Source organism: Ambystoma mexicanum, chromosome 10 (genome assembly GCF_040938575.1).
Source record: "Ambystoma mexicanum isolate Mex_15411 chromosome 10, UKY_AmexF1_1, whole genome shotgun sequence".
Classification (NCBI taxonomy): Eukaryota; Metazoa; Chordata; class Amphibia; order Caudata; family Ambystomatidae; genus Ambystoma; species Ambystoma mexicanum.
Window position 1 is genome coordinate 303,927,296 of NC_090932.1, and position 72,089 is coordinate 303,999,384.

A 72,089-nucleotide genomic window follows, 5' to 3' on the forward strand; every position below is an offset into this window, starting at 1 on the left:
ATACATAAACAATACGAACAACAATGAATACAGATACAATTAAGAATATAATTAGCAGTTGCTACAGTACAATAAAATGTTCAGGATCAGATACAATTTAGATACAAAAGACTGATAAAAGATATGCTGAAAGATATAATTTTTATGTAAGACAATCAAGTAAATTCATAAGATGCTAAAAATACTAAAAAAGGTAAGGATACTAAAAGCTGAGAGCAGATATCTTTTCGTACCAAGAGGTAACTCCTTAATAGAACGTTTAGATAAATCAATGTTTCATATCATGATGTCAGCTGAGGTCTGGATTAACAGTCTTATAAAACCTAGACTCACTTTTCACTGGTGCTAGTGTAGCTTAAATCAATTAGGCTAGTTTACTGATTACCTTAATAGCCTTTTGAGTTAGAAATGACCTTCCAAATATTATAAACTGCAATGTGCATTGACTTATGACCAGAGTTAATACAATAGCACCAGAAAGATTCAGTATGTATGGTATTACAATCATGGACAAAAGGCCCCAGCCACTTGGCATATAGGTCGCCATATACTTTGCACTCTTTCAGGACGTGTTGGGAAGTCTCCAGTTTGGACCCTACACCACAACAGACTGGTAGTTTGTTTATTCTTAGCCAAAGCAAGAATCTGCACAATTTGGGGGAGGCACAGAGTAATAAATAGCCTTGTGGGGATTTATATTTATGGACGATTAAGTCCACAATGTTCCGGTAGCTGGAACATTTTGCAAGATGTTCATAGTTCTCACCCCAATCCCAGTGTTTAAGATTTCTTACTAATTGCTTGGATAACCTGTGTAGGCTGTCCTTCCAATCTGGATTCCAGGACATATTTTCAAAACCAACACCAATAAGGGAGGGCAGAGTGGTAAGTTCAGTTGTCGAAGACTGTTGGCCCAGTAACTTTAATATGGGGCAAACTGGAGCCATACGAGCCGTTAGAAAGAGGAGGCTTCTCCCTTTAATTACCTGAGCTGACAGAGAGGTGAGCCCCGACTCGAGTCAGAGGATTTCCATGGGGATACTGAGGCCCAACACCAATATTCTCTGCCAAAATTTGCCTTCCAAGATGTCCAGCCATGAAAGGTCCTTCATACCAATGGTCTCTAAAACAAACAATAAGGAGGGGCAAAAACATTGCCTATATGTCTATGTCTATGTCTATGTGTTTATAATGCGCCGACAGCCCGCGGGCATATATAGTCAATATCCCATCAAGAGAAAACCCAGAGGTAGATCTAACACATCGGTATAGCATGTTAATTTTCGAGGTCGCCTCGCGTTTCCTCTCTTCTTTTAGGACAGCATAGTCGGCCTTGGAAGTAAATTCGACCTCCAGATATTTATACCTCTGCACTCTCTCAATGGCGTTCCCGTCAATTGTGATTGTTGGGATCGCCACTCTTTTATGCGAAAAGTGCAACAGCTTGGTATTTTCTAGATTTAGGATCAGGTCATGTCCAAAGTGTACTTTAGCAGGACTTCCATCGATCTTTTTAGCCCTGCAGAAGTGTGATAAAAAATAATGAGATCATCTGCATATGAGACACAGGAAACGTTGGTCCCCATTAGTTTGGGTGGGCAGGTTTGGGCCACTTCCAAAGCTTTGGGAAGTTCAGATATGTAGAAGTAAAATAAAAGGGGGGCAAGTGAGCACCCCTGTTTTACTCCCTGATCGGTGGGTATGGGTGATGAGATCAGGCAGTTGTTATCGACTTTAACTTGTATTCAGGTGTTATTATGTAGCCCCATAATTGGCAATAACAGATCACATGGGCATCCTACGCGGGACATCTTGCCCCACAGGGTATTCCTATTGACAGTTTCGAAGGCAGCCTTTAAATTAATCAACACTACATAGAGGCCTGGTTGTCCTTTAAACTTGGCCACATTGACCAGGGAATCAAACAGCCACAGGCTATGTGTACTTTCTGTGTACTATGTATGTACTTTCTCATTGGTTGTTCACTGTCTGTATCGTGGGTGGCTGCCAATAGAATGTCAAGTACCTCAGATGCTGTTGAATTGTTTAACCTATCAAAGAATGTATTTTTTTGAGTGATGTTTATATATGCCAAAAAAAAAAATGCAGATTATATTGTATTATTGTATTGAGTTTTTCTACACAGTACATTTGTATTGCTTGAGAGTGAGGTGTAGGAGATTGTGGTATTTTTGGGGTATATTTGTTGTTTGATTGGATATTTGAAACATGCAGTCAATTTTAGAAGCAGAGGATTTTCATTGTTCAGAAGATTGGAGAGTTTGACATTCTTTAGAATGGGGTTCATAGTGAAGTTGAGGGCATAGGTGATGTGTTCTCAAAACATTGGTTTACAAAGTTTGTTTGGTTCTATAATATTATTTTAGATAGAGTGTTTGAAATGAGAGGTATATGCTGCAATTGTGGAGAAATATTTTTGACAGGGAGTACAGGTTTTTTTCCATTCGGGAAAAGAAAATTAATTAATCATTAAGAATTTAGCGCAACAAAACCCCTGAAATTCAGCTAAAGTGACCTTAACTTCATGCCCCTGTTGCGCCGCCTATGACCACAATGATAACATCACAGATCACATCACTGATGATATCACAAATTACCTTACAACAGTAATTGACATTAAGCATGACCTTCAGCCATGGTCAGTGTGCATGGCCAAATATATTTTAACTCATGAATGGGTACTAGTCATGGCCTTCAGTTATGGACAGTGGTCACAACCTTCACCCATGTGCAGTGAATATCTTAGAACACTGACAGGCTAAAAACCATAGATTTTGCACTTTAGAAGTGGATAGAGATTTAAACTGTGTCCGCTGTATATTATATACACTGGTCAGGCACTAGCAATGGATCATTGTGGTCATAGGCTGTGCAACAGGGACGCAACTAAAGTTTTTTCCTTGAATTTAGAGATAAATAGAAAGATAGAGTATATATACAGATATATAGATAGATGAATAGACAGAGAGATAGATGGATACATAGATAGATAGATAGATAGATAGATAGATAGATAGATAGATAGATAGATAGATAGATATATCTACATAGATAGATAAACATTTAGATATATATAGATAGGTAGACAGATATATGATAGATAGATAGTTAGATACAGAGGTAATCTTTATATATTCAGCTTGTGTGCTATTTGGTATATATATATATATATATATATATATATATATATATATATATATATATATATATATATATATATATATATATATATATATGTATACAGAGGCGTTGCCAGGGGGGCTGAGGGGGCTATAGCGCCAGGTCTTTTGGTTGGAGCCCCGGATTGAACCTCAGGGGTTACAACCAAAAAGGCTAGCTTGCCCCGAGTCCTGACAGTCCCAAAATTAGCGTAGCCCCGGATCCTTTCCAGACCTAGCAACACCTCTGTACATATATATATATATATATTAGTATATTAGTTAATGATCGGTTAAGGTAAAAAACGTATTGCAACAAAACCCTGGAAATTCAGCTAAAGCCACCTTAACTTCATGCCCCCTGTTGCGCAGCCTATGACCATAATGACAACATCACTGGTGACATCCGTTCTCCACTCCAGGGTTTTGTTGCGATACATTTTTTACCTTAATTGATCATTAACTAAAGTTTTGTTCTGTGAATTTCAAGGGATTTGTTATTCCATAGATTTTTTCTGCACCACTGGTCACGGCTTTCGGCCGTGGCCACTGTCCATTTTAGAACACTACCAGAGTACTAGCCATGGCATGTGGCCACAGCCTCTGGCTGTGCCCACTGTATTTTTTAAATCACTACCTGGCCACTAGCCATGGCCTTTGGCCGTAGCCACTGTCCATTTTGGAACACTAAAAGCCCACTTACTTGCCCTCTTATCATTTCCCCTCCTCAACCCAATGTATGGCTTTCAACAATACTCTCCTTCATAAAGATAACTTGAAAAGTACACATACAATTGTGTCACTCAAATATATAAATCCTTATAGAACTATGTTTGGCAAAAAGTGTACAATTGTGTCATTATTCCTCCCCCCTCCCAATTCTTGACTGGCAGACTACAAATACCAGAATGGAATTCAGCAAAAGGCCAAAAAATTGTCTCTATCTCTCATGACTGGCAACAAGAATAACATAGGCTCATGTTTGAGAGGTTAACCTCGAAATCCACCCTAGTACAACCATCGCTCAAAGATGTTCATCAATCACAGACTGATTTTGACCTGTTTTGACAGTGGTATTGTTAGGTATAAAAGATGGCAGGCTTTGAGAACTCCTCATTTTTTTAGGCAATGGGTAGTGAGATTACATTATTTGCCAAGGATCACACACTTTGGTTAAGCAGTGTTCTACAAGTCCCTTGTTTTATGGCTGGTCTCTTGTTGACTGTTGTAATACATCCCACAACCCGAACTAACTGTATTTAAGCAGCACGGAAAAGGGAAAAAAATGACCGACTGCAAGAATAACATATGCTCAGGTACTTTTTCCCCCATAGCAGAAATCTAAAGCTGGCACCTGTTGCGTAGTGAATCAGCACCCATGAATATACGCACAGTAAGTGAACATATATCTTAAAGTGAAATATACGAATGTAGTTCAATTAACATTCCCCATAAAAGAAAGTGCGAAAGACAAAATAGCATTGGACTTTTATAAAAAAGTAATGAACAACATAACAAATAACCTAAATCCTTATAGAACTATGTTAGGCAATAAGCGTACAATGGTGGTATTATTCCACCCATTTTGACTGGGAGACTACCAATACCAGAATGCAATTCAGCAAAATGCAACAAAATAGTCCCTATCTCTCATGACTGACTCCAAGAATAACATAGGCCCAGGTTTGAGAGATTAACCTTGAAATCCACCCTAATGCAACCATTGTTCAAAGATGTTCCTCAATCACAAACTGATTTTGACCTGTTTTGACAGTGGTATTGTTTTGTATAAAAGATTTGGTATCTGCGGATGCCTCTGGGACAATCAGAGATCCGTGTAACATTTGCGGGCATCGTAGGTGCCTGCTTATTGGTCAATTAAAAACATGAGGTGCGTCAAAACATTTGAAACGGTCGGCATGTTGGATTTGCGAACTGCACCCGTAGTCCACGAACATTGCGGTTAAAATATATTGAAAACACAACATTACACTTGTTAAACTAATGAAACAATCTCTGGGGAGGTGGGGGTGATGAGTAATAGGATGGGTTATGGCCATAAAACCCGAAATCTGGTATTTTTTTCTTCTCCGAAGTCTGCAAACATCTCAGATATTCAGGGACATTGCTGGGATGTTCGTGAACATGACAAAATTTTGAGGACACCCATGCATATTTCTGTATTATAGGGTCGGTAAAAAGCAGTTTTTGGAAGGCTTAGAACTTATTCGCCATTCAGTGAAACTGCCTGAACTTTTCCAATATCATTTTAGATCCAACTTCAAATGCTTTTTCAAAGTGTGGTGCTGTTTCGCCAAGAGTGGGCAAAATTAGAGGGGGGTCCCAAAATGTTTGAATGGTTTATAAATTTGGTGCCGTTTGACGAATGTGCGTACAAGTTTGTAAAAAGATTTTAGACCCAACTTTGAATGTTTTTGCACAGTCTGGTGGGATTTTATCAAGAGGGGGCAAAATTAGAGGGTGGGGGGTCTTAACATTTGTAGATGGCTTATAACTGTGGTGCCGTTTGACGAACCTGCAGAAAAGTTTGCCAAAAGATTATAGACCCAAAGTTTGAATGGATTTTGTCAAGTGGGGGCTAAGTTAAATGACAATATTTTGTACGTACATTTTGACACTTTTCAAAAAATAAAACATGGATGGATTTGCAGCAAACTTGTGCGAGGAGCATTGGCAAGTACGCAAAAGCATGGCTTTGCAAATGTGTCAGTATTTTATTTTTTGAAAAAAGTGTCATAATGTAGGTACAAAAATAGAGCCGGACAATCTGGTCACTGGCCATGGCGATGTTGGGATCGGCAATAGGGTTCAAGTGGGCATGGCCACCAGGGACTAAGTGGTAAAGGTTTTTGAAATCAGGATAGGTTTCAATGGGGAAAAATATTCTGCTCGTGGTTACAGCCCAAAGTGCTGGACGAAATTGCAGAAAACGTGCGTGAGGATCATCAGCAAGGACCTGAAAGCATGGTTTTGAAAATCTGTCCCGTGTTTTATTTTTTCCAAAGCCTCAAAATGCAAGTAAAAAATAGTGATATCATTTTGGTGCCTGGGCAGTGGACCTGGCCCTAAGCAAGGACAAATGTGTACTCTGATTTGCTTATTGGGGCATGCAGCATGGCCGAAGCCCTAGGTTTGAATGGGAAAAATAATTCTGCTTGCGGTTGCAGCCCGAAGTGCTGGACTGGATTTGCTGGAATGCAGCAAACTTGTGCGAGGAGCATCAGCTGGGACCCAAAAGTATGCTTTTGCAAATATGCCCTGTGTTTTACTTTTTCGAAAGTGTGAAAATGCAAGTTCACCAATAGTAATATAACTTTGGTGCCTGAGCAGTGGGCCTGGCCCTCGGCAAGGACAAACATCCATTCTGTTGCCTATTGGGAAATGCAGCATGGTGACTGGCTATGGCTGCAAGCCTTGAGCACTGGTCATTGGTCACATAATGAGTGCATAGTGGACACTGAACTAGGATGCAGGGTAGGTGCAGTGGCTAACAGGGGTGGTTTGGTGGGGCTGGGGTCATGGTTGAGCCTCATGCCCTAGGAAATTCAACCATGACTTGCATCCCCAGCATGCCTTGCTGGTAATGACACACATCAGTATGCAAATCAGTATGCTTTGCAAAACATGTTTGTTAAAGGAGGTTTATAGTTCTTTCATATATGTTAAAAGAGGAATTATTAATAACATATACAGTGATGTAATATCATGAAACATTTTCACTGATAAAAACCTATGAAATTCACTGAAAAATCTTAGTTCAAGGGACATTATGGTTAAGTTGCACTAATAAAAACCTATGAAATTCAGTGAAAAATCTAAATCTTTGTTAAAGGGACATTATTGTTAAGTTGCAGTAACAAAAACCTATCAAATTCAGTGAAAAAACGTTGTCATTGGTACGTTATTGGTACATGTAAAATCGAAAAACCCAAGAAATGTGCCAGTTATGGTAAGCTATTGTTGGGAAGGGGACACCACCTTCCCACTCCCCCAAGCGCTTCAGAATAAGGCAAAGACTCTGAAAAGTAATATCAGATATCAGAGGCCAGCTGGCTGGGGGGTGCCCTTAAAGCAGTGGTCTTCAAACTTTTTTGGCCTGGGGCCCCCCTGAGCAAAGTTTGGGCAGACCGGGCCCCCCAAAGGTACCAGATGGACAGTATGTAGAAATTGCTATGAACTTTTGCGTGTCGTCACCGCACCCTACTCCCAGTACAGACCCTGGCCTCTCCCCACCCTACTCCCTACACCCTACTCACTATCCCAGTGCTGCCGCCCATCCTGCTCCCACCAGTCCCATAACACAAGCATACAGACATGCATACACATTTAAATAAAAAATAAATTGCCATAAACGTACCTTCTGCATGGGCGTGCGCGTGGTTGCTAAAATGCCCCGCTCCAGGTTGCTCTGCCCATATGTGCGAGGAGGCGCAGGAGCACCTCCTCGCACATACATACATGCAGTGCCCCAGCCAGCATTTCCAATGAGCTATGCAAGGCTGGCGAAGCAAAACACCCACAGCGTTGCATGGCTCAGTGATCATGTGCGGCTGGGGAAATGAACTGTCAAAGGCAAACAGTGTTTCCCATTGACAGTTCAGCCAGCCCAGGAGCACTCCCTCAGCTGGAAAAAGCAGCTGAGGGAGTGCTCAGTGTTTCACTGGGCTGGCTCCTTGGCTCCTCCAAAATGGGTTTGGTGGCCAGTGGATGGACGCCGCCTCACCCTTTCTGGATGAGCCGGCAGGCTTGGACTGGCCTATAGGGCAATAGGGCGATGACCGTACCAAAAATGCAAAATGCTAGTGTAGGCCAGTCAAAATGGGCCACTTTTTTGGCCAATGTGGGCCAGTTTGAGGAGGTACTTCACTATGCAGCTAGTAGTTTTGACCATTGTTCCTGAATAAATATTCTTTAAATATCACTATTTGTTTACATTTGAACAAAAAACAACCCCTTGGGTACTATTCCAACAGTCTGTGACTAAAGGACTGAATATCCATTTGCAACTGCTGGCCATTTTTTCATTGGTGTCTAAGACCGTTTTATGGTCCAGTCTGACCATGTGAGCTGCCCCTTCCCATTTCCTCCAATCTAAAAAAACATTATTATTATTCTTTTTTTTTACATTTCATGCGGGGCTCTGGCGCCCCCCCTGGGATGTGGCTGCGGCCCCCTGTGGGGGCGCGCCCCACAGTTTGAAGACCTCTGCCTTAAAGGCTTCTACACAGTTACATTATTGAATGCTTCGTAGATGTAGTGCCCATGCAGGGATAGCAGCCATTTTTCGTATTAGCAGCCATATTGGAACACAAACCCTAAACGCTGTGCAGTAGTCAGCACTCCAGGCCTAGGCTGCGAACATGAGCAAAGGAATAGGTCGTATCCCAGGCACTGCCGGGCATTGATGAGAAAGGCTAGAGCTACAGAGATTCATAAACCCTTCATTGTCTAAAAGGTTGCCAGCCTTCACGCCCTGCCACGAATTTGCCCTGCAAGGCCATGGGAGGAGGGCTTGAGTATCTTTGTATGATATGATCCCACGAGAAGGAGAGCACGGGTCTCCGACCCCCACCAGTCCCAATCCTAATATATAGCACCCAAATGCCCTAGCTTTAGGACCTCTGAATTCCAAGGCACCAGCCAGCCCGAGACTACTGCGAGGTGCAGGGAGGGATGAATTATAGCCCAGAACAAGTGTGGAAGATCTTGGAGAGGTGCCGGGCTGCCTGGGAGCGAGTGACGTGTGTGAATTAGTGTGACCTTGGCTTTCCCCTGCCAGCCCCTGTCTGCTCCTACCAGGTGCACTGCTACATAGAGATTTGTTGTTTTGTTTGCAAATAATTGGGAATTACCCGGCTTGGGACCGATTACGAATGAAGCATCACCCACGTGGAAGAAAATGGACAGACAGGGCTGGATCAATGGCCTGGCATCCCCTATGGAGCTGGCAACTATAGGGTCTCACCAACCAGTCGCGCGGGTTTCCACTGTCTGTAATGATGTTGCTGATGATGCTGTGTACCTTTTTTGTGTGCTGCTCATGCAGATTTTGCCAGAATGATCCGCGGCAGCAGAGTTCTTTGTTGGTGCTTTCCATTTTTGTGTGGAAATAAATATTGTTATCCTTGCAAGAGGTGTATTGGGCCTTTTTTCCCTATTGAGTTGTATTTTTTTTCTGGTGTGAAGGTTCAGGGGCTTTTTTTAAACTATGTAACCATAACTCGTGCCACCGACATGCACTGCTAACACTAACACTGAGGGCATCAAAGATGACATCACAAATGAGTTAATCAATGACATTACTGATGACATCACATATGATATGGGTACGGCTGTGTCTTTTTACAACATATCAAAGGTGATGAGTATCCTTGTAATAAACTACTCCATGTCACATAAAAGGTGCTTATTGAATAAGAAACTTTGTACTGAAGTTTTTTTCAATACAGCAATCAAATAATACATAAAGAGAAACAATGAATGCAGTGCAATGATCATGGAACTAAAGCGTTCCTAAGGTGGTATGTTTAGGAAGTACAATGATAAGTCCAAGCATATCACATTCTTGGGAAATGTATTATCTGCGTGGCTCCTGCTTCTGGTTCTATGTATGTGCATTATGACCTCAGGGTAAACCCTAGGGAAAAGAACTTCAGAATACAGCACAAGGTGAAGCTCTGCATGCACAGTACCTTTATAGTATGTGCAACATGACAGCCAAATCCGTGGCACAAGTCAAAAGTGATTAGCAATTCATTTTTTTATTTATTTACGATGTAACTCCGTTTATAGTATATACTATTATATTGCACATTCTAATGAAGCCGAGACGTGGTTGAAACGCGTTAGTGTGATTTTAATGCTTTTCATTTGTCCTTAAAGCCAAAATAAATATTTCCAATTAAGGAGGACTGGAAGTTTTGGTCAAATTGAGGGGTGCCGCCAACTTCTGTGAGTAGGGGCAGCCCTACTTTGTTGTTCGAAATATATATATAGTTCTATGTCTCTTGGCTCTATAACTGTGGCACTTTCATGTGTGCCCCTGGGGAACTCTGTTCTGGGAAATCTGTCTAAAGGTGGGGGTGCAGCCTTTCTGGGGGTGCCTTTGATCTGTGTGCGAATTTTCACTACACAAAGGGAAGCCAGGCCTGCCAGATCCCAGCAGTGAGATATGATGAAACGCACCATCACACTCAATGCCTCTACTGGGGGTTGGGCGTGGACGAGAAGCCGGAGAGCCTTTATGAGCGGAATGGGGTCACCCTGAAAAGGCACTGGGTGGTGTGACGCATTCACTTGGGGAGCATATAAGACAAGCCACGGCAGACCCGAAGCAAAGCGTCCCGCGCCTTCTCACAGGGAAAACAAGGTAAGGACGTCCCTTCCCCTTCTTCATAGGGTGTGCACTGGATGAGGCATGGCGAGCCTGCACGGGGTGGCAGGTGTGGAGCAGACACTGCACGTGCATACAGAATTTGCAGGGAAGGAGGCGAGCCTGTACAGGGATGTGTGCAAGGCTGGAGGAGACCCTAGAGGCGACTGGGCGAGTACTTATTCAGTGATGTGTACAGGGGGGTTGCACTGGCACGTCTGTGGGGGTCTTGGAGAGCCCGTGCAGGCTCGTGCACGAGACAGCGATTTAGGAAAATAAGTGTTTGAGGTGGGATGCATAGAATGACCTTCCTCACAGCCATGCGCATGTGTGGTAAAGTTGGTCAGGCATGTGTGTGAATTGGGGTAGGTTCAAGGGAGACTGCATAAACGTGCATGTGTGCGGTGGGGACCTCTGCATGTGGATGTATGTGTGTGAGGTGAGGGTTGCAGAGCCATACCTGTAAGCGCTTGTGTTAGGTACAGAGGATTTCCGGCCTGGCACACGGACAGTGGCTCATGCACAGACAGATGTGTGTGTGAGATGGAGGCTGGACCAAAATATGTGTGTGAAGGTTGAGAGACAGCCCACGCATGCGTGTCAAGTGGGGGGATGGGGGGGGGGAAGCCTGCATGGGCATCTGTGAGGAGAGCCCAACAGGAATATGTACGGGTAGGATTGAGAGCCTGAATAAAGATGTGTGAATTGGGGGAGCTGGCAAATGTATGTGTGCGGTGGGGCGTGGAGAGCCTGTTGCACTGGCATGAATTGGCTGCCACATTTTGTTGCTGTGGCCGTTATGTACACGGAGGAGTTTGGTGAGCTGCATAAGCATATAGCGAGAGGGGATTGCGCAGGTACGGATGAGAAGTGGTTGGGGTAGCCTGCATAGGGTTGTGTGTGGGGGTGTGCACGTGTAAGGAGAATGGACGAGAGAAGCAGCAAACGTGCGTATGTCATTGGCGTGTGTGTGCCAGGGGTTACCATAAACAATTGCTGGCAGGCTGCGTGACAGAGGTGGGTAGATGGCAAGCCGCCTGCCAATGAACAAATCTGGCACAGCTTTGGGCCGTCTCCAACGTGTGCTACCTTAGCCTTTATGTCACCATGTACCCCGGTGATACTGCAACCCACCAAGATGGCGGCCCTTTTTGCATTATGGGGCTTCTCTAATCTTTATGAGGTCACAGTAGGAGATAGGACCTGTTTTACAAGCCATTTTGGAACATGTGTATGTGTTTCTGGGTGTGACAGATTTGGCGAGGTATGACTAGGCCATAGTAGACATCCTCTGGTCTGGAAGTTTCTTTCGCAGCACCTCTGTGGTTTGCTCTGTGGTTATTAGGTCAGAGTCAGGGCACCTCATTGGCTTGCAGTGTTGGAAGATGGTGAGCGTGCAGATATTCACAGCCATGATTCCAATATGAGTTGGGAGTGACGGGGCACCTGGAGTCTGCACAGGCCCCGGGTAAGCAACCTGGCTTCTGCACTCTCGAAATATTGGTTCAGCCAGGGCCTCGATTGGCTCCTAGATGGTCCAGCCAAACCAAAGTAGTACAACTTGCTCCCCTGCCATCAGCCTCTGTGTGAAGAGGGGTATTTTGAAGACCACTCTTTATTCGGCAGGTTGCCAGAGGAGTGTTTTAAGCACTGGTTTAGCATGATTGCCTGAGGTTCACATCTGTCCTCATATCATATTGGGTGTGTCTTTTGGTGGGATTGGAAGTTGCTTTAAAGTCTTTTGTTGGTCCTTCAGTGTATGTAACACTGTGATGTGGAATTGGACATTGCCTAGAACAAGCTCACTTTTTTATGAATGTGACTGAAGCATGGCCTACCACTCCTAAGCCACGTCTAGTAGAACCCCCTTGATCTTGTGCATTTGTTCAGGGAAAAGAGGGGAGGGTTGACTCCAAGAGTAGTGTGGAATGAGGTTCAAGATTGGCTCTGTATACTAGTTGAAGGCCCACTTGATGGTTGGGTGGTCTACATGTGGTATATCTGTTTTGCCTCATTGAAGACGTGGACTACTATATGATTTTGGATCTGGGAGATGTTTCCAGTTCTGTTATGGGGGTCTACCTGCTCTTACCGTGCTTATGAACATGCGTGTGCTATCTGCCTACACGTGGAACCTTGGGTCCTGGCTGATCTTAATATTGTTCCATGGTCTGGTATATGTTTTAGATTGCAAGTGGTTAGGGCAGATAACTGGGACAATCTACATGGGAACAGTGTGTTGGCAATGAGAAATATCTTGCATTCAGCACATTGTTGGTGCCTAAGCGTTCTAGCTTCACCGTTTGGTTTAGTAAATCGAAGGTCGCAGAACGTATAATGAGGATTAGGGCAATACAACCAAGGCTGTGTCAATCCAAGACTTTTTATAGTTCCACTCTTACAAAACATTGTGCCTCTTTCCTGCTACTTTTGCTCAGCATGCAGAAGGTTGTTCATTCAGCAGTAGAATATCTTCAAGGTGGGTGTGGAATTTGTGTTTTGTGCATTACTTCTGCAGTCTTCGTTGCAGGGGTGTTGCTAGGTCTGTAAACGATCTGGGGCTACGCTAATGTTGGTACTGCCAGGACTCGGGGCTAGCTAGCCTTCTTGGTTGTAGCCCCTGATCTTCTGTCCGGGGCTACGATCAAAAGACCCGTGGCTATAGCGCCCGCAGCCCCGCCCTAGCAACGCCTCTGCTTTGTCCTAAATGGCGGTTGGATGTGGGCACGTAGTTTGTTGGAACAGTAGAACCGGACCACGTTTTTTTGTGGATGGGATTGATGCTTGTTAAGTGTGGTGAGACCTACCATCAACTGAATGATGCTTTTTGCTGTTGTCTGTAATGGCTGGGCCTAGGGTCTAGAATCAGTCCAAGACCCATAATACAAGGGTCTGATGGTGAAGTTTAGGCTGTGAGTTGCCTGGCTACTTTTTGGAGCTCATCTCTGCTGACTCTGAGTGTCCTGCAGTGGGTGAGCATGTTGCTTGGACTACCACCGTGGTTTCAGCTAAGCCGCTGCCAGGGTTCCTATTAGAGCGGTATTTTTAATGCTTTGTTTAATTTTCCGGGTTGAGCCACAAAAGAACAAAGACTGTTTATTTTAGGATATTTGTGTGAGCTAGGAGGCAATCTGAAGTATTCTGGAAAGTTCTTATTCAGAGAATACTCAGATGTCTCCAGAGGAGGGTTGGACTGGCCTATAGGGAACTCTGGAGATTTCCCAGTAGGCCTCTGCAACCTGGGCCTCTTTTGTGTGGTAACTTATTTTATTTCCACATTTTCCCATAGGTAAAGGTTTGGACTTGCTGATAATGTGTAATATGGGGTGCCATTTAACATTATTTCCAGGGCCTCTTTTTTTCCCAGTCCCCTCCTGCTCCAGAGTGGTCTCGATCTGTGCTGATTCTTTCTGGTTTTGCACTATTTTAGCCCTGGCCGTGGGGGTGTTGGTATCCTCTGCTTTTATATTGAGCAAGGAAATGTATCTATTGAGTTTTGTAACAGAAGCCTGTTTCTCTCCAACGCCCTAGGTTCTTGGTTTATTTTGAATAGTTCAGGAGTCTTCAATTTACATTGCAGTTTGGCTTTAGATTTTGTTTTGTTGCTAGTCAGAAAGAATCCTAGAAATCCCTACATTGGCTTCTTGTCATCTTACTTAGTTGCTTCAAGGCCTTTTGTCTCAACCACAAATCGATCCATGCGACCGCATAGGCGGTGGGGTAAAACAGTGGCAGTCATTCTGTTCCTGACACTTTTTTGGTCTTAGTGGAATGTTTACCTCAGAGCCGAAGTACGAGTTTGGGGGTTAAGTGGAGAATTCGCATTCCAGAAAAAAGCTGGAGGCAAACCCTTCACTTCACCTCAAAACATCGGTGGAATTATCATGGCAGAATTACTATGAGTCCTGTGGTCTCCAAAAATGGGGATTTTCTTTGCCGTGCCACCTCTCGTAATCCTGTGGTAAGACCATGGGGCAGCGTGGCGGTAACAGTAAATAATTTTGGCAGTAATTCTGTGGATTGACTGCTGAATTACCACCAAAGTCATAATAAAACCATTATGTGGGCCTGATCACGATTGGGCGGTAGCCCTTAAATGCAGCAGTAATGGTGTTACCGCCACATTTAACACTCCGTCCAATCTCGAGTCTAGTGTGTTTACCCCCAGCTCAGAGCTGTGGGTAATCACGACAGAAAAACACCCATTTGTGGCGCAATTACCGCTGGCAGTATTACCGTATGGTAATTGTGCCAAAAATTCCCCCAATGGGGAATGGGGAGTAACGGTTATTGCCCAACCCGTGATCCAGCGGTAATACTGCCGGACAGGTGGGCGCTAACGCAAATAAAGTTGGGCAGTATCCCAGTCCGGATACCACCCAACTGGTGATGAGGCCTTGTGTCTTTTAACTCGCTGCACTTATCTTATAAATGCCTGCTGCACATCCCACTAACAGGCAGGCAGACGTTTCACAGTTCCAATTACACAGCTATGCACTGTGCTCCCTGACACCAGCACAACGCAGACAAAAGAAAACCAAAGATATTCGTAATCTTTTGTGAACCCACTCCTCACCAGGGATGATTCTGTTTGCAGAGCCGTTCCATTGGTGCTACATTCATGAATGCGTTCATTCATTGCTCTTCTTAAATGTAAGCATCTCTCTACTATACCATTAAAAAAAAACACAATCCCATTGGCTTCTTAAGAAAGTACAAGTGTTTCAGAAAGGAAGTTTATGTTGCAATATAATGTTGGTGTATGACTTGGTTAGGATGTTGTTAGCAGCATTTATCTTTCTGGAAGCTGTATCCTCTTACTGTGACATCCTGACAGATGATTATAGAATTCACTATCAACTGCTGGGTCATCGCAGCAGGGTGATACCATATTTTTTCTGGGCAGGTTATTTCTGTCTCAATTTTGAGTTCATGTGGGGTGAGGGGGGGGCAGAACCTGGTATTATTTTAATGTTTTGTATGGGCAGCTTATGCCTCTCCTCTACAACACTTGCAATGCTGTTCCAGGGGGACAACAAAGGATCTTGAAAAAGATGCTGGTTGGGACATAAACCACATGCAATTCTAGATTTCAGCATCAGGATGCATTCCATCTCTGCTTCCGATGGAGCATCGTAGACAACTTGAACTTTGCTCTCCTTACCTATCTCAGAGCCCCTCCGTGGTATGTAGTCCTGTGGTTTATAGCTACCCATGTATGATTCTTTATGTGGCATGCCAGTTAAATCAAAGCAGCTGTTGGATCCAATCCACACTTGCATATTCATCCTCTGTTTAGTCTAATGCATGTGGGCTGGAAGGCAGAGCCTGCACAGCACTGTGTGGTGTGAACACAAAGCCCTCAACCATGTGTATCCCCAACCATGTGTATCCCCAAGGTGGGTGGAAACAGCGGATTTAGGTTTTGGTTGGTGAGAGCCGATTGAAGAGCATGGGCGTGTAAGGGGCTTGGCTGGTAAGTGAACTGATTACATGGCATGTGACACCCGCCCAAAGCCTCTGAGTTGTGAGGTATGGCAAGCAGAGTAAGACCACCAGTTGCTGGCTGTTCTTGCTTTTAGCCAAGGAGGGATTGGATCATTCCGCTAGAGTCAGTCAGAACCTGCGTAACTCAACCACCTGTAAATAATATATCCATTGTGGCATGGCCCTCTAACATTGTAACTATAAATGCCTTATTAACTGTACTGTATTATATAATGTAATCTACTGTAACCTGTAACTGTATATATGTGTATTGATTGTATGCTACCAGGTAACCACTGTGTAATGAAGTACTAGCACCCAGTTACCTTTGGGTTAGGAGCGCTATATAAGTAATAAACTAAACTAAACTAAGCTTATGGGGCGTCTCAATCTCCTTAATTAGTCCATCCGCACTTGCTGTAGTCTTTATGCCTCATCTCCTTCTCTTCCACAGACCGATTGCAGGATGCGTAGCAGGATGCTTGGCGGTGTTGCGCTTGTCCTGGCCCTTTGTGTTGCTGCAGGAAATGCTGCGTCAGGTGTAACAGCTGCGTTGCCTGTTGCTGCGGGGAACCAAGCGGCCGTGTGCCAGGAATTAATAAATACGAATCCAAATCCGGCGTCGGTGCCATGGGATTGCCTGTGCTACTCTTGCAAGGGAACAAAGGGCAGCGCAGGAGCCAAAGGAGACGAAGGACTGCAAGGTAAGAGACACAACAAGATGGCGGCCTAGCACCACCAAAGCACATTTGTCAAACCACATCTCGACAGGGATCTCCAAACGCAACAACCTTGGAATTGACCAGGCTCACCTTCTCAACCTTTTCCTGATGTCCAAGCTAAAAATCTTTGATCATGTTCAACACTCATGCTGTATAAGACCCGCTTCCGATGTTTTGAATCAGCCTGTAGAAGCTGGTCAGGGCGATATTCAGAATGATACGGGTCTGCTGGCTATTTTAGGGTTCCTCATAGATAGGGTGCCGTTAGAACAGAGAGTTTCATTAACATAATCAAATTAGAATTAGAGCAGAATTTTAATAGACCTTTTTAAATGAGTACAACTTGGGGTAAGTGTGATACAGATAGATACACACACGCACACACAAACACACGAACATGATTCATAATCTCTCTCTCTCTCACGCACAAGATTTTTTGAGGATGCTGAAAATCACAAAGAGTTTGCTGGAGTGATACACTTGGCAGATGCTATTCTGGGGTCAGGGAGTAGAACACTATAATGACTGGCTGGAGTGTGATTTGATATGCATTACTATTTTGGGGGTGAGAGGCAGTCATTAATAGAAACAGGCTTGAATGTGATGCACGTTGTACATGCGATTATTGTGTAGACAATGCACCAGAAAATCATAGTGACTGGTTTGAGTGTGATACCCATGTGATGTTACTGAGGTGAGTTTTCAGAAACTCTTTATGAGTGACCTGAGTGTGATACACAGTACGCACATAATTTTGGGCCAGGGGAACTGACATTGAAACTGATTGATGTGTGACTGATACTGATAAACCGTAGAAAGATCTTTTTCGATTCAGGGCGCAGAAAGTCACAGTGATTGGCATGAGTGTGATATGATAAGTAGGTACATGATTTCTTTGCAGTGTGGGAACAGATAACCACACGAGGAAGTGTGGAAGTGCCACGGGCTTGTTTTTAAGGTGTTTGGCCATGACTAAGCCTGTGTTCAGTAGGTTTTTTCCAGGAATCTCAAGAGGAAAGGCATCTGTGGTACTTACCTTGCCAGCCCCACTGCAGGTGTACCCAGAGGGAAAACACTACAGTCCCACTTTACCCAGTGGCAAAATAGAACTGGGGGTCAAACACCAGCTAAACACTGCAACTCCTTCTTGACACTCCCATTCCCTCCACAGGGTAGGCCTAATACCCCTGGTGGTCAACCACCAGCGAAACACTGCACCCCCCCACATCCCTCTTCTCCCCCTCCATCACCATTGAAGAGTGAATACACTCCTTCAGAGTTAGCTGTTCGGCTCCAAACAGAAGTGATAGCTAGAGGGAATAGGATAGGCCTATTCTCACCAGCCCAACTGGAAGCATTGCCATAAGAACAGCACACTAGAACTCACAAACAACCCCAAATCCAGGCAACTCAGGAGAAACAAAAACACTGGACCGCATCTCCCTGAAAAACACACGCTTATCAGCCCCCTTGCATGCATCAGCAGAAGATAGACCCGTAAACGTAAGTCACTATCCGCACAGCAAACATCATTTAGAGAAAACAACCATCCGTGGACACAACTCACCAGTCCAGTGACGGCATCCACATAAGAAAACACTTTTATGATCACTGCAACGCACCCACCTCTGTGATCCACAGAAAGAAAACACCCCGAAGCTCACTTCCCTAGCCCCACTGAAATCACCCCTAAAACACTCTGGGCCTCACTGAATGTACCAGCCCTACTGCAAGCATGAGTGATAGTAAGCACACCTGGAACTCACCTCATCCCCCCTGGCAGGATTCGACAGCAAGCAACTGCCATGAAACACACCTGCTTTTGCTTCTGGGAATCGCTGCCTGCAGCGATTCCCAGAAGCAAAAGGCCTGTGTCACCAGCTCCAATGCAGGAATTCCCAAAAGAAGATCACTTCAGCACGCCTCAGTCCACACCAACCTCTGCACACCACCTACCTACACGCGGGTGGTGTCCCCAGCCCAATGCAGGAATTCCCAAAACAAAATCACTTCAGCACGCCTCAGTCCACACCAACCTCTGCACACCACCTACCTACACGCGGGGTGGCTGTCAGTGCGCAATTGCTGGCTCTTCAAATTCCCGCTCCACATCTATCCATTGATGCCCCCCCCACATAGCTAGCTCCAACTCTTGTCACTCCCACCAGCTCACTCTAAGCTCTCAACCCTCCCCCACATCCCCGCTCCACATCCTCCCGATACTGCCTTTCATTTCACACCACCACGCTGCACACTCCCCTCCACTGGAACTCCCTATGCCCTGGCATCAAACCCACCTCCACTGCACCAGGCTGCAAGGCCTCTCTGAAGGGCCAGCTTGTTTCTCTGGAAGCAGCACCTGATCTGTCTGATTCTATCACCCTCTGACTCCACGATCTCCCATCCTCCCACATTACGGGTACGCAGATGTAAATACGGCAAAAGGATCACCTTGGCGCATTTGCAAGGACTCAACATTTTAATGGTGTCACATTTTCATTTGTAATGAATGTATGTCCGTGCCATCCCCTCTAGCTGTCCCAAAGATTCGCTACTATATCTGCTTAATGTTTCTGACCTAGCATCTCATTTACTAATTTGCCCATTGCCTGATCAGCCATTAATGTATATGCCATGTATTTATTTATTTATTTATTTATTTATTTATTTATTTATTTATGTGTGTGTGTTTTAGTTCAAAATAACTTCACATAGTATAAAAATACATAAAACCAAAATTCCTCCATACCTTGATGTTTACATCTCGTTGTATGTACTTAAATTAATACATAGGCCAATTAAGTTGACCATTACAATATTACATTAATTACACTGTCAATTAAATGTAAATACAAATAGAAGCATAGAATTTGAAAGGCGACAGAATAAACAGACCCACCTAGTTTGTCATTTCCCTGCATGACCAGATGGGTTGTGGTTTCCATGTTTACACTTGCTTACTCATACATCTCTGGAAATCACTTTGCAACCCCTATTCCTTATGGCAAATAAAATGGCAGGACTAATCAGGCTGTGGTTGTTCCACAACTCTCCTGAAGGAATGCATTTATGAGCTTCATCTTGCTAGCCATACCACTCCAACTATCCCAAATGCACCCCTGGATCTCACCTTGCTTATCTCTACCACTTGTTTGATTATTTTATAATCCCTTCACTCTCCTCTATTGTTCTTCATAACACCACTCTTATCTGGCCACTACTCTCCGATACTCACTCTCCTTTATTTTCACTTGTAGGAACTCCTGGAAGCCCTGGACTGAGAGGTGCCAAGGGAAGTCCAGGAGCAACTGGGTTGCAAGGACAGCAAGGGCCAAGAGGTAAGAACAGAGCCAACTTAAGTTCTACCCATAATCTCCTCCCGAGACAAGGCTTCATAGAACATGTCTGTACTCCTGGAGCTAACATGATGTCAGTCCAGGGTTATACTAATGAAGAATGCGGTTTTAAGATCAGGGTTACACTAATGAAAAATATTGTTTTAATATCAGAGGGTTAGTGAATACAGTGGTGGTGAAGTAATTACTAGTGAAGAATGCTGTTTTAAGATCAGAGGGCTAGTGAATGCAGTGGAGTGAAGAGTGAAGTAATGTCAGTCCAGGGTTACACTAGTGAAGAATGCTATTTTATGATCAGGGGCTAGTGAATGCAGTGGAGTGAAGAGTGAAGTAATGTCAGTCCAGGGTTACACTAGTGAAGAATGCTATTTTATGATCAGGGGATAGTGAATACAGTGGGATGAGTTAATGTCAGTCCATGGTTATGCTAATGAAGAGTACTTTTTTAAGACCAGAGGGCTAGTGAATACAGTGGGGTGAAGTAATGTCAGTCCAGGGTTACACTAATGAAGAATGCTGTTCTAAGATCAGAGGGCTAGTGAATACTGTGGGGTGAAGTGTCAGTACAGGGTTACACCAGTGAAGAATACTGTTTTAAGATCAGAGTGGTAGTGAATACAGTGGGGTGAATGAGAGTCTGACTTGAGGGAGGACAGCCCTTTCGGCTGGCAGACAGAGAGGTTTGCATCCAAACCGTTTCTAGGCAACCCAGCCGTAACAGAATTGCTATGGGCCTCATTTTGAGTTTGCTGGTATCCTAGCGGTCGAGCCGCCATGATACTGGCAAATGTAGATACTGTTTCTGGCACACAGTCCGGTGGCATTGCCGCCGAATTCCAAGTGCCAGAGTGACAGTGTAAATCCCCATTTATGGAATCCTATAAGACTCCATGAGGGGATTTGCCGTCATTACCGTCATGGCAATGCCAGTGCCGGTAATGAGGGATTTTTTTTGTTGCCAGTTGGGCGCCTGCCTTACCACCAGCTGGAGGTCACGCAGGCGCCCCACCTGCAAACCCATAGTCGGCCTGTCCGGGAAAGTGACGATATCCATGAATACCTGCACTTTTTCGCCGGACCGTCCGACTTACAATGCGGCTGAATGTCCTCTCATAGAGGACCGGACAGCCAGGGACACAGAGGATTACTAATGTTCATTCTAATCTTATACATCCCAGGAATGGGAAACAAGAATAACCTGTTTCTCCTCCTTTGAGCACAGCCCAACCATGGGAATGGACAATTACTTGTGATTTTAACCAAGGACATCCCCAGCAAGGCAGGCAATAAAGAATCATCTCCATTGATGAAGGACAACCCAGCCATGGGAATGGAGGATAACCTCTAAGACCTCTGTCTCAGTTGCTCGAGGACATCCAAGTCATATAAATAAAAAAAATTAGCTGCTTCTGCTCTAGTGTAGGTCAGCCCAGCCAAAGGAATGGCCAATGCTCTCCGTTTCTGTCTATTGTGGGGGGGCCCGGTAGTGTTCATAGAGGATTACATCAGACAGCAATGAAAATAGAGTATTGCCCGTGTCGTCTGTACCAGAGGATGCTCTAGCATTTGCAATACAGAAGGATCTGTGGCTCTACTGAGTGAGGACAGGCCAGCCATGCAAACAAAGAACGGCCTTGATCTCCATCAGTCAAGTACAGTTCGGTCTGGAACACAGACACGTGTCTGTGTGTCTACCGATTGATGATAGCACAGTCATGGGAATAGAGAATGGCATACATTCCAACAACGGGACAGGAGAATCATCTTGTGTTTCCCTCAGGAGAGGAGGAAAAGAATGGAATTAGAGAATGGCCAGCAGCTGCTCCAACAGCCAGCAGTCCAGTCCAATCCAATCCAATCCACGGGTTAAGCGAATGACCTGTGTCTCCAACCGAAGTCAGCTCAACTCTGGGTGAGGCAATGTCCAATGGCTGCTGTAACTGGGGAGAGTTCAGCCATGGAATGGGAGACTGACAGCCCAGCTCTGGAAATCAAGAATCACCTGTGTCATCTAGAATACAGGGCAGCCCAGTCATAAAGAGTGATATGTGCCTCATAAAATTGTGGACACAGACCCATGGCATGCATCTCCTACAGTCAAGCGTAGCCCTGCAGTTGGCACTCTGAAGTTACATGTGTCCCCTGTAAACAAGGACACTCTAGCTGCAGGAATAGAGTTTGGACTGTGTCTCTACCGTTTGGAGACCAAGCAGTCACTAAAACAGCCAATGACCTGTGCCTCTTTTAAATGAGGGCAGCCCAGCCATGGGCCAGAAGAGAATGACCTGTGTCTACTCTAATTCTGGACTTCTTCGGTATGGACATTGAGAATTACCTGTGTCCATTCTAAGGCAGAGGGAATAGAGGATGGCTTGTGTCCCCATTAGTCATTGAGAATTACCTTTGTCCATTCTAAGGGAGAGGGAATAGGGGGTGACTTGTGTCTCCATTAGTCATTGAGAATTACCTGTGTCCATTCTAAGGCAGAGGGAATAGGGGGTGGCTTGTGTCTCCATTAGTGCTAGACCTTTGGCTTCATCACTGTAAGACAACCCATTTCCGAGATTAAGGAATGGGCTCTGGTCCTCTGGTCGAGGATAACTCAGCCATGGCCTAGAGTATGACTGTTGCCTCCATTATTTTAGGGTATCTCAGCCATGGAAAAGAAAATGACACATCTCTATTTTAATCAAGAACAACGTAGTTAGAGGCACAGAGAATGCCCTGTGCCTTCTCTAAATCCCGTGGTTATGGGATATTCTGTGTCTCATTTGATAGGTGACTGCCCAATGGTATGAATATCTATAGTACCCCGGGTCTTCTCTAAAGAAGGACAACCCAGCCATGCCAGCAGATGGTTAATAGTGTATCCTCAAACCAAGGATGGTCCAGCAAGGAAAATAGCGACTGGTCTATATGTCTCAGATACTCAAGAAGAGCCCAACCATAGGATCAGAGAATTACGTGTGTTTCCATTGTGGACAGACCAACCATGGCCACAGAGAGGGACCTCTTTCTGCTCTAAACAAGCACGACCCCAAAAAACCACGACTTGTGGCTGGACTAATCTAGGACAGTTTATCTATGCAATTAGAGAATGAGCCCTTTTGTTTCTCTAATTGAGGACAGTCTCACCCCAGAAACAGAGAATTGCCCGATTCTTCTCTGACCAAATACTGCTGAGCTATAGAATAGAACATGTTTTGCAATTCCTTCAAGTTAGGACTCTTAAACCTATGCAGCCACATGAGTAGAGAATGACGTGTTCCTCCTTTAACTGTGGACAGCCAAGCCGTAGGCACTGGTAATAATGACCCGTGTCTCCTTTCCCAAACCTCATCACAACAATCACATCAGAAAATGTCCCGTTTTGCTGGAAGACATTTCAGGCATGGAAACAGAGAAGTAGACCTTTGTCTCAATTACTTGAGGAAAGGCCTGCCACGGGCACAGAGAACTAGCTTTGGTTACTTTAATGAATGACCTCCAAGACATGGGAATGGAGAGTCACTTGTGTCTCTGCCCATCAAGGGCAGCTCTCTGCAGACACAGATAAAGACGTATCCCTTCTGCACTAGACCACAGCCCATCCGTGGGTAGAATAAAATAGCCAGTGTTACCACTAAACAAGAAAGGTCCTGCTGTGTGAGCCAAGGATACATTCTGCCTCTTTACATCACAGGCACCACAGACAGCGAGCTGAAAGTGACCTGCGCTGCAATTGATGAAAGCCACCTATGCAGTGGAAATAAATAATGATTTGTGTCTCCTGTTATGTACAATAGCACAGTCATGGTAACATAACATGACCTGTGTCATCCCTGAGGGAGGAGAGCTTAGTCATGGACCAGGGGACCCATTTAGGGCAAGCATAGACATAAAGAAGATCTCATGTTTCCTCTAATTCTGGACAAAATCCATGGGGAAAACAGACTGATGTGTGTTGTGTCCTATTGAGGACAGTCCCTCTTTGAACATAAAGAAGGGCTTGTGTCCTAATTGATGGAAAGAAGCCTGACTCTCAAAGTAGTGTTTGGTCGATGTTCCCATCCGTTGACGACTGCTCAGCTTTGGCCCAGAGCAGGCCCTGAGTCCGCATTGATCGAAGGCAGCCCAGTCATGACACTATATTGTACAACTTAGTCAAGGCAACGATGCAGGACTTTCCATATCAGATCACTGCAGTGCCTGCCCTTGGAGACCAAAACCCCTTTGTGCTAAATACTGACTGACAGCCTTCTCAACAGAGAAGGGACTGTGTGTATCCGATATTGGCTGAACCTCGTCTGGCCAAAAAGAGGGATCTGTGTACCACAATGTGGTGCCGACCAGTCACATGTGTTTAAAATGGACTGGGTCTACCTATGTTACAGCACATGGCCTTGGGCGAATATTCTTGTTTCACAGAGCTACAGCGAATTCCCTCTGTATCTGATTCTGGCTGGCCCTGCCCTGAGCACAGGAGCTACCCTATGCATACAATTTAGGTGGCACTTTCTTGGATATAGAGAATTCCTATTGACATTTGAACTGATAAATCCTGGTCTGAAATCAGAAAATGACTTTGTTAGCTGATACCTCCTGATTCTGCTCTGGACACAGCAAAAACTCTCTGTGTGTCTGAAACCAGCTGCCTCCCATCCATGATTTATGATAGGTTATTTATAATGCGCTTAATATCCAGAGGTTTCTGAGCGCGAACCTGGGGACCGAACCTGTGGTGCTCCATGTCATCTTGCTTCCAAGGCGAGCATGTTGCCCCTGAGCTATCCTCCCGAGACCATGCTTAGAGAACGCATTGTGCATCCAGTACTGATGGGTCCTACTCTGGGTACATAGAATGTATTGTGTATCCGAGAATGACTGCAAAAATGACCTGTGCACTAGGTCCTTGTTGGTATACCCTCTAAAGATACATAACATTATATCATAGTCGTGTCCTCATTGATCTCGCTTTATGCAGAGAACATTACTTTTGCTCTCAGTTGTGACTGACTTTGTCCTAAAAATTGTTCATGGGCATAGATTGTTCTGGGTACCGCTATGCTGGGCACAGAAGCACCTGGGTATCCAATCTTGGTTAATCTTTTCCTGGGCCAGTACCATTTTTATATCTAACCCTGGATGTTCCTCTGCTAGGCACAGAAACACCTGACCTTACTCTGGGATCAGAGCAGTCTGTGGATTCAATCCTGGCTGACCTGACACTGGGCACAAAAGACATTGGGCCTCATCACAAGTTGGACGGAGCTGTAAAAATGTGGCGGTAATGCTATTACTGCCGCTTTACTGCTCCGCCCAACTATGTGTTGGGCGGAAAGTTGGACATTTACCTCCAGCTTTCAGCTGGAGGTAAATCTGGCCACTTTCTGCACATTTTTGGAGCTATTACCACGGCGCTATTAGCACTAGGGTAATAGTACCGAAAATGCCCCATTGGGTCCAATGGACCCAATATGAATGGGGATTTACTGCCCCACCTTAACTCGGCATCTGGCGCTTGTAGCGCCAGCCTGAGTTGCAGTAACGCTATTTGCATTGAGTGGTATCCCTGCGGATTTACTGCCGGATACGCCCACTTGTGATGAGGCCCATTATCTGTCCGATCACAACTGACCCATGATTAGATGCAGAAATTGATCTGCTGGCTAAACACTAGCTGACCCTTCTCTGGTTTGCAATAGAGACCTATTGTTTATGTCACATATGTTATGCTTCTTCTTCGGGCATAAATGAGGATGAACACCAGGATTGTACTCTGCTCAGGTGGCATTGTCATGGATTATAAATTCCATGGGTATCGTTAGGAATTTGGTGATAACTTGTGAGGAATTACCGCCAGGCTCATTTACTGTTACCGCTACATGGCCTGGCAGAATGACTGGCAGGATATGAGCATGGTGACAGTGGCCCAAGTCCCAATCAATGCAGTCCATGGGGGATTCGGAGGAATTTGCACAGGTGCTCATTCTGCCTGTGGCAATTCCTCCTGTTTTTGGAGTTAAAGTAGAGGATATGCTTCCAGTGCTTGTATAGAGGTGTCTCCTTCCCTTTAACGCGACACCTTGACTATGGCAATGCCGTGAAAGTGGGTGTAATTCTGTTACTACCAAATACATTGGTCTTACTGGAAGTACCGCCACTTTTTAACTGCACCACCAAACTAGTGCTGTGGCCCAATGTGTCATATTGCCCCTTATTGTTTTTCTCAAAGTCACACGTTTGCTCTACTCCCCACTCTCTTTTCAGGGTTCAAAGGTGCCACTGGAGATGATGGAAGCCAGGGACCTCCAGGACCCGTGGGGATGAGAGGCGTTGGTGGAGCTAAAGGTGAGTTAGGATGACGTCAAGTGAGCGGCTGATGTGGTTGTGACTTGAACCCCCCCTTGTACCAGGGCGTTCCTTGTCAGCAGCTTTTGTTCATGGTTGATTCTTGCAAACAACCTTTTACGGTTCTAGGTCATATTTCCGCATTTTAAGGGCTGAACACACAAAAGACTGATTCGTTTTGGCCGTTTTTGTTTTGGCTTTAAAATGCTGAAATATTACATACTGCCCGCCTCCTTCCCCATCCCCAGCCTCTCCCGCTGATTCTCCCGTTGATCGGGAGGGGGTTAACCCACTGAATCCTCCATTTCCCCACACACCACCCCATCAACACACGTATCCTCCCCACACATACGCACACAGACACATACACGCACACACGCACATACAGACAAAAAATGACCTCTCCTGCGACGACTCTGCTGGGGTTCACAGAGCCTGTCAGCCCCTGTGTGCACTTGTGTGCGGCAAAGGCTCACAGTTCGATCTAGAAAGACCGCTCTGTGCGGTCACGGAACAGTCTTTCTGAATCGATAATTTTTTTAATCGGTTTTTAGAAAAAGGTCTTTTGACCTAATGCCCTTTTTACAGCAGTCAAGTCGCAGTTGCAAGGCAAGTATCACAGCTCACTCGTTTGTAGAATCACTGATCCTGCTCTCAGCAGTACTGATAAATTTGGGAAGTCTACAACTGGTTTGTTTTAGCAGTCTCTGGTTTTCTATCCCTGCCATCAATTCTTCATTAGACAGCAGAGAACAGGTATCTATATGAGAGATGCCTCACCAATCTCTCTCTGCCCTGCCCAGGTACCACCCCCATCTCTCTCTCTCTCTCTCTCTCTCTCTCTCTCTCTTTCTCTCTCTCTCTCTCTCTCTCTCTCTCTCTCTCTCTCTCTCTCTCTCCTCACTATCTCCTCTCACTCTCTCTCTCCTTCTATCCTTCTCCCTCTGTCTCGTTCCCTCCTTCGGGTCTTTAAGTTCATATTTACAATTGTTTTGGGTTTTTGTGTGAGTTGGCTCTCATATTAAATTGAAAGCAATCTTATCCATTTTAGGCTACTACTTTTTTCCTTAGCTCTTTTGATTGCTCAAGTACAGTTCTATGTTTGGCAACGTTCCTGTCATTTGTATTGGCATATGCGGCGTCATGAGCAGTGCATGGTTGTGTCAGAGTTAATGTTGGTTTAGGAACTATAACTTGTTCGTTTGTGGGAATTTGTTCCTTTGAGTTTCAATTATAACATCAAATTAACCATTTTTGGGCTGAAATTCAAAGCCATGCTCAGTGGGCGCTTTGCTCGAGGCATGGACACAACCTCAAGGAACCCAGCATGCCAACTGGGCATAGCCTGGGGCCACACCCAAATAGCTCTCATTTATCAGATAGCAAGAGAGGAGTGTCCAACGTCTTTCATAGAGGGAGCAGATGTATCAGAACGTGTGGAAGACCTGGAAAGGGAAAGACAAAGCCTGCCGATGCCCACAATACCTCCAGAAAAGAGAGCCACGTTGCTCTGGCTGGTATCTTGCATTCACTCTAAAGAACAAGCTTAAATAATCACAGATTGTCTCCTGAAAACACTGTTCCCCTCTGCAAAGCCTTCGATCCTCTCCAAATGTGCTTCTGAGCATCTCTTCAAATCTTTCTAAATACAGAAGGAAGATTTGCCCTAGCCCAGCCAAATTTGGACGACTCCAATGTTGCCGCAGGACATATTCTAGTGACAAAACCTGCCGATGCCCACAATACCTCCAGAAAAGAGAGCCACGTTATTCTGGATGGTATCTTGCTTTCACTCTAAAGAACAAGCTTAAAAAATCACAGATTGTCTCCTAAAAACACTGTTCCCCTCTGCAAAGCCTTCGATCCTCTTCAAATGTGCTTCTGAGCAACTCTTCAAATCTTCCTAAATACAGAAGGAAGATTTGCCCTAGCAATGCCAAATTTGGACAAATCCAATGTTGCTTCGGGGCATATTCTAGTGAATTGGCCCCACATTATCTTCACCAACACTTTCTAACTCCTTATGCTGCCCTCTGTACAAAACAGGCTCCACCTTTTGTGCTCAGTATTTTATTACATCCCTACTTCATTAGTCTATGCAAAATATTTCAGTTTAAAGAATTCATGGGAAAAGCTCATCCTCTGTAAAGTGCCGTCAAAGGATGCCCATAGCTTCAAGCGAAGCATTTTACTATAGAAGCAAGGCGCCCACAGAACCTTTGGGGGTGCATATTTTCGCTAAGGAACACTCAAGTTTACCTTCAGTAATTCCAAGCGAAATCTAGGAATAATATTAACACCTAAAGACAGCAATATCTGTATAAAAGCCTGGCAATAATGTTCCTAGTACAGGCTGGCTGTGACATCACAACTGACATGTAAGAAGAAAATGACATCACAACGGAAGCATAATCACGCTTCCGTTGTGACGTCACAGTGCCTGCTGCTTGTACCAGCACCAAGCAGACCTCCAGCTTTCACCGCTACACTTAAAGCTGGGACAATTTTTTCAAAGGACGTGCTTGTAAAAGAGTTTTCTGTGACACTTTATGGGCAGTGATTGACAGGGAACTGATTCAGGAAGATTGTTTCATGTGTGCACTTTTGGAGTGAGCAAGAATTAGCATGTGAGCAAGAATTAGCATATTTTCACTTGAAAAAGTTATTTCAATTCATTTGTATTAAACTCCTCACATTACAAGTTGCATATTAGCTTTTTAAAATCCAAACACATTCTACATTAATTATATGGAACAGCAAATTGAAGATCTCTTGAATTAGATTAACCAAGACGCCAGGTAAGGAGATGACAGTGCGTGGCCATAGATTATAAGGAAGGAAATACCCCCTACTGTACAGAAAAAGTGATATTTGCAAGTCACTTCAGAGTTCCATGATCTTTGGTCTTGTTCCTCTATTCGGTCACGGAAATCCTCGGTCACTTGCAATTTCCTTTTAACGTACTTTAGGGGGTTCTTTAGCCCATACAGTACAGGCTAGCTGTGATATCACTACTGACCAGTAATAAGAACATGACATCACTATCGTTCTGCAATCCGTTATTACAGTTGGTTTGTGACGTCACAATGCCTTCTGGTTAAGCCAGCACAGGGCAGAATACCAGCTGCTAGTGCAGCACTTAATTAAAGCAGTGGCCATTTTTCAAATTCCTTTCTTGTAAAGTAGCTTTCTGTGAAAGTTTACAGCCATGAACTTATAAGTCTGTTTCTGGAAGTGCTCATTTTGTGCATTGATGCAGTTTAGCACATAAGAGCAAGATTCTGCTGTAATCTGTACAAAGCACAAAACGAAAACGTTTTGGATGCATTTTAATTAACTACTTAAACAATTTTTCTTCAATACACTAGCTGCATATTTATTTTTTATCACATCAAATTCTATTTATTTTAAAATCATTTATTGCTATACAAAAGTATCTCCAAATGAAATTAGACTGTACAGAAACATAAGACAAAAACAACAGGGCAAAGAACATGGCAATACGGGGTGCCAGAAGACATTGCTTTCTGGCATCATGCTTTGAAAGAATTAAGTTGGCAAGCGTCCGGGGGCTAAACATACGACAGGGCTCAACATGTACTTATCCTAATGTACGCCAGTTCAGTTAATTAAATCATCGCACCAAGCATCTCAAGCAAATGTGTAAGAGGATCCAACCTCTCGTGGGGTCTGTCATCAGAATGACAGAACATTGCCTGCAGGTGCACCCTTCAAGCATCGACGTTTGTGGTGGGCTCTTTCATACCTCTCTTCAGGGCCCTATACTATTCCACCGTTTCAGCTGTAGACCACTTCAGCATCTCATTCCACCACCCTCTATAACTAGGACCCACACATTCCTTCCATAACTTGGCAATCCTCCGCTTAGCTAGTATGCAGCCCAGATCCACAAGCTTAACTATAGGCTTAGCCTTATCCGAGCGGGAATATATACACAGTAGGCATTCAGTAAGAGCCCTCTTATATCTACTCACACCTGCCGCTACCAATGCCTCCTGGATCTGGAGCCAAAAGGCGCACACTCTCGGGTATTGCCAAAACATATGCATGAAACCCGCAAGCTCACCGTTACACGGTGGACAGCTCAGGTACGTCTGCATGTTAAAATGTACAATTTTGTGTGGAGTCATATACTTCCTATGCAATATATGCAGTTGCCCCAGATGGAAGCGTACATTGCGAGAGACATTTTAATGAACATTAATGCTGTGTCCCATTGTTTATCATCCAGCACACAGTCTGAATCTGCGTCCAACACACATTTGATTCTTAATAGTCTAACACTAGCTACCTCTATCAAGCACTGATACATGCGTGACAGGGATTTCCACCCTTCTTCCAAATCGTATAGTGTGGACAATATATTGTCACATTTGGGTTCTTCAGGCCATACAGACCACTTGTTTTTTTACAAAGTTAGTAAAAGAATTGTCCCTTATGTATACCATAGTTGTCCAATCCATCCGAGAAATCCCTGGAAACTCAGTCCTTAAAAACAGCTACCCATGTGGCAAGTGCCTGCCTCTTCCCATCTTCTAAATAACAACTCATCACTCCTATCCCGAAATGTTCTTGTCGACAAGAGAATGTTTGGGGAGTATGCATATCCCAAACCAAGGATCTTTTGCATTCTACTTCACACCTTCTTCCCTAGGACCAGGACATATTGTTTATCGGGGAGGCAACTATCAACAATCCACAGGGCCTCTTTGAGAAGAATTGGCTGCATGACTTCCCGCATCATTGAATTATCAGCTCATCCGCCAGTGATCTAGCTAAGTACTGCGCTTGAGCCACCAGGTAATATAACTCAAAACAAGGTAACTGGACCCCACCGTCCTCATAGCTCAGCTTGAGTGCAGACAGCACAACTCTATGTCTCCTCCTGTCCCAAAGGGATCCTTTTATAAGTGAATCCAGGGATTTAAAGAATGAGCTCGAGATAAAAAACATAACATTGGTGAAGACGGGGTAACACCACCATTTTGACTAATGCAAATCTCCCCATTAATGAAAGTGATAATCGGCTCCAGAACTTCATTGCCTTGGCGATTCCCTCCTCAGCACTAACAGTCTTGCCTTTATGCATATGTCCCGGCTGATGCCATATATTAACCCCCAAATATCGAAATGTTCACATTTCCAACTCTGATACCCAATGGCGGGAGATCCTCTAGAGAACTCTTACGTAACCCAGCTAGCGGGAAAAGGCAAGAAGGCAACATTAATCTTTGCTGAAGGAGATGCCAGAGAGCCTCAGGAAATTGCCCAACACCTCTAACACCAAAAGTAGCTTATATGCAGGGTCATGCAAGTACAAGAGACAATCATCTGCGTACAGAGAAATCAAGTGGCGCATCCCATCTAACATTATCCCGGCTTCACCAAATTCAGACCGCGGTCTGCATATACACTTCGAACGGCTCCAACACCAAGCTAAATACCATTAGCGACAATGGACACCCCTGTCTAGTGCCCTTATGTATATTCCATGGGGTGGACATATGTCTACCCATACATACTGAAACAACAGTCTCAGAGTAGATGAACTTGACCTATCAAGCGAACCTTTCTCCAATTCTAAATCTATCCAGCTCAGCATACATCAATTTCCAATAAACAGAATCAAAGGCCTTGACGGCATCCAATGATACGACCGCACATGGAGTGTCATGTGATCGGAACCTATCAATGATATACTGGAGCTTGTGCAAATTCAATGACATATTTCTAGTCGGGATAAAACTGGTCTGGTCCTAATGTATCAGGGAACTAATAAACTGCTTCAATCGGCTGACTAGCAATGCAGTCAATAGCTTGATGTCCTGATTTAGCATTGACAGTGGTCTATAAGAGTCGCATATGTAGTGTGATTTTCCAGACTTAAGAACCAGAACTTTCACAGATTTGTGCATGCCATTAGGTAGATAACCAATCTCATTCATATGCCTCTTCAAACACCCTATGAAGCACAACAGGTCCCAACCTCTCACTATATGTTTGTGAGAACTCAGACGCTAGCCCGCCCCCTCCAGGCATCCTATCAGATTTTAGTGGCACCATTTCCATAGCTCTTCTTCAGTTATGGGCACTTCAAGGATAGCAGCCTGTTCTGCAGTCAACCTGGGCAACTCAATATGTGAAAGTGTATCGGTAACTTCATCCATATTATCAATTTCACTGGCACCTTATAGGGACTGATAATATCTACTGAAGACATCATTGATTTCCACCCGGGACTTCCAGTTTACACCACACTCATAATTAATTTCCTTGATCACATGCCTGGCCCTCTCATTTTTGTATAGCCATGGCAGCAACCAACCAGATTTATCTCCCTCCCTATGCATCCTAGATATATATGTAACATAATCAAACTTTCTAAGACATTCCCAGGTTTCAGTACAGGATATGTGTAAAGGCAACAAAAAATCCTCATTGGGACCACCCCCCCGCCTATCCCTTCATGTTCCTTTATACTATTTTCCAATTCACCTGGCTCAGCAATTAAGGATTTCCTGATGCCCCCTGCCTTGGCAATCATCTCGCCTCTCACCACCCCCTTAAGGGCCTCCCAGACCATGCTCCACTTGTCCACACTCCCAACATTGATATTTAGGAACTCTGTTACCACATCTTCTGGGTGATTTAGGAAGACTTCATCAGACAAGGCATCTGCATGCATATGCCACATCGGGATTGGAGCAGTCGTACCCTTCAGGATCCAAGTAACAACCAACGGGGAATGGTCAGAAATTGCCCTGCCATCATAGCCTCCACAAACTCATTCAAATATTCTTTCCAATTGAATTGTTAATCAATCCTAGTATGAACCGTGGGTGGCGCAGAATAGTAAGAATAGCATCTACTGTCACCATTGAGAGCACGCCACATTTCAACCAAGGAGAGAGCCTGTAGCACGGTTTGCAAAGTTCTAGCTGCAGGAGAAGGTTGCTTAAATCTATGTCAGACCTATCCAGCTAGGGGTTCAAAGTGCAATTGAAATCACCCCCCCATATTCAAAAAATTCCTTCAAGGTGCGTCAGCCTTGCATAGAGGTAACGGAAGAAGGCAGATGCGCTATGATTCCGAGCATATGAATTCTTATCTCTCTATGTTCTATGCAGCCATGAAGGATCACCAACCTACCCTGATTGTCTGTTTCAACTTTAATCAACTTGAACGGAATTGACCCAGCGCGGTCCACCGCTGCTGCTTCAGCTATGCGCTTCTCACTTTACAGCGAGCAGCAACTTTTAACTGGGGCTCCAATCCGCAATTCAACCGCCCATTAACCAGGTTGGGTTCTACCGCTCCTCCTCTACTCACGCTGCCGTCCCACCAAATGTCCTCATGTACAGCATCCCACACCTCCAGCTGTGCCAGGCGCCAGGGTCTCCTCTCACGTGCACTTAAAGACCAAATCCGATCACCAGGGCATAATGCGTACAGCCTGTCAGCATGTCGCCCCCATCATTCCTGCAACAGAAGTCGGTCACCATCTTGGGAGCCGTTCCGTTCACAGATGTCACTTTGGGCTACCGATCTGTTCTGCAGTCACACACCTTCCGACACGTCTCAAGTGAAAAAACAGCTTCAGCACATAGGCAGAAAAGATTGTATATAGGATTCGTCTCAGGAGCTCGGATCAGTCCCTCTTCACAGCATTGCGGCAAGTTTCGCTCCCATTGCATCAGATTCTTCTATATTATTTATCAGTATCAGAAACTGGAAAAAGTCTTAAATTAGATCAAGCAAAAGGCCAGGGATTAAAATGGACACACGTTGTATGGCCATGTATTATGCAGAATAATTCCCTACTGTATGTAAGAAGGTTATTGAAACTCATCTCAGAGTTCCATTACCTTTTATAAAGAAACTCAGCCTTGGGCCTCGTTCCTCTATTTGGCCATGCAACTCCTTGGTGACTTGCAGTATCCATATAAGGTGCGGTAACATGTAATATATTCATACTGAATTGCACTTATTGTATGTGCCATTAGCCTAGCTTCTTCCATCTTCCATCATAGGATACCGAACACAATATCCTACTTGGGAATTCATAATTGTAACTTTAACTTGGGCAGAGTATTCAGCCTTTTTCTAAAGTATAGTTAGTTTCCTTCTTCTTTCTGGTTAAATGGCAGTGTAATCCAAAGACGTGATTGTTCTACCGAAAACACCCTACTTCCAGCTTCCAGTAGGTACCTTTCTGTAAATAGGTATCTTTAGAAGAAGGGAATTTTCAGAATTAAGTTGCCAGGTTGGTGTACAGTGTTGTTATTTTTACCTGAGAAACAGTGGGTAAAGCTCATTGGCTGGTGGACACTGCATTAATCCTTACATTCAACTCTCCTGTCCCTGGGTAATCACTGCAGAGTTCTCACGTGATCATTGGGTTCCCTGTGCAGGATCTTCAGCAATAGTCCTGCAGTTCTGCCTATAGGGCATTACAGTTGCTTTAACAGAAATGGCAGAACACTTATGATTTTGGAATAATCAAGCACAGCACTGAGACCCTACTGGCATTTGATCAGGCACCTGATGGGCAAAAACCATGAGTGGGAATTTTCTTTTAAGTGTTGTAAGTGGAAAAACCTTGCTTTTGCCAGCATCCTCATTTGCATGGCTAATGAGAAGTCTGCATCTATCAAACAACCCAAATTATTATCCTGTTGTTCTGGGCTTTGCATAGTCAGATGCTCAGATGGTACTTCTTTGGGCCACATTTTGCCTGTGGTGTACAGAGAGCAAATGCATGCAGAAAGCTGCGTGGTAGCTTTCTCTGCATCTACCACAGTCTATAATGATTGCCCTCATGGAGCGGGAATGCCATGACGAAACTCTGAATGGGAGTTTGCTGGTGGGGCTTAGATCTCCATTTGGGAAATCCATGACCTATCTGCAGGCATCAGGAATCTGATCCCAGCGGATAAGATGGATTCTACCAGACAGTTCCACTTTTTGTACAACTGCTACAAACAGCCTCACCCCATAAGAATTAATTTAATTGATGGCCAGCATGCCTATCATGGAAACCACAATTCCTGGTCCCTGCCATGTGCCCATGCATACATGTCGGGGATCAACATGGATTCACTGCATAAAGCAGAGACAGATAGTGTCACATCTTTGTTTCGGTGCCCATGATCGCTTTATGCAGTGAATTCTGATAAACTGGTGGCATGAGCCCAAGCTGAGGGAGCAGTGGGGGGTGGCAGTGGGGGCAGGGGTCCAATTCTTCATGCAGGACCTTTGGGTGGAAAAGGTAGCAGTTTGTATGACTTCTTTTTTTGATAGTTTTAGCTTTAGAAAGATGTACCACAACCAGCAGTCCATCTTCCTCATGCAAGGCACAAGGGTTGATGGCATCTCACTCTCTCCTTTACTCAATATGAGCAAGATCTATGTATCATCAGCGTAGTGATCACATAGAAAGCCATGGTCTTGCATCATCTGCGTGATATAGAAACAGAGACAAGTCTGAGCTCCTTGAAAGACCGTGTTCCGGCCTCTTGGCCCAAGATTGATGTTGAGGGATCCTACCTTTCAGTGGTTTTACAGGGGGAAAAGAAGCAATCCAAACCAGGGTGGTACCTTTAACAGCAACTTGGGTAGGCAATGTAGGATTAGATGAGAAATGTTAGGGCAGAATTACATTTTTGTGGGCTCTTTTTGCCTACCACTTCTGGCTTCCATAGTTTTTTGACTTTCGTTTTGCAATAAGAGGGTCTTCTACTGAAGTCCGCCTGTTACTCCAACCCTATTCCTGTTGTGCTGCCCTTTGTTGCCCGTATGGCTACCAATGCATGGATGTATTGTAAGTACCCTATTTTGGTCCCAGGGTGATTCTATCACCATGAAAGTAGGTTGTGGTGTAGGCTGGTGGCAGATGTAATTTAGTTTTGGCTGCACCAGGGTTATAGCCACATTTACCACATTAGTAGGCAATGCCCCTTTGTGGTAGCCCTTCGGCTAATGTAGTGTTTTACGCCCTGATTACAGCTGTTTTGTTTTGCAGCCTTTCCCTGTCTGTGTGGACCATGAGGTATGTCCAAAATGGCAATTTATCTGAGGTAAGCTTGTCCTGAGACCCCAAAGGCAACCTCCAACCTTACTTTTGGGTTAGACCAGTCCAGACTGGTTTAAAGTCCCTTACGTATCCTAATATACATCCTGTGCTGGAGTGCTTGTGTGTTTAGCAATTTTTCTGGCCAGCGTCAATTGGCTGGCCATCCAAACATTTGTGTGTTGCTTGTAATGTGATGGGTGGGCTGGCTTAGGACAGCTCCTGAGTGAATGTGTTTATCAGTGCAGTCCATTGATCTGCTCCTGCTGAGAATACTGGGGTGGACAAACTGGCTGGGCATGGGTCCTTTATCCTTTTCCTCCTGCTTTTCCCTGCTGGAGGAATCCCTTGGTGGACTTGTCCTTTGTTTCTTTCAGTCCTCCTTGATGGATGGGCTGTCTGTCCTTGCTGGACTCCTCCTTGTCTATAGTTGCCATGCCCCAGGTACCATCCTTCTGCTGGCACAAGTGCCTAATGGTTGGTGGGCCTCTCCTGGCCTCACTGTCCTGGAAACCCCAGTGGCTGTTGAGAACCTAAAAAGTAAGGTCACTTACTGACAAAATATCCCAGAACCAAGTACCCATTCCTATTCCTAATTACACCAAGGTTTTGCCCCTGGGCTGCTTGCATCCCTGAAGAAGACTCACCAAATGTGCATGGAGGTGAAACGTTGGGTTTTATTAACTAATACGCGTTCAACTATGAAAAATTGTTATGAATTCAAGAAAACGGTTCTGTTAGATATTTTGTGTGCTCCATAGAATGGACTGATTGGTTACACAAATTGCAAATTTGCATATGACCCCTTCATATGGTGGATTCCTCTAGGGGTGTATCAGATTTGGACCATTGCATTGAAAACGTTGACCTGTCATTTGAAATGTAAATTTTGTCATTTGTTGTGTTCTTTTATGGGATATATGGTTCTTAAAGATAGATACTTTGAGTAGGGCTCTGTATTCATTTTTGTTAATAGGTGCTAATTCAATAAAACATTTGTCCGATCCAATACTTAATTTTTTGCTGAATCTTATGTTGTAGGGATGCTTTTTTGTTTAGATCAGCTCTGTTGTGAGACATCCTGGCTCTTCTCCAGCTGTTGTCTTCTCCATGGGACAGTTGCATTTGCTAGCTGGGTGTACCCTTGTGCTCCTCTGTGCTGGCCTGTGGTGCTTGCTGGATCCTGCTAAGGGCTCCTGTCACTGTTTTCGCTGCTTCTTTGCTCTTTGCTTCATGGGTAGTTTCGTCAGATGTCACTCTTGTTGGGAATTCCTAGTTTGATTCTACCTGGCTCATGGGTTTGAGTCACATTGATTGGAACCCCCAACCACTACCAGCCTGACCTAAATCCAACACCAAATCTCACCTGGGCACCCTCCATTCCTGTACTGAATTGGGCATCAGTCAGAACTTAGACCAGGGTCCTTAAATTATCTAGTTTTTTAGGGTGCCCTGCACCCTGGAGCAGTTGGGGTTTTCAGTGATCTCCATTTTGAGAGTGTTGCTTGAGCTCAACCTGAAGCCGTGTTTCAAGGCCTGCTGGTTCTCAAATCTAGACTTTGAATTCTTTCTTGGGGCTACCTGTGGCTGCCAGTTGGCTTATTGCTCACTCCTGCTGCGGCTGTGTGGCAAAACAAAGACTAACCTAATTTGTCACCCTATCCATGGCAGACCTTTAGGGTTTGTCATGATTGATTCCTATGGGCCAAAGTTTTGGAATGTATGTGAACTTCTATAAAGTTAATTTTAGATAGTACCAATGATTTATTACACATTATAGCATAATACATCGCTGCAGTTCACTCTTTTCCATAGGAAATACTGGCGTTACAGTAACAGATGGCCTCCATGTGATCTTATATTGAGTGAGGCAGAATCAATGTCTAGACCATTACTGTGTTTTTAGTGTTGGCTATTAGGTAGCACTTAAGCCCCACCCATAAGCCAAAGCTTAGTGAGAAAGCAATAGACCATTACTAAATACCATCTGGTCCTGAAGATGCTCCACTGCTTGCACCATTGTTAAGCGTCAAGTACATTCTCTCCTTACCCCTATGGCTTTTGGTTTGCCCATTTTCCTTGTGCACATTTACCCCCACCAAGCCCCAACATGTACGTATGCTGCTGTGCTGTCATATGAGGGAGAGGATATCATGTTATGCCTCTTGTTATATGAAAATGCTCCTGTGTCCCTGTGCTGTAATATATCAAACGAGATGCAGATTCACTAAACAGTTTTGTTTCTGTGCTGTAATATAACAGAAGTGATGTCGCCTGGCCTTTATACTGCAACACAGCAGAAGGTACCTTTTTGCAATTTCATCCAATCATCATTTAACAAAATTAATCATCCCATCAAAATGTTCATCATTAACACAAGTTTACAATTCTAAAATACAAAATGCAGCTCATAACTCTTGTTCATCATTAGTACCCGGCGAGGGCGCAATCAGAATGAAAGAGCCATTCTGATTGGCCCTCGCCGAGTCGTTTCCAGGCCGGGAATCGCTCCGTCGGGATTCCACGGCATTTGTCGCAGGCGGGGGGGCGTGGCAACCCCTCAGCCAATGAGGAGGCTCGAAGCGGGGCCATCCCTGCTCAGAGCCTCCCCAAGGCTGAGAGGCTACCTTCGCCCCCTGCCAGGGTTTTTCCTTCCCTCCCTCTTTCCACATCCCTGCCCTCGCCACCCCTCTTACTTCTATGCCTTTGTCCTCAGAGGACGACGATGAAAGCCTCCAGCCGTGGCCCATGTGAAGACTTGGAGCGGGGCCATCCCCGCTCCGAGCCTCCACACGGCTGGAGACTTCCATCGTCCCCCGCTGGGGATCCAGGTATGTTTTTTTTCTTTTCTTTTTTTTTCCTTTTCCCCTCCCTTCCACCCTTCCAACCCCACTTACCTTCTTTTTTTTCGGGAGTGGACGCGCCGGAAACACTTCTGTTTCCAGCGTGTCCGCTCCTGATGGCCGCCATGGAAAGGGAAAACAGACTCCGTTTTCCCTTTCCATGGTGGCCATTTTCCTTGCCGTCTTTTTTCTGGCGTTTCGGGAAAAAAATATGGCTTTTAGTGCCCCGGTCACACATTTTTGGGGTACTAATAGCTAAATGCCCCTCGCGGCGAGGGCATTACTGACTCTGGTAATGCCCTGGGGCCTTCGTTAAGGCCCTTGCTTTGCTCTGTGCCTATAACTATGGGCCCTGGGGCATTACCTGAGTCGGTAATGCCCCCGCCGCTCGGGGCATATTGCTTAATTATTTCATCTTTGATTTAAAAATAACATATAAAAACAAAACTGTTGCCAGTACCAAAGAGGTATTTTGCTCGCTAATTAAGAGAACAATCTTCTGCCGATAAAGTGCTATGTGCCTCCACAAAAGACTTAAAGTGGATTGTTTTCAGAAAAAAAAGCAATAAGAGCTTTAAGTTACCCTCCGCCCTCTGCTTTTTACAGTAATCACATGTAACCACTCTGAGTCTCGTCTTCCTGCTCAGGGTCAGTAACTCCGCCGTAGGCATTAAATTCAATCTAATCTTCATGAATTGAGATCTAAAATAACCATTGGGGAAAAAATATTTTGCCAAAGACCCAAATGCCCTCACTTAGTGTCTCAGGTGATAAAATAATTTTAATCCATTGGCTTCCATGGAGGTTAATATCCAGCCTGTTCTGTAGACTTTTATTTTCACTTTGTCAGGATTATCTTTTAGTTTATTTTCTGAGGAGCCAACTATGTCCAATAAATCCCTACACATTTTGACCCATTGCTGTAATGCTCGACCTTTGTCGTTGTCTATTTCTTGTTTTAAAATCATGAAAAGAGGAGTGGTAGTTTCCAAGATGCATTTACTAAAGAACGACAAACATGCCCAATCGACCCTAGCCTTCAGAGACATTAACGCCAAATCTCGTCGTATGATCTGGATAGGCACTGATTTGGGGAGGCATAACACCTTTTTCCAAAATATTACTTCCAGCTTTGCCCACACACCGTCTGGGAAAAAGAGTGTAGCATATGCCCCATAGACCAGTGAGGGAGTCACTTCAAGTTTATAGAACTCCATGATTGGAATCAGGGAAAAGCAGCAATACTTTCTGCTAATAAATTTTGCTTAATTGGCCATTATTTTTGTTCTTCCCCCTGGTGATTCAACCATGATTAGTTCATTGACACTCGTGTTGATTAAAACACCCACATACTTAAACACGGACACCTGTTCAATCCTCGAGGTGCCCAACCACCACGAGTGTCCCCGGTTTTTCTTCCTCTGTGGCTTCTCCAATACCAGAATTTTGGTCTTCGAGCCATTGATCTGCAAGTCATTTTGTTTTATAAATTCTTCCAGACGGGAAAGTGAACTTGCATACCAATGGCTGTCTGGTCGATCAATATAAGGTCATCCGCTTACAGTAAATAACCAAGTTTTACACCTCCAACAGTCAGAGGAAAGCTTTTTGCCTTTGATAGGCAGTACCCAACGTCAGAAATGAAAAGATTGAACAGAGTTGGGGCGAGGGGACAACCTTGCTTCACCCCGCTAAATGTATGTATTTCTTCCGTTAACAGGTCCTCCTTGTTGAATCTAACCTTTATTGAGGTGCCTGTGTGTAGACATTCTAGTTGTTCCTACAAGTCTGTTGGGAAATTTCATCTGGTCAATTTGCTCCTTAGCTTACATCTATTAACGTTATCAAAAGCTCCAACTAGATCCATGAAGGCGATGCAATACCTTTCCCTGCCTCCCAAAGCACGCCCTTTTAAAATTGACAGTATATCAATGTTAAGTCCGGTCCCCCAGCCTCTGACGAAACCTAATTGAAACTGTTGCAGTAATTTTTCCAACAAGCCCACTTGGTCAAGCAGGAGAGCAGCAATGATCCATAGATCTTCTCAATAACATTCAACAGGGAAATAGAGCGATAGTTTTTAGGATCGTTCCAATTGCCCCTCTTGAATATTGGAAGGATCATCACTGTCTTCCAAGATTCTGGAATCCTCTTCCCCTCTTCTATGTGTTTAAAAGGAGTGCTCATAAGGAGAGCCCAGGCTTCGGGGTCTTCTTTAAGGATGACATTTGTCAGTCTGTCCGTACCTCAGGCCCTTGAAGAACTGACCTTGGTAATTTGAAGCCTGACATCTTTGATGTCGGAGGATACAATCCACATCCAAGCAACTGGACTGTCGCCCACGACTACTTGATCATTGCTTCCCTTGTATATTCTCTTAAAATGTGCCATCCAGTCAACCTCCAAGACAATGTTAGCTTGGAGCACTTATTTCAGAGAGTTCTCATCCTTTAGACAACTCCAGAGCTATTGGATGTTCTTCCCACAGACCGCTCTAAACATATGCTCAGCGTTCTGTTGTAATTATTTAGGCCTGTGCCAGCGGACCCATACCTTATACTCCTTCTTTAAGATCTTGAGTTGTATTTTGAGTAGATCGACCTGGTCCCCTCTACATTTGACAGCCCACCTGAGGGCTCTTCTGAACTCCCGCCTTCTCTCAACCAAAGCACTATCGTAACTGTGGCAATAACTTGGCCTTCTACTTCCAGAAGGAATTTTAGGTTTATCGGAGGGCGGCAGGAGTGTTGCGTAATCGACCATGTCAGAAACCACCTCACCTGATCCCCCAGCTGACTGTTGCATTAACCGCGAGATTAAGATGCTCCTAATTCTTTTAGTCATGTTTAATCTGTGTCCTCCATTAACGGCAACCAGGTTCACATCATATCTATCAACGGGCTTCTCAGTTGAGTCTTGCCAAAGTAAGGTGAGCATCTTATGATTACTAATGTCATCGTTCCTCACCACCAATGACTTTATTTCTGCCAGTATATTACGGGTAACACCTATGTAATCTAGTGCAGCAACCTGCTTACCCCTCAACCATGTGAACTTCTTTGGGATGTCACCAGTGATTTGACCATTCAGTAAGTGGAGGTCCCTTGAGTCCATTGCCAGATTCCAGGCCAGCCCTCTCCCTTCTGACATGTTCAAAGTTTTTAAGGCAACTCACAAAACCTCACCATTCCTTCCAAAACAGGAGCAATTTAGATCACCACAAAGAATCACTTTTCTTCTTCCAGCCCCACCTCTTACTTCATCTACCAAGTCCATAACTGTGGAAATATACTTTCTGTTACCCTCGGCTACAGGATTCCAATATAGGTTCACTATCACTAGGTATTCCGTTTCCGGTGCACCAATTTGTACATTCTTTTTGGACCGTTGTTTTTCCACCAATTGTATATGGTGTGGGGTGCTGGCCAGCTCTAAATTCCCAACCCCTACCATTGCAGACGGCCATTAGTAGGCCTGACTTTAATACCTGCGGTCCTCCAACAGCAGGGTTTAGGAAGACAGAATATCCATCCAAAGATGGCTTATGATAGAGCCAGGTCTCCTGTAGACAAATTACATCAAAATCCCACCCATAAGACCTCTCCCTTATTAAAGAGGTGGCTGTGGCCCCTTGTATTCCAGGAAGCTAAGGATAGTTGTTGTGTATCCCCATTTGATCTACATTACTTTGAGCTCCGGCCCGGTAAAGCAGACAGCAGCCATGCCTGCGTAATCATCTTGGGCCCCCCTCACTTTGACCCAACCCCTTGTTTCACTCTCCTGGTGGTGAACCCTTCCCCCACGGTTATACTTAGTGGCTGCCAGGGACCAACTAGCCTTTCACCCACTGACTGGACCAGTCTACTTGCCAAAGAGGCAATACACCGGGGAAGAGAATATGGGCAATTTTTGGGTCCCTTCACACTAGGTGACCTGTAAGCTTTTAGTTTGCAACAGCCCATCTGAGGTACACCTCCCTCCCTTAACTCCCCCTCCCTCTTCTGCAAATCTATGTGTATAGCTTTGCCAGGTAAGACATCAAAGCCCAAGAGCCTCAAGCTTGTACTGGCCTCAATTATAAAGAGTTTTACAATAGCTGATTTAATATGCAAATGTAGTGCATCAAACTGAGATTCATCCACAAACTCGATTATTGTGAAATCTTCTGAACATATTTACCTTAGGTTTGGTACGCACTGCAATAAGGCCAAAACGATATGTGTGTTTAATATCAAAGAATCTGGTAATCTGTGGAGAAAGCGCTGTCCAAAACAATTGTGTGAGCCTGCAAAGGTCAAAGAATGGTACAAAATAGTATATCGCGTACAAAAGTTCATTTATTATTGTTTCAATGGTGGGCCCAAATTGTGCCAACATGTGTTTCGACGGTTTTGGTCCTTTTCAAGGCAGGGCTTATGTGGCAATGTTCTACTAATGACAATTAGATCATGATGGAGGGGTAAGGATTAGACCAAAAGGAAACATATAGGATCAATCATAATTTGCGTAAATCAAAAAGCAAAAGAAATTGGTACATATTCCATTTTTAACATTAGTGAACATATGTCAGCATATATCAGATGAGACAATAAAACCAAATTGCGTGGACCAAAAAGCACATTCAAAGGGTAACATATGTTAAGCCATTTGGACAATGTAAACAACAAACAGAAAGCAACAGAAAGAACAAAAATACAAAGAAATAGGGAGAAAATGCTCAAAGAACACTAATTAGAGTCTTTAGTATTGCTCAAATTAGTGAAATTAAGTTCTTTAGCTCTTATTACATCTATTTGCACCACTTAATTTGAATAAATGACGCGATGAAGCTCCAGTGAAGCACCCCAAAGTGCAACCAATATGGGGATAGAGCCACAGTGAGAGGGAGTTAGCTGTAGCCCTGTTCCAATTCACTCTATTGGTAAACATGCCCATGGAATTCGCCAAGAATACTATGCAACCTAAAAGGTCCCCAGGAGAGGAATGCATATGGTGATCTAGGGTTATAAGTAGAGTCTACATGTCTTAGTGTGAGTCTCCTGGTTATATCCTGTGCCAGGTCCTTGCCTGATAGTCCCAAAGTCACATGCATGGGTTAATATTGAGCCGATGATTTGGGATTTAGAAATATCAGTAAGTCACCTGAAAATGTCCTGTTCCGATTCGTGATCTGTGCAATCCGGAAAAACTTTGATTAGATCACACTGAGCTATGACGGTGGGGAAGTTCGTCATCCATCTCATAATTTCAGTGGCCGGTCAAGTCGAGCAATGGGTTTGGACTTTCACAAGCCTCTTCAAGCTCCTCTGGCAATTTCGACAAGAAAGATGAGATGTCGGTAGATAGTCTTTTGGATTTCTTGCTGCGTTTTGTTACTAATCTCTTGTTCCTTGTTCCTTCCACCATCAGTAAATTCCTTAAAAATTGTCTTGAGTCATTAGACCGGACCAGTTAGATTTTTTTTTCTTAATTTAGGCGGTTGTACTCCCTTGCCCGGCCTTTTCCTTCTTCTTTTCGAGAAGATCAGGTAAGTACTGGAGAGGTTGCCTGTCTGTACATGTTCCCTCCCTTTATCGTCCATGAAGACCACTTCACAGCTTGCAGACTTGTCTAGAATTCCAGTTACTGTAGCCACAAAAGACTGAGGCCTGGGATTAGGGCAGGTCAGCAGCTCCCCCTGCTCCATCCTCTCGCCCCCAAGTTAAGCCTCTCTGTGATCTATCATAGGAACTACCACTGGAAGACGATCTCGAGCTAGGGGTTCTATCGAAGAATGCGTACCTGGGTCTTTATAGATATGGTTAACGGATATGGCTCCTGAACCTCCCAGGTTTCCACTTTGCTGGGCTTTGTCCCTTTGAAACCACACCTCCATGGCTTTCATTGAGGTCAGAAAGCCCTCAACAAATAAGATTGTTGAATGCAGCATAGCAAGCAGGGTCGCCTGATCTTTTATTGTGTCATTAATATTTTCGTACAATTTGACAAAGGGGGCAAGGGAAATTGTCAGCATGGACATCACACTCTCAGTGTCTACTATCGACAGCCCATCTTCTTTAAAAGGAGCAGGTCTCCTACCTCCGCCTATTCCTTCTGTCTGGGGTGAAAGTCGAAGAGTCAGATGAGGCTCTTGAGGAGTCATGTTCCTTAGTTGGTTTCATGTTCCCTCCTCCCCCTCCTCCCTTGTACTCACAACCCCAACTGGACCAGCAAGGACTTGCTCTCTGAGGTTGTTCCCAGTCTGATCCTGTGCTCTAGGAGGTGGAGGGTTATCCCTATGATCCTCAAACTCCACCCCAGTGAGGGCATTCAACCCCCCGGTTCCATTCTTTTTGATCAGTTTTTCCATGTTTTCAATGCCCATTCTTAGTGATGTTTCCATCAATTGTGTGTACATTCTGGCTTTCGCCTTGGTTTCAATACCCAGCGTACTTATAGCAAATAATGCGGCAGAACCCCTCACGCCCTTGAGGTTAGAAGTCTTGGTTGAGTTTTGCCAGTGCCCGTCGCCAAGACTCCATGCATTGATGTTTTAGTGGGTAAATAAAAGGGGGGAAAGGCAGGCTTTGCGGTCGGACTGACTGTGGTTGATATCTCTAGCTCCAGAGGTAATGGTTGAGGTCCCTCTATGTGAACCTCTGTGGGAGCCTCAGCAATGCCACCTGGAAACGCTCTCCCTTGCTCTTCCAGTTCATTTAAAATTTCGGCATCTGTAATCTCTGCTTCTGGATTACATGGGGAGGTTTTTGCTATTGCTTTGTTTTCGGGCTGTTTTTGTCATAAGCTTGGTAATTGTGCCTCCATGATTAGGCCGTCTCTGGTTCACAGTTGGATTCAGTTTGGCAGTCATTTTTCCAGAAATTTGATTAGTTGCCTCCGTTGCTATGGAGGCTAAGGTCATCTTCAGCTGTTGCAGCTGCAGCTGCCACGCTTATGTCCTCCGTGCCCATGGGTACTTGTGACTGCAATGGCTTCCCGCTGCCCCCCGGTGGGTTGGCCCCATCCCCCGTACCCTTTTTTCGTTCTCGTGGTCTGGTCGATTTCCTGGCACTGGCGAACAAGCTGCTCCCCATAGGGCAACAAACAGAGCATGGGGCAAAATGTCAGAGTCCTGTTGAGTGCGTAACAGGACAAGGGGAGGCAAGTCAGGAATCACCAAGAACAGAGGAAGCACTGAATATGTAAAAATCGACATGGACAGTTTCTTACCTCCTCCCTCCTGGTGTACTGCCTCGCTCTCACTCCCACTCTCACCGCCAGTTCGAGGTGCAGCATTTCTGCATGTGTGCCCATTTCTTACATTCTGGCCTTCCTCCATCTACCAGCAAGGAGCAAGCAGGCTATGTTGTGCAACCAAGAGGGACGACTTCACCACAGTCTTCTCTGGTCCAAGGCCCGGTGACCTCCGATTGACTGGTCAGTGACTGCACTAGATTGCCAGACTCCCGTTCCAGTGCTCTGCGCCTTCAGTGGGCTAATAAAGAAGATTATTTTAAAGAGAGCAGTTCGAACAGTAGCACTAACACTCCACTTATAGCCCAGCAAAGACATGCAGCCTTCTCTACTCGCAGCCTTTATGCGAGTGAGTGGTCTTGCTTGCCAGACTCCTGCCGTGGTGCTCCACACCCCCAGTGGGCTTCTAAAGAAGTTTTTTTTTAAAGAGGGCAGTTCGAACAGTAGCACCAACATTCCACGTGTAGCCCAGAAAAGACACGCAGCCTTCTCTGCTCGCAGCCTTTATGTGAGTGACTGGACTTGCTTGCCAGATTCTGAGCCGGTGCTTCGTGCCCCCAGTCTGTTATAAGGAATTTTTTTTAAAGAGAGCAGTTAGAACAGTAGTACCAACACTCAACGTATTGGCCAGCATAGATATGATATGATATGATATGGCATTTACAACGCGCCTATGCACAAGTGTTTCAAGGCGCGACGAGGCAAGAGAGGGGGAACAGAGGGAAGACAGACAACGATCCTACTAGGACAGGTGTCATTCAGATAGTGCAAGGGAAGGGGGAAAGAGGAAAGTGCGGGGGGAGTGCAGTACATGGCATAATAAAATAACAAGATAAATAAAAGAACGGCCAGCTGGTGGCAAGTGCAGGGTGAGTGCAGACATAAGTGCTGGTGGGGGGACTGTAGGGATACAGAAAACAGTCCCCAGGTGTAGGGGTTGCCAGGGAGGAAGTGCAGGCGTGCAACTGACAGGGCTTGGCCCGAGATCAGATGGGTGGCCAGGTAACCAGTGCAGTCTCAGTATCAGCCAGGACTTCAGCAGGGGAGAGAGGGAGAGAAAGCCGAAGCAAAGAGGAAGGTTTTAAGGTGCTTCCTGAACCGAAGATGGTTCTCCTCACGTTTCAGGGAGGCTGTTCCAGAGGGAGGCCCCAGCCGAAGAGAGAGATCTACCACCAACTCCTTGCTTGGAGAAGCGACTGGCCCTGAGGAGTTGGAGGCGGATGAGCGAAGAGCTTGAGAGGGAAGATATTTAGAAGAGAGTTGAATGTATTGAGGCCCCAGAAGGTCTTGTGGATGACGCAGAGGGTTTTGAACTTAATCCTCGCAGCCACTGGGAGCCAGTGCAGAGATTTCAGTCCTGGAGAGATACAAAACCTGGGCTTGAGGCCAAGGACAAGTCTCGCAGTCCTGTTTTGGATGAGTTGCAGAGGGCGTAGAGTAGAAGCAGGAAGATTTAGAAAGAGGCTGTTGCAATAGTCCAGCCTAGAGAGAACCAGAGCTCTGGAGACAGTGAGCTTCTGGGGGAAGGAGAGGAAGGGCTACTGTATTTATTCCATGAATGTGCCACATCATCTTCTTGAGCATAGAAACGCAACAGCATCATGTGACCTTGTGCTGGAAGACACCAGAGCGTATGTCTGTGTAGTAATACTGCATTGATGAGGCGATCTTGACTATATATTGTAATATGCGAGAATATCTCTGTGTGATGCTGTAGTATAGCAGCGATAATGACACCTTCTGACCTGTAAAATACCAGAGGTGGTGCATTTGTATCTCTTTGCTGTAGCATAGTATAGGGGAGCCAGTCTTGTGTTTTGTGTTACAGCAGGGGTAGATGCAGTCTTCTGTTCAGTGGCATGTGGCAGCAGTAGCGGAGGCACCTATTTGTGCCGGGAGGGGGGGGTCTGCTAGAAAAAGGTGCCAGTGGGAGGCTGAGGGTGCACTGGGCACCAGGCGGAAGCCAGAGGGGAGGCTGCCCCACCTGGCTCTGCCACTGTGTGGCAGAGCTGATGCCGCCGCGTTTCTATGCTCAAGAAGATGATGTGGCACATTCATGGAATAAATACACATTCAGGGACTGTCAGACCTCTCAGTGTAGTTCCAGCTGTAGTTCTGATTTAGTTCCCTGTTTATGGTGAACTCCCAGCGCAGGTCTGCTCGGTCTGCACCCTTTAAACATGACATTAGGTGGTACCTGGTTGAACAAAGCCTCCTCTCTCTCAGCTTTTCCTAACCAGACTTAGGTTACTTTCTCCAGTAGTAGAACCTGACTTGTTGCACCCAGACCAGTTGGGTGTGTCTACTCTGCCCTCCCCTCCCCTCCAGCGAATTATCATTTAATAACCACAAATCAGCCCACATCAAAGGTACATTTGCAACACAATTATTCAGACTTTTCCTTTCTGTGTCCAGCTTCCTGACTTCCAACTCCACTCAAACAGGGACATTCTTACGTACTTATTACGGGGAATGGGTAGGGTTTGGTGGTGGTGGGGACTAAGTGGGGACCTGTGCTAGTGGGGAATGAGTGAGGCAGTAAGCTACGGTCAAAAGTGTGTTACACCGCTGGGGAAGGGGTGAGGTACAGTAGACATGGATGTGTGTGGGACATTAGCGGTGAATGGGTGTCACAGTATCCAGTCTTTTTACCTAGCAATATTCAACTAACATTGTTTTACGGCAATTTACCCGCAAAAAGTAGCTGGTAGGTTTGAGTGAGGCAATATTGGATGAGGAGAGGGTGGTGAGTGGGGGGAAGAAAGGAGGCCCCGGGGTATTCACCTGCATTTAGCAAGAACATTTTTTGAAAATCAGTGGTAAAACAACGGGCCACATTATAGGTTTGCCAGTATCCTGACGGAAAATCTGCCAGGATACCGAGAAACATACCTACCAGTTCCGCCACCTGATATCCCGGTATTACCGACATATTACAGGTGGTGGAAAGGATGGTAAATCCCAATTCCATGGAGTCCTATAGGACTCCATGGGGGGATTTGCTGGTATTTTCAGCACCGGCAATACCAGTTCTGAACATACCGCTGTTTTATGCCGGTTGGGGCCTGAGATACCTCCAGCTCTTGTCTGGAGGTAAGTCTGGTTACCCCCACCGTCATACTTGCACTCTGCCGGTCTGGTAAAGTGCTGGTATACGTAAATACCGGCACTTGATTACCAGACCGGCAGGGTTATAATGAGGCCCAATGTTTCGTAATAACAGACAGCTTTTGTGAGTGACGCAATGTTGTGTTAAGAAAGGGGGCTCTGGTTGCGGATCGTGGGTAGGTCAGTAGTAGATCATATTGCAATGGAATGCTGTGGATATAGAAATGTAGATGCATTTTCTTTATTTAAAAATATTTTCCGATAGAGGGTAAGGGCATAGATGGGGGAAGATGTAAGGTTGTTGCGGGGTACCCCCCACCCCTATAAAATTAATGCAAAAAACACAAGAAATGTGCTGCCTGCAGCAGGTGTTTACCAGCAGCATTCTACTGTTGACCATGTGACCTACAATAGTTGGATCTTGTAGTTAGTTACCCTGATGCAGAGTGGGTTGTATAGTAGCGGGGACTCGGTTGAGCACTGTGTGTCGGTTACACATTGTGATTTCAACCTGTTGGCATACAATACTCTACAATGTTTGAGGCACTAACATGGAGAATGGACTTGGTGAGCTCATGAATAATGGGTTTGCATTGTGGTGTGGAATGAATGACCTGCCGAGGTGGAGAATTGGATATGTTTTATGTTGTGATTGGGGTTGGATGGCACTCGATGGTTGAAGAAAAGATCGTACAGTTTTCTGGTCACCTAGTAGCGATATGAAGTGTTTTAGGGAAATGCTACTGCCTGTGACGGGCATGTGCACTTGGACTTGGGTGACACAAGGGTTCTTTCGTATGGGGCAAAAATCATTGTAACTCTTTTTCATAAACCGTACAATAAATAATATGTTGTATTTTCTTTTATGGCAGGTGACAAAGGAGATCCAGGGAATGATGGATTTCCAGGAACACAGGGTCCACCAGGTCTCCAGGGCATCTGCCCACCCTGCAAGGGCGAAAAAGGGATTGCGGGTGACATGGGCCCAGCGGGAGTCCCTGGACTTAATGGGCAAGTTGGGCTGCCGGGAAAAAATGGGCTAAATGGAACCAAGGGAGACAAAGGGGATGTTGGACCTCAGGGTAGTAACGGGGCACCCGGAGCAAAGGGAGATCTTGGGCCTCAGGGAGTTTGTAACTGTAAGGATGGGGCACCAGGGGCAATAGGAGCACCTGGGGCCCAGGGACCCCAGGGATTGCCAGGTGCCATGGGTCCAAGAGGGAACCCAGGGGTCAAAGGCGACCAGGGATTGCAAGGGGATAAAGGGAGTCAAGGGGATCAGGGATTCCAGGGGATCCCTGGCCCGTGTACTCCGCATGTTCAGTCTTCCTTCAGTGCCTACCTCACTGTCTCCTACCCCAAATCCAACCTCCCCGTCCCATTTAACAAGATTCTCAATAATCCTCAGAACCACTTTGATGCCACCAACTCTGTCTACATTGCCCCCACCAATGGCACCTATTTCTTCAGCTATCAGCTCTCTGTTTTTGGCAGGGTGCTTGTGGTTGGCCTCTTCAGGAATAGCAGGCTCGTTTCCAGATTAGCAAATGACGCCAACCGGGCGGTTGCCTCGCAGTCGCTGGTAATGCGCCTCTCCGCTGGAGACAGTATCTGGCTGCAGACAAAGAATGACCAGAGCAACGGGATCTACTTTGATGGGAACACTGACAGCATCTTCAGCGGGTACCTGATTGCCCCGGACGTCTGTGATGAATCAGGGACTCGTAGCTTAGGGCTCCCAACACCCGCCCCAACCCTCCCATCATCATACACAGGATGGGCAGGTGAAAGGGAGAGCGTTTTTGTACCTCCACACACCCCTCCCGCTGCATAAAATCCAGTGAACCCGGCTTACATGAAATCCTTGTCCATCCTATCCATGTTTTGATAGGTGGGAGGTTCCCCTCCGACCCCCTTTCTATATGTACAGCTCTGATGGTACCACCTGCACTTCACAAGAACCACCAGGAACAGGATCCACTAGGCATATGCCTGCTCCCACAGTCTCTCACCCTTCGCGTCTTTTCACCTATCAGCCTCCTTGCATGTAGAAAATTTAGCAACATGGAGCCAAGACCTTCAATCACCAGGCTGAACAGAGCTCCATCTAAAGGCAGGAGCCTGCATGACAATTTACTGCTGGCCCTCGCCTATACTCTGCACCTAGAAATGCAACTCTGTCCATAGCAACGTTCAGCCTCCTACGCAATGCAGCAAAGAAGCAATAGAGTGCGTGTAAGCTCAAGAACTCTTCTGCTCATGCCTTCCCTTGTCTTTATCCTAAGAAAAGACAGATTTAGAGTGTTCAAAACAATTGGCCAATTCTCTGGTTGGTAAGAAAGCTGGGTTCACATTGTCTACTATTTAATTGAGCAACCATTGAGAATGGTGCGCGGAAGGAGACTTTGAGGTGTGTAGAGTGGACCCATTCCCCATGATGTAATGTAAATGGTCTTGTATAGCGCCTTTCTGCCACTACTGGCGACCTTGCAGTGCTTTTGACCAGTAACAACATCCACACGCCCTCTGCAGCCCTGGGAATTGACTATCTAGATCTTTGAGAGGTTATATTCAATGCTGCGTACCACCACCTGATCAGGGAAGCTCTGCACCACTGTCTGGACCATCTGGAGCCTGTGTTTACTATGTGGGTCTTATTTGACTTCTGGCTTATATGCATCATGGGGTAACATTCAGGCTATGTTCCTTGGGCCTGGTCCTTTCCATTCCCAATTGGCCTGTTTCCTTTATCCTCCTGCATCACACCCTTTCATAATAAAAATGGATTTATAGACAAATGGTGTCATTGTATTGTTTTCGCCTGTGTGGGGCTAATTTCCCCTTCTGCTTCCACTGTTGCCAATTAATGATCTGTTACTTCTCTGACTCTTTACCTTTTGTTCAGTCCCATGTCTGCCAGGCTCATGCCATATTGATGACCCGATTGTGGTTAGTGGATTTTGTAGGGTTTGCCTGCCTGAGGCCTGTTCCCTGCCTACCCAGTGGGTGGTATTGCAGGTGGGACTAATGCACAGGACAGGAAGGTGTGGCCTTTGGATTTTGTGTGGGCAGCAACACCAAGCTAGAGTTGGGGACAAGAACCAGGCCTCTGGATAAGGTTTTGAAGTATGAGTATTCTACACGCTATTTTTTTAAGCTGAGAGAAAAAATATATTTTAGGGAGTACAAATTGAATTCCACTTCCCAACGGGGACATTTTGAAGGTCAGCAAATAAATGTTTGAACTCTTAAGTAATCCATACTTCTTTGCTTCTAGAAATTCCCTCAAATTAAAAGATGCATTTTAACTTTAAAGTTCCTCTTCGTTTTGGAAGGGTGTCCAGTCAAAGTGAAAGGGGCCCCTAGGGGACCCTGACGTCTATGGAAACAAGGTGGGTCACCACACACGATAGAGGCGCCAGACACGAGGTTGTATTCCCAAAGCTAGGGTTTTATTGCAAAGCAAAAGTCTCAGTTGGCCAACTCGGTCTCACGCCCCGCGACGTCTATCTCTAGACCTCGAGGGACGCAAGAGATTGAATTACGTACATCAGTTACATATATACAAAATGCATATCAAACAATCAGCTATGACATGTTTAACACCCCCCTTTATTGGGTTTCTTTGAACTTGGTGTGATGATGGACATTTCCGACCACTATGACACCTTCAAACATCTATTCTAGTAACAATTTGCAATTTGTGAGTGCGAAGGCATCTTTCGGTTATTGAATACAACACGGCGCTTCTGTTCTTGGAAGTGAACTACATACGGGGGGAGTTGCATTCCGGACCTTGCTATCTATCAGGTGCTATTCGCGTCCTGGGAGCTGACATGCTCTAGCGGGCTCAGCAAAGGGGGGGCCGTAAGAAAAGTATAATTCAAGCCTTTAGCGGTATTATTCTAACATATTCTACCATATAACGAGACTGGCTGGCAGCTGTGAAATGATTAAATGCCCTGCAGCTCTGCTTCAAGGCTACATTCGGGAGGGAGCCGGGCATTCTTCCTGGCGTTGCCTACATTTGTGTTTCAGCGAACTCTTGTTATCCTCACGGCCCTGCGGCCTTCTCCTTTTCACATACAGACAACAATGTTTCACAGTCGAGCAGTGTAAGCGGAAAATATACTGCGAAGCAATAGGAACAGAAAGCAATGAGCAATGGTTAGAAGACAAAATGGCGATTCTTGTTACATCAAAATGGCCGCTCATTGGCAAACTCGAAAACCTATATTCTGTCATATCGTGCATGAGAGGGTTGGCCCACGGCCACCAAAATGCGTTTGCGGTCTCAAAGTAGAGGTATCCGTATTTCTAGACTGACAAACCCTCCTTTGGCCGTATGCCAAATGTCTCATCTATTTATTGAAACCTCCTTTAGTGATTATGAATCTGAAGTACTTATGTCTGAGTTTTGCATGTTATCGTGGACATCATTGTCTTCATCAATATCTATTGCCATCAACTCTTTTACTGCTCTCATCTCATTTGGGTCTGGGCTAGTTCGATCATGAGGTTGTTTTTTCTTTGTTATCATATTCATGCATCCTTCCGTACATCCCTCAGTTACCTCTGCGCAAACTATGGGTAAACAATGTATACAACAACAGCACGTTAGGAATATTCCGAACACCACTACTAATATTGAGATCAACTTCCATCCCCAAGATCGTAGTATTCCCCAAAACCAAGATCCTATTCCCCAGCTCCCTTCTCCAATGGGGAGTTCAGAACTTAGAACGTGCATTTTCTTTATTGCTTCAAAGGGGGAATAGTCATCGACATAAACGCAACATGCTGATCCCACTATTTTGCAAATTCCCCCACGATCAACCAGGATTACATCGAGAGCCATTCTATTTTGCAGCGTCATTAACCTTATTCCTCTTTCTTCCAACGTCATGTTAAATAATATATCTGTTGTTGTGTTTATTGTATTCTTTAGGATTCTGGACAGTTGCCTTATATTATAGGAGTACACTATCTGTCCTAACAATGGAATGAATGATTTCGCTACATCAGTTGCTATTAAAACACCTTCGTCAGTCCTTTTGACTCTAGTTTTGGATAATCTGGCCATGGCTGCTGTTTCTAAGAGGAATACTCCTGGGAACAGTAGCCCTAGGTAACATGTACCTCCCCAGTTTCTGGGCAACCAAGGGTATACTTTCTCTCCACATATAAAATAAACTGGATCACCTACGTATACTGGTTCTATTTCCCATTTTAGTACCACTGTATTAATACAACCAGTATATGTTCCCACTGAAAAAGAGCCTTTCTTTTTTAGACAAAAAGGGACAGTTCTTGGGCTATAATTCACCATGTAAGATGGGGGAATTGCATCTTTGTCCCCTTCTGTTCTTACACGAAACGTCATTACAGATGTTTTTTCTGGCGGGGACAATCTATCTCCTCTATTTTGTCGTGTTATCTTCTGTGTACTTTTCCTCGTGGGCTCTGGGGCTATTACTTGTGCTTTATGGAAAATGGAACAACCCACAGGCTTCATTATTATCTCCTCAAACTCATTCATGTTGGTTCTGTCTAATTGACCCATATTACTCTCATTCCATTTCCCATAGAACATTGCACCTAAAGATGCACTAGATGCAGAATCTAATGGTAATGGCTGCACATACCACCCTATTCCTTTTTCGGCATGCTGTGGTAAATGGGCACATACCTAGCAGTTTGTTTTCTTCAGGATTGCATGTGTCATTTTCATTATCAGCACTAAGGTGTTATTTCCAAAACCTTCCCTGTGTTTTTCTTCCATTGGGGGTAGGGTATAAGTGATCACCTGAACTGGGCTTTCAGTAGTGGATATATTAATTATTGGTAAAAACATTTCTAATGGGTGTATTGTTTCTACCGACCATAATATTAGGGCTGTCGATATTGGTGCTACCACGCTCGTAAAGCACATTATTATCGTTAGTGCCAGCATACAATTTGTTTTACCATGCGTTTTTCTTAAACTTATAGGGCCTCATTACGACCCAGGCGGTAAGTTACCGCCTGGGCCGTGACTTTACCACCATGGCGTAAACTACGTTTACGCCATGGTGGTTGGCGGACTTACCGCCCCATTCCGACCTTGGCGGGGCGGTAAGTCCCCAATCCCCATTTACCCTTCCCCATTCCCATTTTTGCCCCATAGGGCATAATGGGAGTGGGGAAGGCGTTAATTACGCCACCGTAAATTACGGTGGCGTAATTAACTCCATGGTCCCTTAGCGCCATGGATTTTAACACCTGCTAAAAGCAGGTGTTAAGTCCGCCATGGCGCTAAGGGACCTCGTACTCAGGCGGTAAGGGTCGGCGCTGTTTAGGCCGCCGTAAAACCCTTACCACCTGGGTCGTAATGAGGCCCATAGTCTTTATAACTGAGTCATTCTCAGCGGTGGTGGTGCAGGAGGAGGCTGGAACCGGTCCCGGCATGTTTCTCGTCGTCCTTTTTTATCACAGCTCATTGTGGATATCTTTCTTCGTCGCGCTTGCTCTGATGTTAATAAGTACAATGGAATTGTCACAGTTCAGTTTTGCCTGTCCTTTTTAGCCTGGATTTGATTATTCATTTTTAGGCAAGATCACTTGTCCCTTCTTATACTGCTCAGAGGACCTTTGATCAGTTATCTTATCGCCTTATCTATCATGTGCGCCCAGCTTGTCCGCTCTGGTTCCGGACACATGTACTGTTAATCAGTTATCTCACTTGCCATAGTACCATGTGCTCCCAGCTTGTCCGCTCTGGTTCCGAACACATGTACTTTTTATGATCGCACCGAGGAGCCGCGAGTCTTGAATCGTCCGATTTGCACAATTCTCACGCTTCTCTCCTCTACACCTCTGGTTCCTTCTCCGTCCATGAGCTGAACCAGAGGTTGACATAAACACCAAAAAAGCCTGCGGATCACTTTGTCTTCCAAGGCCGCAGGTTGTATCGCTTTGCTCCTGGTATCGTATGATCCGTGAACACAGATTCAGGCTTGAAGTCAGCCTGTGGCGCTACTGCAGGTGCTGGTGTGCGCCGCGCCAATGATGCAGATCCGTTTTTTGGCATGCTGGCAAGTGCTGGTGGGCGCCAAAGGGGTACACAATTTGGTTTTGCTGGTATCTGCAAGGCAGATTTCACGTCGGTCAGCAGTGATGTCGATTCTGCTGGGCAACGTTGGGGCACTCTTTGCCCTTCCCCCTCTTTGGCAATCGTCTCAGGATTTGTTTCGAGTTTCACTTCTCGTTTTGGCAGATTAGGTGGCTGCTCACTGGCAACAGTTTCTTTCATTTCTGGGACCGCTGTCTCTTTCCGGTCATCAGTTTCAGGCAAGACTTTCAGTGCAGTTGGAATCTTTTTGGCATGGGTGGCATGGATCCACGACTTCCTTCCATCCACCCATATTGCCGTCTGCGTCGCCAAAAGTACTTGATGGGGCCCGCGCCACCTGGGTGCTAATGATGACTTTCTTTCAAAGTTTTTTAGCAGCACCCAGTCTCCTGACTCCAGCGCGTGCCCCGGACCGGTGTATCTCACTGGTAATGCCTCCTGCACTTGCTGATGAATCAAACGCAATTTCTACATTAAAAGGCCACAATAAGTACTAAGCACAGGATGTTCTATCTCTCTAAGTCGTTTTGGCTGAGGTGCGCACCAAACATTTGCCGGCCTTCCCATTACGATTTCGTACGGGGAGAGCCCAGTTTTAGCCTGTACAGACGTACGCATGCATAATAGTGCTATTGGTAATGCATCCACCCAACTCAACTTGCTTCCCGCACAAATCTTGCTAATCTTTGATTTTAGAATCCCGTTGTGCCTCTCCATAAAACCGGCAGAACTCGGATGCCTTGCACTATGGAATCTCTTATCAATCTGGAGACCAGCACATATCTGTAATACCACTGTACCCACAAAATGCGGTCCATTATCAGACCATAGGACCCGGGGCAAGCCAAATCTGGAAAAATACTCCTTCAACATTACTTTTGCCGTACTCATTGCTGTGCAATCTTTCAAAGGATATGCCTCCACCCACTTACTGAATGCACAGATCACCACCAAGACGTATTTTAGGTTTTGGCACCTCTCCATCTCTATGAAATCAAAATGAACTACCTCAAACGGCATGGAGGGCGGGCCAAAACTGCCTGTTGGAGTCACTGTTCCCTTTCCTACATTGTGTTGTAAACACGTGATACAGTTCTGCACCAACCTCTCTGCATTCTTTTTTATGTTTACATTCTGCCATACTTTAGAAAGGTGCTGTATCATTTTCTTGGCACAGATGTGCGTAGGGCTGTGGGCCATTGTGACCATTGCAGTCACATACGAATTTGGCAACATCCAGTTTCTAGTTCCCTTGTCCACCCAACAACCCTCCAAATCCAACTCAGCAGATCCCTCTCCCCATCCCTATATTTCATTGGCCGTAGCCTCGGCCTGCATTTCTTTGACAGTCGCAACTCCATCTTCTATCATACAGGGTACTTCCTCTGTCTGAACCGTCATCATCTTGGTATTCAAATCAGTGGCAGTTTGTTTCGCGATTCTGTCTGCAAACGCGTTTCCCTCTCCTATTTTGCATGTTACTTTTTTATGTGCCTCGCATTTCACTATTGCTAGGCGCTTTGGAAACGTGAGTGCAGACAGCAATCGTACAATCAAAGGGCCATGTTGAATTCTGGCACCATGTGATGTCAGAAACCCTCTCTCAGCCCAGAGTCGACCAAAGTTATGAACCACTCCAAAAGCATACTGACTATCAGTATATATATTCACATTCAAATTTTCAGAAATCTCGCAGGCTCTGGTCAATGCTATAATTTCCACGGCTTGTGCTGAATTATAGGGGATTCTTTTACTTTCTACAACACTCTCTAGGGTAGTGATAGCATATGCGGCAGTTGTCGTGCCATCTGGTAATTTAAAACATGAGCCGTCACAAAATAACTCTCCATCCGGCTCTTTCTGTGGAATATCACTTAAATCAACTCTTCCCTTGGTTTCTTCCTCAGTGACCATTAAGCAATCGTGGGGGGGGGGGGTGATTCATTCTTCCCAATTTCTTTTAAGGTCAGTGGCATTAATTCTGCAGGATTCAAAGCGCTACACCTCATAATTTGGATATGGGGCGCGAACAAGATAATCTCATATCTTGTCAATCTAGCAGAGGTGAGGTGTTGCGTCTGTGTCCTATTTAATAGAACGTCTATGGCATGTGGCACCATCAGAATTAAAGTGTGCCCCAATACCATCCCTTCCGTCTGTTTCAATGACGCAGCAGCCACCACGACAGATCGCAAACATCGTGGTAGTGCGCGCGCTACAGGGTCCAGCGCAGAAGAAAAATAGCTGCACAGCCTATTTCTTCCACCTTGTTCCTGTGTCAAAAACGCCAATGCACATCCTTCACTTTCACACACAAATAGTCTAAACATTTTCTCATAGTTCGGCGTACCCAAAACTGGAGCCGAGCATAATGCAGTTTTCAATCCATCAAATGCTCTCTGACATTCCTCATCCCACTGCAAAGGCATAACCGCATCTTTTCTAGTTAAATTCACTAATGGTTTCACAATTAACGCAAAATTACCAATCCATTGTCGGCAATATGAAGCCATGCCTATTATGGCTCTGACTCCTTTTTGTGTCTTTGGAATAGGCATACAAGAAATACTTTTTATGTGTTCTGGCGTTAGTCTTCTCCCTCCTTTTGAAAGTAGGTAGCCCAAATAAGCCACCTCCTTTCGATTATACTGACATTTCTTCAAACTAGCTTTATGGCCATGTGCCGCTAGGTGTGACAGTAGTAATACAGTGCTTTCTTTACAAATCTCCTCTATGTCTGCAGCTAGCAATAAATCGTCTATGTATTGCAAAAGTACACAACCCATGTGTAATTCCAGCATGTCTAGCTGTTCTTTTAATGCTCTACTGTAAATACTTGGACTTTCCTTATAACCTTGCGTAATCCGCGTAAATGTAAATGATCGTCCTCCTAATGTGAACGTGAACACATATCTACTGTCCTTGTCCACTGGAATACTAAAGAATGCATTTTTCAAATCTATTACACTAAAATATTCTGCTGAAACAGGTATCATTGTCAATATTGAAGTGACGTCTGGCACTAGAGGAAATTGCGGATCTACTACCTTATTCAATGCGCGTAGATCAATTATGAAACGGTATGGAACCTCATTACCTCCTTTTTTATAAACCGGAAGAATCGGGCTGTTGCATGTACTGCCTGTGATTTCCTCTACTACCCCTAATTTCATCAAATCGGTAACAATTCTCTTCAATCCTTTCTCACCTTCAACCGAAATTTTGTATTGGGGTATATTCGCGGTAGGGGAACACCTTCTTTCAAAATAATCTTTACTGACTCTATCTTTAAACATCCCACATCGTTGTCAAGCATTGCCCATATACAGGTTGGTACTTTACTTAGTTCCCCTGGTAACGCTTCAGACATGAATTCTGACACAGGGGCATCGTGTGGCCATATCGTTAGAAACACTCCGTATGCCGTGCAATGTATAACAGAACCTAGTTTTTTCAACAAATTTAACCCCAACAAATTTTCTCCACAATTTTCTGTTAGAAGGAAAGGACAATGTTCGGTAAATGGTCCTATGGTAACTGGGACTGGTTTGGACACTGGGTTTATGACTGGTGTACCTGCGAACCCTACAGAAATATTCTTTTGCCCTGACAGTGGTATATTCGGAACCAAGTGATGGTCTATTGAACACTTCTGTGCTCCTGTATCTACAAGAAAGCGGTGCTCCTCATTCCCGACTCTCATTTCTACGTAGGGTCCTCTCTGATTCATGGGAATAGACACTGGTTCCGACCCCTGTCCTGGGCTGTCCTATTGGGGAAATAACACATCGTCCGATGTGTAATCATTACTATTACTGTAATACGTGTTTGGCTGTGTATCGAAAACATTTCCACTCTTCCCTCTATTTCCCCCACTCTGATTTCCATATTGTTGATTTTGCTGTCCCTGACTCTGGTTTGGGGCATTTTGGTTTTGGCCTTGGTTTTGATTACCTCCGTTATTATGATGCTGCTGCATACTATTCCTATTTGGTCAATTTGCTCCTGGGTGTCCTCTATGCTGTCTCCTCTGACCAGACCCATTTCTATTCTGTAGATGTGGGCATTGCGCTGACCAATGTCCTTCCTCTTTACAATATACACACTGATTCGGCCCCACTGTTCCCCCATGCATATTCGAACTACTCCTTCCTTGTGCGTTCCCTCGCCCTATATTATGTCCTGTTACTTGCTGCAATAGTACCTGTGTTCTAATTAGAAATTCCTTCAAGTCTGCCCCTACCTGTTTTAGCAACGATAATTCGTTCACCATCTCCTTCTGCCCCGGCGATGGTAACTGCTGCTGTTTATTATGTGACCCCTTTTCCCCCTTCCCAGGTCTCCCGACTTCCCTACTCCTGTACGCAGGTGTAGTAAACACTTTGACAGGTGCAGTAAATGTTTCGACATAATCATTATCTAATTCATCTCTAAGCTCAAAAAGTCTATACACATGTTCTCTCACTTCTTCATCCCTCTCCCTACAGCGTGTTAATGCATTCAAGTCTAACAATCGCTGCGGTGGTAATTTCCCAATTAGCTGTTTCCATTTCTCCACCAAATATTCACCCATGCATTCCAACACTACCTGTCTTTCGTTGCTTCTACGGAAGTCATATATCGAAGCCAATGTTGCCGTCCCATCATTCCCGTCTATATACATCTCTGCCTGTTGCTGCAATTCCACCTTCCTTTCTTTGCTGATTGCGCTGCGGGTTACCCTTGTGCACTCCAGTTGGTCAGTCCCGCCTCTTGCCCCCACGGTTTCAACTTCAACCCCGGGAGGAACGGACGGTACCAAGTCTGTGTCTAAGGCGGGAGGTGCGGATGGGACAATGGGAACAGGGAGTGTCTGTTGTGGGCCTGGTTGGCTAATAGGAAGTGTTACGTGCGCGGTCTGTGGCTGTGGGAGGGCTTGAGCTTCCGGAGGGGGAGCTTGGGCTACGGGCGGGGTCTGGGCAATAGCTACTGGCGTGTCTGGTCTTACTTCTGATCTTGGGCCTTGTTTTGTATGGGTAAATATATTTTCTATCAATTCATCTGCAATGTGTAATTCTCGTTGTGGGTATATCTTTTCTATATTCAACTGGTCACGCCTGCCTGCCCTTCTTAGACTCTCAGTCCACTCCTCCTCTTCTTTTTCTTCCACTACCTCACCTTTTGATTTATGCCTGCGCGCATGCTTTGCTCTGCTTTTAAATCGGAGCATTGATTCCTTTCTCCAGTCTTTAATAGTCTCAAATGCTGCAGGACGCGCTTTGTTTCTTATCAACACCCTTTCCAAGTTATCTATCCTCGCCATCTCAAAACTACCATTAATCGGCCACTGATGATCTTGTTGCTTTCTGGTTTGCCTATGCCAAGTCTCACAGAATATTATCGCACCCACTCCATACTTCACATACATCTCATACCCCGGCGTTCCCCCAGGTGGTACAATTTGGCCATCTTCCAAAGATTGTCTACCACAGCGGAAAAACCCTGCTAGGGTGGACAATACCCCAGGCATGTTTCAACCTTCCCCCTGGTTAATCAACCTTACCTAGGGCATTTGATTTTGCAAAGTCAACTTTCAACCAATATCAGGATGCTTTGAATCGGGGAATGATTCACCTGATAAATCAAGTCGTCTGTATACTGACGCACCAAAGGACGTTGTGTCTGCGTTTCTTGGCTTCGGCCTCGTTTCGGGACCCTCGCCTCCTTGTTCTCTAGCCAGGCACGTCGATCAGGGATCAGATGTGTGCAGATCTGCAAAGGAGTCTCTCATCACTTTTACAGGGCGCCCCGAACACCTCTTGATCCCGGCTCGATCGTCCCGTCCTCGCCGTTCTCTGCCTTTCTCAATTACAATGTTACGCGAAGGAACAAGTGGGGGAGGGTCCCTATTCGGGCGCCATCTTGAAAGGGGCCCCTAGGGGACCCTGACGTCTATGGAAACAAGGCGGGTCACCACACACGATAGAGACGCCAGACACAAGGTTGTATTCCCAAAGCTAGGGTTTTATTGCAATGCAAAAGTCTCAGTTGGCCAACTCGGTCTCACGCACCGCGACGTGTATCTCTAGACCTCGAGGGACGCAAGAGATTGAATTACGTACATCAGTTACATATATACAAAATGCATATCAAACAATCAGCTATGAAATGTTTAACACCCCCCTTTATTGGGTTTCTTTGAACTTGGTGTGATGATGGACATCTCCGACCACTATGACACCTTCAAATATCTATTCTAGTAACAATTTGCAATTTGTGAGTGCGAAGGCATCTTTCGGTTATTGAATAGAACACGGCGCTTCTGTTCTTGGAAGCGAACTACACACGGGGGGGAGTTGCATTCCGGACCTTGCTATCTATCAGGTGCTATTCGCGTTCTGGGAGCCGACATGCTCTGGCGGGCTCAGCAAAGGGGGGACCGTAAGAAAAGCATAATTCAAGCCTTTAGCGGTATTATTCTAACATATTCTACCATATAACGAGACTGGCTGGAAGCTTTGAAATGATTAAATACCCTGCAGCTCTGCTTCAAGGCTACATTCGGGAGGGAGCTCGGGCATTCTTCCTGGCTCTGCCTACGTTTGTGTTTCAGCGAACTCTTGTTATCCTCACGGCCCTGTGGCCTTGTCCTTTTCACATACAGACAACAATGTTTCACAGTCGAGCAGTGTAAGTGGAAAATATACTGCGAAGCAATAGGAACAGAAAGCAATGAGCAATGATTAGAAAACAAAATGCCGATTCTTGTTACATCAAAATGGCCGCTCATTGGCAAACTCAAAAACCTATATTCTGTCATATCGTGCATGAGACGGTTGGCCCACAGCCACCAAAATGCGTTTGCATTCTCAAAGTAGAGGTATCCGTATTTCTAGACTGACAAATGGGTCGAATACATTGTTTTGAATTACAATAGTTTTGAAACAAAAGCACCAAAAAATAAAAGGTCGAATGCCTTTTTTAAAATGTATATTTTTTTGGCTTCCGTATAGGAAAGAAAAGTGTTTTTTACACCAAAAACAGGGGGTTGGAGGCACCCCCCCCAAAAAAAAAAATAATAATTCAACCTTTTTTTACCCAGTCCTTTTGACTCGAAGCTATTGTATTCAAATCAATTGCAATCGACCCTTTCACCTACAACCGTTTGGAAGTAACAATTCTGGCACTCATTATGTCACACTGTCTTGTTGGTATCACTAACCCAAACATACCCATGGAGCTGTGCGGCCCCCTGTTTTCTATTTTTTGTTATGAGCATTTTTACTCCCTATTTATTTTTGTTGGGATCATTTCTCTATTTAAGAGTACGTTGCTTATGGATAGGGTTGGCTACAATCATCAGTAAAGGGGTTTCATTTATATGGACAACTTACAATTTCAAGCTGACATGTCTGGAGTGTCCCATTTTAAATGTAAGAGAGCAGTTAAAAAAAGAATCGAGTTTCTAAAAATATCTACTTCCTACACAGTTTGAAGCTGGATGCCATCTGTGATAGGCTAGAAAGTCCCTGAAAGGACTTAGCCCTCCGGGACAAGCATCTGGAAAACGCACTTGGAAAAAAAAGGACTTCTTCTCCTTTTCTTGGTAAAAACCGCTAACAACAGTTAAACACAAATAAAAAAATAAAAAAAATAAAAAAAATATCACTGAGTATGCTCTTTTTTCAGGGCCTGCTTCTCTGAAACGTGCAGGTTACCCTATTCACGAAGATAGTCAGCGCATTTCTTTAGTGTCAGCATTCATGTATTTATAGCATGCCATCAACCATATGGGTGCTGGCAGCACATTTTGCAATGATGGGCCTAACATGGACTATCATTGTGAAATGTTTTTAAACTAATCATTGAAAAAAGAGTTTCTATCCTATGTTGGGATGCATGCCCAGCTCCCCTGTCCCCTCAAGCGGTTCTTATTAAGAGCAATATGGGAGGAGTGTGTTTACCTAATGGCACAGGGTGACTGGGGGAGGGAGAAGGTGTATAGAAGGGACAATAGGATGTAGAAGGTTGTAGGAAGTGTAGTGGGTGTCGATGTTAGACATTCTAAGCATTAAACATATACTGAACTTCCACCATTTTGGAAGCTAGCCCCAGAGTGGCCAGGACCCAGTACCAGAGAACGTTAGACATAGGACTTAGCAGCAATACACTTTCCCATCTCCTATCATTTGTTTTGTCGTAATAAGCCCTCTGCAAGAAGAAACTTTGATAGGCAAAGAGACTTGGCCACAGAAGGCCCTGTTGCAAATTATTGAACTGTATCCTCCTGCTACAGAAGCCATAGGTTGTGCTACGCTCGAGTGAACCGCCTTGTCCCGTGCTGGAAATGTGGGGAAGGGAGGCCAACATCCTGAACATCCGGACATATTTTTGTGAACACTTCTTTCTTTTTCATAAACACTACCTCCACACTATTTGTATTTAGAGATAAGGATTGGCAATAGGTTTTTTAGTATAGGCCCTTTTATTTTAACAAGACACCAGTGTCATGTGGGACACCGGATGGTGAGACGCGGTATCCCCTTCAGTGTACCACCTTTTTCCCTTCCTACCAGGTAGGATACTTAGGAACTCAAACCCCTCACCCACTTTCCGACAGCAATGCTTTCTCATGGACAGCTCACTGTGAGAGAAAACGGACTAACACCCGAGCCGTATACCTGACATGTCCCAATACAATGGTCAGGCAGGGTCACTAACTACTGATCATTACACACACACCTGACTTCCATCACACTTCCCCACACGGATAAAAGGCGGATCACAAAAGCACACTGTGAGCAGGCAAAGCACACGAGGAAGCAGCAGTTCCAACATGGTAGTTTAATGCAAAGAGAAAGACGGCACGAATGAAGAGGGTTTCAAGGAGGGAAATTCCCTTGAACTTTTCAAAGAAAGACTGTTACTTTCATGAGCCTTCGAGAATACGAAACTGAAGACCCGGAATCAAAGCTGAAGAAACCTGCAATGTGTGTCGGAGGTACCTGGGGCTCTCCCACGTCGATAGCCAAGGCGGGGAGGATTGTTGGCTGTCGTGGTACTGTCCTTGGTTCCTAGAACAAAGCAGCGCCAGTAAAGTCAGCACAGCTGGTGAGTCGGGGAGACTGATACCAGACCGGTTTGGGTTAAAGCCAAGATTGCAAGCAGCAACATTGTATAGAGAAAACTGAAGAGAACAGTATGTGAAGCGTATGTGACAAGCGATGCAAATATAATGAAACAGCAGATGGGAGACTGAACATTTGATACCAAGACAGCTACCTTAAAGAGAGTGGTCCGATGGCACGTGGGTGCTCATTCGAAGGTCTCTGTTAGGTATCCAACTGAAAGGTGGCAAATGTAAAAAGGAATTGGGAAATCGAAGTGGTCCTACAACAAGTCAAGCCAAACCCTGTGCACATTCGAAAGTCTTCAATAGTTGATGCCAACTGAAATTGATCCGAATCGGACTGAGGAAAACTAACTGTATTAGGCAGGGAATCTAAGCCCGGTGGAGGGGGATCCGTGTTGAACCGTGAGTCACCCGAGAAAGAATGTCCTATGAACATTGTGAGAGAGGATCTGAGCCTGGAAGAGGGGAATCCAAAGTGACGATTGTTGTATTAAAAGGATCTGAGCCCAGCTGAGGGGCAACCAGGGTGAATAGTGGATCACCTGAATTGAGTACTTATAAAAGGAAAATAACTTATTGTTTGTTTTGTTGTATTAGGCCCTCTGCATGAAGATAGGCAAAGAGACTTGGGCACAGAAGACCCTGATGCTAATGATTGAACTGTATCCTCGTGCTAAAGAAACCAGAGATTGTGCTACGCTCGAGTGAACTGCCTTGCCCTGTGCTGAAAACGTGGGGAAGGGAGGCCTGTGGCCTGAACATCCTGACATATTTTTGTGAACACTTCTTTCTTTTTCAGCAACACTACCCCCACACTATTTGTATTTAGAGATATGGATTGGCAATAGGTTTTTTTTAGTATAGGCCCTTTTATTTTGACAAAACACCACTAGGACTGCATTATTATTATTTGATGGTCGTAGCTAGCTCTCATCTGTAGATTTAGGATTAGATAGATGTTTATCATACCCTTGTTGAAGTTCAATAACCACCACCCTTGAACTGTGGTCACTTGTGTCTGTCTTACTGTTGATACCATGTTGATATCATGCCTTCCTTACAGGTTGCATTCTGGTAACTGTAGTGCATTACATGTGGATGTCCTTTTGGGTTTGTAATGGCCTGGTCAGTGACTACTACATCTCCAGTCATGTGCTTGCGGTCATGCATTTGTGACATAGTCCCGCCCCTGTGCCTGTGACCCAGGCTGCAATGTAGTTGTAACTGTGCATTTACTCACCCAACATCCAGGTCCTTTCTCCTCCGTGATGCTCCTTGTAAGCCGGCAGGGTGCTGTTCTGCAAGACCATGGAGTCGTGAGTTGATCCTGGGAACCGGGCACAGCAGTGCGTGATGGTCAGGTCAGCGTCGCAGGTTACCTGGACATTGAGGGAATGGAACGGCTTCTGGTGTCGGTAGACCTCCTCTGAGGTGTGGGTGGGGCATGAGCTCTCCGTGCGTGCAGTCCAATGCGTCCAACATATTGGGCATGCCCGCAATGGCATAGAAGTGGGCGCTGGTGTCGTATACTTGTGCCTGGGTGGTGGAGAGAGCGATGTGCTTGCACACATGGTGAAGGAGGGCCTCCAGTACCTGCACCAGCACTCTGGAGAAGGCAGGCTGCGAAATGCCATGTAGCGGGCTCACGGAGAGCCGGAAAGTGCCAGTGACCAGGAAGTACAGGACCAACAGCAGCTTCAACAGCGGTGGTATGGCTGTCCTGATGCCGATCCTGCTCCCAATGTCATCCTGGATAAGGGCCAGGAGGTCATGAATGTTCTCCCTGTTTAGGCGGTACAGGATGTGTATCTGGCTGTCTGTGAGGGCCCAGTGTATGGCCTTTGTGCGAGGGATCAAGGCACACCTCTGCCTCGCCACCTGTATCCCCTTCCTCCTCCTCTTCCTCCTCTGTGTCCATTTACTGACTTAGTGATATTATCTCCACCTTGGTTTTACCAGTATTTCTGGCAATTACCTGCCGGTATTACCAGCAAATCCGTTCTCGTAATACCTTTGTGCCAGTATTACGGGCAAAGTTTTCCTGCGTTACCAGTATTTACTTTGATGGAATTACCCGCGCCAGTGATTCTGGGTGAGGTGCTTTGGCGATGGTAATTCAGCAAATGTGTTCTGGCAAATATATACCCTGGTGGACCAGTGAAAGTGCTGATAAAAGGGTTTGCCAGCCCGTTTACCATTTTCTAGCAAAGTTGCAATGGAACAATTATAAAAAACTAAATTCTAACAGCTATTCAGAAAATGATAAAAACCCACCCTGCAAAGGATAACACAGAGAATGCAGACTTTCTTTTGTGAAAGGGCACTCTGGGTAGATGAGCAGGTGTGTTCAGGCACAAGACTGCCACAATGTCACTGTTCAAATGATATCTCTGCAATCTAGGTAGGGACGGGGGGCTTAAAAGTTACTATGATCCCAAAAGTAGAACAGGGGGGACAGGGCCTCTTCACTGTACCTTATACTCTGGTCTTTGGGGCTCAACAGAGGAGTGATAGTGCTGGGTCCAACGATGCAGTTCTGTTCAGCAGTGATGACGACTTGCATGTCCAAGATTCTAGGGACAGCAGCCAATGTTAGGTCAGTGACGCTGGAAGACTTGGCAGCCTCAAGTGTGAAAAAGTAGACACTGGCCTTCAGCAGTGAGTAGACCCAACACTGCATCGGTGTACTGCAGCAGGCTCGGTATAGAGCTCGAACAAGCTGGAGCCAAGACGGCGGTGTCAAGAAGATTTAGCAGGTTTCAGATGCAGAGACAGATGAGCTTCAGCATCCGGGGAATTTGGAGATGTGGTGGCAGTTGGGCATCAAGGTCAGAGAGGACTCTGACAAATTCCTTGCAGCAGCTTTGATGGCATTGAAGGTGTCCAAACCAGCAAAAATGAGGTTCCTAGATGAGGAGAGCCAGGGGTCACTTTCTTGGTTCTGTGGTTGCTGGGAGTCCCAGTCCAGGGGCTTCAGGAAAATGTCCTACTGCACTCCCGCTCACTCCCGCTCCCGGGGGCTTGGCTTGCAACTACAGTTGACAGGAGCTTTATTTCAGTGCCGCCAGTAAAGAAACCCTGATCCACTGTTCCACTGTTCTCTGGCAATGGTTTAGGGGACACCGCTCTTCTATTCCTTGGCTGTCTTCTTGTTTCTCATCTCTATGGCAGAGAACATTGGAATGGACTGCAGTTCCAACAGATGTCCAAAAGTGTATCCTTATTCTTCTCTTGATGGTCCAAAGATGAGCATGTGATGCCCGCTATATAAATGATAAATATTATTGTAAATGGAGAAAACATTGCACTGTATTAAACCATATATGAATGCAGCTTTTTGTGTACACACTTCACAAAATTACTTCTAGGTGATTCCCATTTTGGCAGCCAAATAAATAAGATCCATTTGGGCAGAGTCATACATAGAATCATATAGATCAGTCAAACAGGGAAGCCTTGCTCAAGGCCCAGGTTTTGTGGCTAAGCAGTTTGCAAATGTATACCATTCACATAGTATATTTTCCTGTTGCATCTTTAGTTGTCCTGAGTAAAGGATGGATGTTTGACAAGTCCTCTTTCTTTAGCTCACACCATTCTGTATGCTTGTGCTGGAGTTACCATTTTATTTTGCCAGTACAAAAAACAGGACTGCACATACTATAAGCCAATGAATTGGGAGCCTAAAATCCAACACTCGCGCAGCATCTAACATGGGCCAACATGATATGTCTTTAAGGTACATCTGTGACAAAATCATCCGCTCTTTGACATTATTTCTAAGAGCAATGCCTCTTATCGATATGGATGTGAATGATGTGAATACAAGTTGCAGCCTCACAAAAAAGTCAACATACAATAATTTACATCAGCTGTTGTTTTTCAGTTTTAGAAAATGATTGTAACTTAGTCTATTTCTTTAGAGAAGTTGGAATATTGTGTTTTTAGTGAAAACAGTCATATATAAATAAAACAGGGTCTTTGGAGATTACCTGATGCACTTCTGCTGCTTGAGGTAACACTGTGTGACAGTGGGTGGGAAAGTCTCACTGATGTGCTAATGGCCCTCCATCACACACGTGGTGACCCTGCTTTGTATGCTGTCAGTTAAAAATAAACACTGATAAGGTGAAGGAGTATTCCCATTCGCTCTTCAGCCCCTTTAATCCATAGCCTGTAGGTTGCTGTTTTACAGGAGGGTTGAGATCATCCAGCCCTCACGTGGTCCGCGCCACTGCACTCAATCCTCAACCAAAGGTTAGTAATACCTCAGAGAGAACGTCAGAGACATAAAGGTGTGAGCTGAACAAATGAGAAGTGCCACATATGGGCGTCGCAGTCAGCAGGGCAAGTGATCGACAACAAACGTCAACATTCATTTTTGGAAGGCATTAGGCCGTATTTATCATATATCTTAGATCACCAGAATGCGACAAGGCCATACATGAATTACATCATCAGACGGTTACGTCATTGAATACGTCATTAATGGCGTCATCATTAAATCATCAACTACATCATCATTATGTACTAGAGAGTGGGGGAGTGTCCATGGCCATCGCCTCCCCACGCTCCTGGACAGGCCTGAGGGAAATATGTGACCCCCTAAACTGACCAGACCTGCTCTCTCCTTTCACGGACTGGTGAGGGCCGCTCTATGAGCCCCTGGCCGAACCTAGGACCCTAACGTAAATCAGCAATAAATCTCCCTTCCAGTGACCCAAAAGGTTGAGCCCCTTGCTCAATTCAATGCAATGTCCTCCAACCTACTGCTATAGGGCCATTGGCCTACCGGACAGGGGCACTCCCAACCCCTTCCAGAACAGAACTCACCCACATTACTAGGAGACAGAATATGGCCTGACACCCTAACCTCTGACCCATTGAACCCTGGACATCATCAGAACCACATAATCTCTTCCCTGATGCGCTCCCCCCTACGGGACGCCCCCCGCAGAGAATCCCTTCCCTAGATATGCAGCCCTTCCATCGTGCTTACATAATCCCCAAAAACGAGCACCCCTCGTACAGGCGCCCAAATTGTTGGATGCTCCTTTGGGATTGGGCTGACCCCCACACTCCTCTTCCACATGTTGTGCAGCCCACAGACGTTGCCCCCACCCACAACATTACCCTTAAAACTCCTGCCACTTATACTTACTAGCCTGGAGTCCCTGACGGAGACAACTCTCATTCCACATGGCCCTTCCCTACATAACACAGGAACCAAGTCCACTGTGGTCCGGCCCCACCAGGGTGTGTGTCCCCTCGACCACCTTCCCAAATTGGGGAACACCCCGCCCATCATATGGTGACCTCACAGGCACCTATGTCCCAGACAGTTACAACCCAACACCTCAGAAACCACTCACAACCCATGTCAACCACATTAACCCCAAACCAACCTCTGGTGGGCCAGGCAACCCGATGACCAAACAAACACTGCAGGCTCCTGCGCACCTCCGAGGTACAACGCTGGTGCGTCCCAGGAGCCCATCAATCACCCAATGGCATCCTCGCCCCCTGCACACCAGCCACCGGTGTATCAGGCCCTGAGAAACGATACCCTGGGAGCCCACTGACCATAGGCCAGCGTCCAGCACCTCTGGATCCCAATCTCATGGCCCCCCACAGACCTTCCCTTCCTCAAAGCCACCCCCAGCCCCACTCCACATGCGCCCATCCATGTCAATGGTTCTGGACAACAGAACCGCCGCTGGGGTGCAAGCATCTATCCCACAAGCCTCAAGAAACCAAAAACTGACAACCTGTCATACAAAATGGGCACTGCCCGACCATGGGGTTAACCCCCACCTGCCATAACCTTTCAGAAAGATAACCGGTGAGCCTCCATGGACCCTCAGCCTATATCCGGTGCCGCACGGATCTCAATGCCCTGGTCCCCGTAAACCTAGCCTGGTCGCAGACCCTGGCCCCCACTTCCGCAGGGACTTTACCCAAACAAGGCTCTGGACACCAGTACTGTTGCCAGGGGGCAAGTGTCTAAACAGAAAGCCCCTCCCGACGGACACTCTCTCTCAGAATGGGTACCTGTCCAGCCGAAGGGTGTAGCTCCTCAACCACTGCGTCCCTACAGAAGTGATACCCGGTTAGCCCCCCAGCTCCTT

The 72,089-nt window shown here is 45.3% G+C and overlaps 1 protein-coding gene across 1 annotated transcript; it reads left to right on the plus strand.

Annotated features, from left to right (window-relative positions):
- The first annotated feature begins 10,449 nt into the window (after positions 1-10,449).
- Positions 10,450-52,539, plus strand: LOC138491383 (complement C1q and tumor necrosis factor-related protein 9-like). Its single transcript, XM_069617881.1, has 5 exons — positions 10,450-10,569; positions 16,514-16,763; positions 20,039-20,119; positions 26,387-26,467; positions 50,614-52,539. The coding sequence occupies exons 2-5, from the start codon at positions 16,526-16,528 to the stop codon at positions 51,573-51,575; spliced, it is 1,362 nt and encodes a 453-aa protein (XP_069473982.1). The 5' UTR covers positions 10,450-10,569; positions 16,514-16,525; the 3' UTR covers positions 51,576-52,539.
- Positions 52,540-72,089: the final 19,550 nt, after the last annotated feature.

Excerpts from the sequence above, each read along its gene's own strand:
- LOC138491383 (XM_069617881.1), top strand. The coding sequence starts at position 16,526 with ATGCGTAGCAGGATGCTTGGCGGTGTTGCGCTTGTCCTGGCCCTTTGT. Across the intron at positions 16,764-20,038 it reads AGGAGACGAAGGACTGCAAG|GAACTCCTGGAAGCCCTGGA; the intron begins GTAAGAGACACA and ends TTTCACTTGTAG. Across the intron at positions 26,468-50,613 it reads AGGCGTTGGTGGAGCTAAAG|GTGACAAAGGAGATCCAGGG; the intron begins GTGAGTTAGGAT and ends CTTTTATGGCAG.